Consider the following 72089-nt stretch of genomic DNA (forward strand, 5'->3'; position numbering starts at 1 on the left):
CAGATTCCCCTTCATACGATTTTTAAATGTAAAAAAGTGGAATATCTTCTATGTCTTATTTCGATGACTTTACCCCTGCGTATACAAATATACGGTACGTACAGTATATGGCTTTTATATTTATTTCCTTGATTTGTTATGGAACATTGCTAATTTATGATTATGTGTTTTTTATTATACTAATTACACTCGACGGTCACCGCTCAACGCTCGCCACATTATAAAATTGACCCAAATGAGGGCTATCCGCACGCACGGCGTGTCAGAGGACTACGGTTCGTAAGGGACGTACAGACACTCTAAAGTTTCAACGAGGTGCAGGAAAAAGAGGTAGACAGCTGTCTACTTACCCCGGAGAAGATGTCGATAACTTGTGACCGCGGTATTTGACTCGAATCCACTTGTATCACATTAACTCTGATTACTCGATAAAATTCACAAGAAATGTAAATATCTTCTTACGAATATTATCGAGTAGAGAGGGTTAGTGCCCCCTCTAGTTGTCACGTACAACAATGGTCCTGTCCACGAGAATCCATGAAAGTAATCCGCACATGCACGAACACTACACAAAGTCCACGAAAAGTGTCCACACACTCCGCGATTGTCCCGACCGCGAAAAGTGTTCACACACTGCGCGATTAATTAGACCCGCGAGCGGTTCCTCCGTTGCGTATAAAACTCTACACGTTACACAAAATTTACACTCAAAATAATTAATTTATAACAATTTAACAATAATTTTTAACCTACACTAATTAATAAAACGTACAATATTTAACAAAACCTGCAGTAATTAATAAAATCTACAATATTTAATAAAACCTACAAAAATTAATAAAATCTACAATACTTAATAAAACTACAATAATTAATAAAATCTACAATAATTAATTTGCACTATTTATAACAACGACGTACGCTCCAGTACTAAATGATCATTACGTAATCGCTAAATAAATTGAAACTCAGCTTTCCGAACATGAACTCTCTTTGCTCGAAGAATGCAAAGGGCACCGTTCGGAAAGGACAACTAATATTGTTGAACTGATCCTCCCTCGTTAGGATCAATGTGGCGTAATAGCACGATCCCCACTTTTTCATAGTCAATTCTTTTTGGGAAGGAAAGCTGCATGGGAAAGTGGAGGACCCGTTTCTCTTCGCATATTCCTAGAGCAACATCTGTATTTTTTTTTCATACACCACTCGTACCCATTTGGCTACGATGCCGATGGTGTGCGTGTCTGGACATTATAAAACTGTCTCTTGTATTCTGCAGTGCGACCACCCGCGGATTGCCTGTAACGTGTTACTGCCAGTGACGAAGACCTTGCCTATTGTGTTTTCGGCTGTCCCTCTTGACATTAACTTGTAAAAAGAACTTTCAACGTCAAATGCCAACTCCATATTAGAAACGGTTCATATTACACCGAATGTATGTGTTTAATAATTTTTTTCATTTTATTCTATGTAGTTTTTTCATGCACCGTAATGCAGGTGTGGCAAATTTAATCTTAGTTTCATTCTAATATCATTATACGTTTTGTACGATCCATGTTAATTGCACATTATTCTTTTGCGGATACGAGAACCTCAAACATTTGGAGTAAGATCGAAGTGGTAATAAAATATACAATGCACATAAAACACACAGTAAGTGAATTTTCAATATTTTAGGATAATGATATCTTATCGGGCGAAGCTGTTAACGATAAGCAATTAACGTATGCACTCGTTTATAAACACCGTTCAGCACCCCGCGACGGAGGACAGGCTCGTTTTAGCTCGTTTACACCAGTCACCCCCTGAATAAAAGTCATTCAGGTATGAATGACACCAGCCGCTTATAATCGACCGTCGAAGGCGGCTTGCTACTTGAAACGGAGCGCGACGCTGTTTGTACCTGCTTATTGTAGAATTCATTTCATTACTTTCAGTTTATAAATCATCTTATTTTTTAATAATATGACCACGTGTAGTAATCGACCTGTATGAAAATTTGTCGCTGAAAATTCGAAACATTTCGCGGCGATATTGTCATTTTTTCGGCATTCGCATCTCCGCACTTCGTTTACCCAACACACACGCACACATACCGACAGCCGTCTTGTTCTCCTCGACCGCTGTGTTATGGTTGACTCTAGATTAAATACGAATAATCCAAAACTAGAAAAAAAAGGTACTGTCCTTTCTAGCGAAGCGTCGAGCGAGGAACAATTAGCGTCAACCATGTCAGATCGTTCCGTCCTGTTCAACCTAATAAAACGCCTAATTTCGAAAACTGACTGCGGCGCTTGTTCGGAAACTTCGGCAAGGGTCGCGGTTTATGATGATATTGTTCTCTGTCGCGGGGTGCTAAACAATGTTTTTAAACGAGTGCATGCGTTAATTGTTTATCGTCTGTAGCTTCGCTTGATAGGATAATATCTTTATTCCTGAAATATTGAATATTGACTTACAGTATGTTGTATATGCATTGCATATTTTATTACCACTTCGATTTTACTCCAAGTGTTTGAGGTTCTTGTATCCGCAAAAGAATAATATGCAATTAACATGATCATACAAAACGTATAATGTTCGTCGAATGAAACTAAGATGAAATTAGCCGCACCAGCATTAAGATGCATGAAGAAACTACATAAAAAAAATAAAGAAAATTGTTAAACACATGCATTCTGTGTAATATGAACCGTTTCGAATATGGAGTAGGCATTCGGCGTTGAAAGTTCTTTCTACAAGTTAATGTCAAGGGGGACGACCAAAAACACAATAGGCAAGGTCTTCGTCGATGGCAGCAACACGTTGCAGGCAATCCGCGGGTAGTCGCACTGCAGAGGACAAAAGAGAGTTTTATAATGTTCAGACTCGCACACCCTCGGCATCGTGCCTAAGTGGGCCCGAGTGGTGTATGAAAAAAAATCTAGATGTTGCTCTAAGAATATGCGAAGAGAAACGGGACCTCCACTTTCCCATGCAGCTATTCCTTTCCAAAACGTATGGACCATGAAAGAGTGCGGATCGACCTATTAGGCCACATCGATCCTAACGAGGGAGGATCAGTTCAACAATACCAGTTGTCCTTTCCGAACTGTGCTCTTTGCATTCTACGAACAAATAAAGTTCATGTTCGGAAAACTAAGTCTTAGTTTATTTAGCGAGAACGTAGTAATTATATAGTAGTGTCGCGTACGTCATCGTTATAAATAGTGCAAATTAATTATTGTAGATTTTATTCATTATTGTAGGTTTTATTAAATATTGTAGATTTGATTAATTATTGTACGTTTTATTAAATATTGTAGATTTTATTAATTATTGCAGGTTTCATTAAATATTGTAGGTTTTATTAAATATTGCATGTTAAATATTAGTATAAGTAGATGTTATAAATTAATCAGAGTAGGTTACTAATTATTGTTAAATAGTTATAAATTAATTATTCTAAATGTCAATTTTGTGTAACGTGTAGTGTTAAACGCAACGGAGGAACCGCTCGCGGGTCTAATTAATCGCGCAGTGTGAATATTTTTCGCAGACGTGAAAATCGTGCAGTGTGTGTGAACATTTTTTGCGGACGGGACAATCGCGCAGTGTGTGGGACATTTTTCGCGGACTCTGTGTGGTGTACGTACATGTAGGGATTAATTTCATGGATACTGGTGGTCAGGACAATTGTTGTACGTGACAATTAGAGGGGTCATTAACACTCTCTACTCGATAATATTCGTGAAAATATATTTACACTTCTTGCGAATTTTATCAAGTAATCAGAGTTGATGCGATACGAGATAGAAGTGGATTCGACTCATATACCGCGGTCACAAGTTATCGACATCTTATACGGGTTAAGTAGACAGTTGTTCTACCTATGTTTCCTGCACGTCGTTGAGTCTTTGAAGTGACTGTACGCCCCTTACGAACCGTAGTCCGCTGACACTCCGTGTGTGTGGATTGCCTTCATTTGTGTCAGTTTTTAAACATTTATAACTAACAAACGAAACATTTGTCGCAATTTCATTATTCTTGATTGGCGTCTTATTTTGCCACAAAGAATCACCCCTTAAATTTTTTCCCACTAGTAGTCGAACACCCTGTATATTATCGCGTAATGTCATGTTTCAGTACAACTTGCAATACAATTGTTAAACAACAATTTAAAAATTAGATACCTTCATAGGAAATTCTTTCATTAATTTAAAATGTACTGACTGCTCTCAGAATGACTCAAATTTTTTAGAACACGTAGCATAACCAGTATAAAAAATCTGAGTCCACTTCGTGTATAACATGAAATTTGCAGTACTGGACTGTAGTGCATAAAAAGAAACAATTTAATTAGAACATATTACAATATTCGTTTAGTCTCGATGTATTCTGATCCATAGCATTTCTATTTGTATGTAGATATCCAATTGTGTTCTATGTATAAGTAGGACGAATAGTTCCGGCTATTTGTTAACAGAATAGATTCAATTGCAGTCATGTACTGAACGTCAAGTGGACAATGTATAACCTATCCTATTATTGGGTCCGAACTGCCCCATGAATTGGGCAAAGGTTACAATTTTCAGACACCAAAGCTTTAGAAACCACGGATCTGCTAAACGAATCAGACAGTTTATGAATAATTATAATAATATTAATTTAATTCTAAGGAAAATTATAGGCCATTGTCATATTAACGGGTAGCATATCTTCTCTTAATTTTGCAAACGTATTACTGACATCTACGTGCTCGAAACCATATTAATATGCTACTATTCACACAGTGCTATTTTCTTTTGTTGCTACACTTTTGTGCAGTCTCGTTTCAGAGAGTCGAGCACTAAAGCAAAATGCCTCATTGAGGGTGATTTTTATTCAGAAGACAGCGCTGAGCTTGCGATGTTAGGTCTACCGGGGTTCGGAGCTTTAACTTAAATGTATGTTAGAAGTTTAGTCCAGGATTTTTAATTTCACGGACGGAGAAATATAAAAATAGCTGAGCCTGGAAGTTATTAAGATTCCCTAAGGTCCAAGCCGCCGAGGCCTTTTTGTCTCGCGCGCTGCACACTCTATCCCCCCCCCCGCCCATTCACTCCTCATCCGTGTTCTTCTTTCCCTTTGCCTTCCTTTATTCTCTTTTCTCATGCAGATATTCCCAACTTTTTTTCCTTCTCCAACCCTCGTCCACCTTTTGCGCCCCGTTCTTCACCGCCTCTCCTTATGTCGACCAAATTAAATACCGTGCTCGGGAAATCCTGAAGGAGCCGCTTCGGGGGGTATTCAGAGGCGTCCTGGATGCACTGTCGCGTTCAATTTCAACCGCTCCGGGGATATGATAAAGAAAGCGAGATTGGCCAAGTCGGGGGGAGCATTAAGCGGGAAAGAGCTTCGATTACACGGTACGATTTCGAGGGTAGTTGCCTACGGCGTCGACCGCTTCACCTAGACGGGGTTAACGTATGCCTCCGTCTAATGCTGGAGTGACGCTTCCTTTCCGCGGTTCCGCAACTTTTCAATTAACCTCTCAAATTGCGTTTATTAATTTTAATGGCATTGCCTACCCGCCACACAGCGACCCCGTTATATAATGTTGCGCGAGCAGGTATGTATCTTTAAGCCGGATACCTGGGCTTATGTACCTTCCAGCTCTTGCCTACCTACGCGCCTCCATCTATGTGCAGACATAAATATGTACTTAGTCTGGATTAAATTATTTGGAGGAAGATGAAACGGGTCCGACCCGCATAGCTTCAATTCCCCAGACATCTTGGTTGCGCCTACCGCGTGTCGATGGAAATGCGCCTTACAGGCACCCGTAACCTATTCGTCTTTCCATTGGCAGCGTTCAGATTAGCTGCCAAGTTACCCATCCCACCGTGTAGCTACTTAATTCATCTAAATCGGCAGGCCGGTATATTCTAACCGGTTAATACACAGGAAAGTCTTTGCGAAGTAAAGTAATAACGTAACCCCCGGGTAATTAAGATTAATGGCTGTGACTTCGATGAAGTTCTCGCACTTCAGCTCATTTTCCATTCTCAACGGAATTGTTAGGATCTGTTACATTGAGAATTTTTTCCCGATCATTTCACTTTGAGCTTGTTAACTGTGTTTAAACGTCAGTTAGGGGAGAATCTGTATGGTAACATTAGAACTTTCAATGAGTTATGAGTTTACAAATTACTTTTGTAATGTTAATATTGCGATGGTGTCTGTAACATTTTATTCAAAAGGAACTGTATTGGGGTTCGGAGGAAGGGAAACGTCCGTGATATACTATTTAAAATGAAAGCTTATATTTAAGTAAGTTGTTTGTTCTTTTGTACATCTATAGAGGATGTCTCAAATGAGTAACATAACTATGCTCTATCCAACATATATTTTTTCTTTATGGTGTATAATTTCGTATTTATTTCTTTATTCTACGTTAATATTTCTATAAAATGGTACAAATGTGTATTCTTCAGTACGACTGTATAAATATCGCCAACAATAGACATTTCGTTACTAGATGCACTTCGTAATAAAAAAATAAATAAAACTATATATACAAATAAAAATAAATACAAACTATAGTAATGGAGATGTCATTTACTATTTTTAATATAGTTTAGAATTAAGACTTGATAGTATGAAATACATATTGAATCCTTGAAATTCTAATACTTCTTACGTTGAAAAAGTAATGACAGAGTATACACGAATAAACACAGAGCTTGTACACGCGGTCACTTACTGGTAAATAATTATACACTCTACAACAACATTATGATAATCAGTATTACAGCGAAGAATAGCGAGATGTAAAATTCAAAAAATTTCAAAACATTGCTGAATTTTTAAATTTGACCATATTTCTGTTGCATTTCATTTCTGAAAGGACGCTTTGTTACTACTAATGTAAGTATGGCGTGTAATGATTGGATGACTGGATAACCATTTCGCGAATTACATTTTTGAATAGCGATAGCTCACAAAATTACGAGGAATGTAATAACGGGGAACGCCGAAACAGACGGCCGAGAGTGTAATAAGGCTCGCCTTCATTTATGCAGCGTTATAATGAACCGGTTGATGACTTAATATTCCATCATGAATCCCACCATACCGTAGTAAAAGCGTGAATACTGCGGCAACATTTAATTGTGACATTAAATAATTCACGGTGGTCAGTATCGGCGTACACACGGTGTATCGTGACGCTCTTCTGCGTTCGAAAACTCAAAGGTTGGTTTCCAAAGGGACTATTACAATAGGTCATAATACAGTTGACCATCCTTGTTCACTTTCACCTCTGTCTCCTTCTCTCCCTTCCTACAGCGCGTGCCCTTTGCATCTCTTTCCTTCCACGAGTCTATTTCTCCCCGTTTCACACAACCCACTGGTCTTTCTGTTCTTAGCTGGGAGGTCACGTTAATTCATTCTCGACATTGTCCGTGCAGAGTACCGTGCCATCTATCCTTCTTGGTCCACGAGATATCTTGTTTCCAGAAGGACGCGTACGAATTTGGCATACGTTTCTCCGATTTGCATCTGTATGAATAGACGCGGATTACGGGATTGGAATAAATTTGGCAGGCTAAGTGAGCCCTGCAATTTATACCGGCTCACAAACGACTACTATACATAGGTATATGTACCATCCTTATACCTCACTCATGGAATCGACAATTTTCCTTTATTTTTGATAACCGAAGCCGATGGCGGAATATTAGATATTGAAATCACGCTTTCTGTATAGAAATCGTGGAAAAATTTTCAAAATAATAAAATTGTACATTTTTCATATGCACCGAGTCACCTAAATAGTATAACGTAATATAATTCTTTCATTGTATTGTTTATCGTAATTTCAGAGCTTCGTTTACCTTATGTTAGGAGATGCGTTGTTTCCACCTTAATTAACGGATTTTATGCATTTATAACGTATAGAGAGTTTTCTATTTTATTTTGAGCTCAATAAGATACGTAAGTGAAAAAAGAAAGTCTTACATTTGCTCTTGTCTTTATGAATTACTTTATTAAACAACATTTTGTATAAAAAGTCGCAGTCATTAATGATTAAGTTTTATACATTCTTAATAAGTTTAATGATAAGGTTTATACAAGATTTTATACAAGATCTTCATAATGATACGGTTGCTACAAAACATTACTACATTATTCATTGATGTCATTCCAGTGTTGCTTTTTAGCACAAAACGGTACGGCTCGTTCCTACAATACACGAATAATTCAACGACTGCATTGTCTAGTTTGAATGAAAATAATTTAAATTACCATTGAAACTTTGGCGGATTTCGAGTCAATGGCATCTCATCATTCAAACTATATCATATTATAATCGTGTTGTCATCTCGTTTACCAGTTTCAATTCGATTTGAATAAGATTTAGAATGATATTTGTAAATTTACATCTTATATTGAATATTACAATAAACATATTTGATAGTAATGTTAAATGTTCTAATTGATGTCTAACTGCCTACCTAATACTTTAAAATCGTTCTGATTTTTGTGTTTATATAGTAATATAATTGATGCAAAAGATAGTAATGTGAACTTACTTTGAAAGCTGAATTCGTCCTCTACCTTGTACCATTTCTTGCAATTCGATTTGTGTTTATACGACTGGTCTGTTATCGTTGATATGTTATCAGTACTCTTAATACTGTAAATCGCGCAGGATTGGCCAGAAATTATGCAAAATACGGAATAGAAAATAACGTTCGAAATAATTCTTCACTTACATTGTTCTGTTACATTATGTTCATTAACCTTCGTCTATTTAAATTTATTTAAATATTCTTTCTACGGAAACTTCGCTGTCCGAAGATTAAATTAATGTTATTGAGATAGTTGAAAATAAAAATAAAGTGCAGACTATAGTCTGATGTATTGGCTCCATTTGATACTTGTAATAACTGCCTGAGGTCTCAATTGACTGTCGAAGTAGACTCGTTCGTGGTTGTCCGCAGACTGAGTTGTTGTCTGTTCGGTTATTTCTTGGTTTTGTGTGTGTCTCTATTGGTTGATCAGTGTATTATGTAGGTGTGGCTTTATTGCTAATTGTGTACGAAAGAGCGATATACCAATGTTCCTGTTCCGGATGTAAAAGAAGTAGAATTAACCAGATAAACCATAAATTAGCTAAAAAAATCCTTGGTTGTCGACTGTTAACAACAAACTTAGGAACAAAAGATCGTGGGTCGGTCCTCGGGTTGATCCTACGCCAGTGATATGCCCCTGTCGTAAATATTTCTCTTTCCATAAGAATCGCGTCGACCGTATGCAAGTTGCAACATATCTATTACTATTATTTTAAATAAAAGCTTTTAACGCTGCATTATAACCACCTGCGTTTTATTTAAGCTGTCAGGAGCCCTTTAGAAAGAGAAAAGGGATGTTTCCGTAGAAAAATATAAACCGACTGGTGGAAAATAAAAAAACTGATCATCCTGCGAGCAAACATATTCCGCCAGTCTCGAGATTTCATTCTGTCGTGCGGTTATATGTCAATTGTTTATGATGGGTCATAGTCTGGCCCGCCGGTAATACCGTTGGCCTACAATTCACCGCGGCTGCACGAAAACTTATTACGATCCGTCATTCTATCCGTTCGTCGCTCATAACAAGCATCTTTTACGATACCACGCCTGGTGGAAGGGGAAGAACGATGGCTCGGCGCTATAGACCTCGATTGTCGGGGGACGCTGCTTCCACCACATCTTCCACGATCTCACTTTCCACACGGGCTTGTATCCGAAGAAAAGAATGGCGGTGTGTTCCCCAGGCGAGGGAATACTGCCGTCGTCGAATGGCCTTGGGCAACGCTACACACCGGCAGGAAGACATTGTTAGGGCTATTGCTCTCTGTCCGAATGAAGGACCGCTCATATTTACAAGCGACGCCGGCAAATGGCCGGTGAGAAGGCGAGCAAGGGGAAGAAAGGGAGAAGAACATACCCGCCAAATCGGCCCATGGGACGCGGGCAACGATTCGCTTCAGATCCTCTTTCTTTTTCGCTCTGACCGTGCCACGATCTGAGCCATTTTTATTCTCGCCCTACCGTAACCGGAGACTGTGTCCTTTCCTTGCAATTCACTCGCGTCTGCCCGTCGATCGTTTCTCGTTCGTCATACTATTTGCAGCTACGAAGAAAACATTCGACAAAATGGGAACGAAAGATCACGAGACAATACTACGTCTACATGTAGACGCGAGATCATGTTAGTGAATTGTTCGTGTTCCGCGAGATGTTCCGCGAATGATATTTTATCTGACTATTTTCTTCTGTTTTAACTTTGTTACAGTGGTGAAGTGACATAAAATATGTAAGCCCTTGCAAGGATTAATGGTATAAGTCAATTTGAACTGAGAGTGTTATACATATTGTAGCAGACCTTTACAGTTTCGGCGTTCCCTTGCATTTTTGCCTACCAGGCTATAACATCTGCATGGCAGAGGTGCAGGGTAGGTTCGAATTACGTCGCCGTCTTCCTAAGTGCTTGAAGGAGAACTTTCTCTTTTTCGGGAATGTCCTGGGAAAACGAGACATGTGTTTTCTCGTGTAACCATGGGAAGACGGTGGAAACGGACAGTTTTGGGCAGAACATCGTCAACCGCCGAACTGTTAACAACGTCTGATACCTCATAGTTTCATTACTTTTGTATTGCTTATTTTTATCAACTGTATGGTTTTGTTATAGTTTCGTTATTGCTTGTGATTGTTTAGTTCTTGTTTTTGTTTGAATAAAAACTTTATTCTTGTTAGTTGGTGCACATTTACTTTAAAGACACACCCGTGGCTATCCTAAAATATCATCTATACGTGTATGAGTTTATATTGATGTACATATATCAATATATCCGGATATACACGGTATACTCAGTATAACGATCATGCATAATTATGATGTCATCATGCACGTAATGTTCATATTCCATGCAACCGGTATGTCTAGATATAATTACATAAGTGTATCTGATAGTGGAACGCGTAGCAAGTTTTTATTTTCTTTTGATATTTGAATTAAGCAGGTCGTCGGAAGAAAGTGTGTTGATTGTGTTAAGTTGGTAGCATTTATAGAAATTAAGATATTTTGTGTTTTGAAGGTTTGTAGAACTGTCTAATATGCGACGTAATAACGTATTTTATTTCTTATTCTTTATAATATCTTTGTTAATTTAAGAATGTTATATGAGTTAATAAATTATATTAAATGGAGGAAAACTGCACTTATTAAGAACACCCGCATTGTAAACTACTCGATCCCACAACAGTATCAACTTTGGGAGGGTTTTATAAGATTTGTTGTAAAACTCTAAAAATCTCAAAAGCATATTTATTGACTTACACTACTAATGCTTTCAAGGGAGCATGAAAGTAATTAGAAAATAGCGGATGTTATGTATTTATAGAGTAGGTATCCGATCGTTTAAAACTAGGCATCTATTGCAAAAAACTTCAGAAACTGTGATCTGATTTTATTTTTATTTCAAAACGACTAGAACCCTTAACAAGATAAGTAAATTTTTCTTTACCTCCAGTTTCGAAAAATTAAACCATACATGTGTAGGTCTATATTTGCATAAACATCGGCCGTCTAGTAATCAGTAGGTAGATTATTGAAATTATGCGATATTTATTGAAATACGACGTTATTAAAGTAAAATTTTCGATTCGGTAAGAAAGAGAATTTTGAAGTCTCACTTAATGATACGTAAATACAATTTAAATATGGATTTACTTCAATGATGCTTCTCGAAACATTTTATGTTATGTGTTATTATCAGATATTATTACCGCGTATTGACTCTGTTGTTGTGTATTGTACGCATTTTTAGTGACTTATTGCAAAGTAATACATGTGTATAATGTACTACATAAACATTTCATACATTTCAAAAGCATGTATGCACTAAAAATTGTTACCATTAATCTTTTAGGAATTATAGTACAATAATTAACCTATACACAAATGAAGTATTCATATTATTCTTATTTCATAAGTACAAATAGTAGCTACATATTTATTTATTTCGCAGCTGTAATTTTTTACATATGTTTTATATAAGCGCAACTTTAACCATATTGTTTGTAAGTACTTATCTTGCATGCTATTGTGTAATTATTTCGTTACGTTGCAGCAAACTAGCATAAAAACATAGAATTTTAGATTTAGATTAAGTCTCCCACATATTGCTAATACAATTCTTTCTCATGAAGGTATTTCTCGCCAAGTTTTATTGGCGAGAGCAGTGCGTGAATTCTTTCGAGGAAAAAAGCAAGGTAACGAAGCAATTATTTACTGAATGAGCTGTTTAGTAGAGAAAATTTCATACTACGACCGCACCGAAACCGAAGCCTTTAACACATTCTCGGTGGTTAAACTCATCCGTACATACATTATACGCAAACCGAAATTCCTCGCGAGTATTCTCTACTCAGAGGATACAGAGTAGCCAGTTCGCTGAAAGAAAAGTTTGGTGAACAGTGGTCAGGCAGAACTGGTGTAAAAGTAGAAGTAGTTCAAACGTGTTAGAGCAGAGTGTGAAATTTGGAGGAACTGTGCCCCGAGCAAACACTTTTGGGAACACCAAAGCAAACGGAACGCCAAGAGGCAATGAAAAGCACACTGTCCTGAAAATTGTAATTCCCCTTATGAATTCAAATGTACTCTGTGTCCACTGAATTATAGTGTCCGGTATCATCAGAATTATTCTACGTGTAATAGTACGGAAAATTTATTAACATAATAGACATAAAAGGTTAACTACTTTGTAATAAAATGGATTTTTTCAAATTTATATATCGGTCATATTATTTTGGCAATGTATGTCAAGTGTTATAATCAAATGTCGATATTGCCATATTTGGGGCTGTTGAGGAGTAAAATGGCAATGCGTTCAGAGCTCCCTTAATGCTAAGGCCCATCGTCATAGCCTCGGCCCCAGCTCCTGCGCAAAAGCTGGATCGTGCTTGTGCCGCTTGTGCGCTGGCGTACGCAACGTGGTGTAGTTTCTTCATGCATCGTAATGCAGGTGTGGCAAATTTCATCGTAGTTTCATTCTAATATCATTATACGTTTTGTATGATCCATGTTAATTGCATATTATTTTTTTGCGGAAACAAGAACCTCAAACACTTGGAGTAAGATCGAAATGGTAATAAAATGCTCAAGGCACATAAAACATACAGTCAGTCCATATTCAATATTTCAGGAATAGACAGCGGCGAGCTCCGTTTTAGGTAGCAAGCCGCCTTCATCGGTCGACCGTAAGCGGTTGGTGTCATTCATACCTGAATGACTTTTATTTAAGGGTTGGGTTAGGTGGACGAGCTTGTTCTCCATCGCGGGGTGACCAACGATGTTTTTAAACGAGTGCATGCGTTAATTCCTTATCGTTCGAAGCTTCGCTCGATAGGATAATATCTTTATTCCTGAAATATTGAATATTGACTTACAGTATGTTGTATATGCATTGCATATTTTATTACCACTTCGATCTTACTCCAAATGTTTGAGGTTCTTGTATCCGCAAAAGGATAATATGCAATTAACATGGATCGTACAAAACGTATAATGATATTAGAATGAAACTAAGATTAAATTGCCACACCTGCATTACGATGCATGAAGAAACTACATAGAATGAAATGAAAAAAATTATTAAACATACATTCGGTGTAATATGAACCGTTTCTAATATGGAGTTGGCATTTGACGTTGGAAGTTCTTTTTGCAAGTTAATGTCAAGAGGGACAGCCGAAAACACAATGGGCAAGGTCTTCGTCGATGGCAGCAACACGGTGCAGGCAATCCGCGGGTAGTCGCCCTGCAGAAGACAAGAGACAGTTTTATAATATCCAGACTCGCACGCTCTCGTCATTGTGGCCAAGTGGCCCCGAATGGTGTATGAGAAAAAAATACAGATGCTGCTCTAAGAATATACGAAAAGAAACGCGACCTCAAAGACACTTTCCCATGCAGGTTTACCTTCCCAAAAAGTATTGACCATGAAAGAGTGGGGATCGACCTATTACGCCACATCGATCCTAACGAGGAAGGATCAGTTCAACAATATCAGTCGTCCTTTCCGAACGGTGCCCTTTGCATTCTACGAGCAAATAGAGTTCATGTTCGGAAAACTAAGTCTTAGTTTGTTTAGCGAGATCGTAGTGATTATTTAGTAGTGTCGCGTACGTCGTCGTTATAAATAGTGCAAATTAATTATTGTAGGTTTTATTAAATATTGTAGATTTTATTAATTATTGCATATTAGAAATTAGTATGAATATATGTTATAAATTAATTAGAGTAGGTTAAAAATTAGTGTTAAATAGTTTTAAATTGCTTATTTTGAGTGTTAGTTTTGTGTAACCTGTAGAGTGTTAAACCCAACGGAGGAACAGCTCGCGGGTTTACTTAATCGCGCAGTGTGTGAACATTTTTCGCGGTCGGGACAATCGCGTAGTGTATATGGACATTTTTCGCGGACGGGACAATCGCTCAGTGTGTGTGGACACTTTTCGCGGACTTCTGTTGTGTACGTGCATGTGCGGATTAATTTCATGGATACCCGTGGACAGGACAATTGTGATACGTGACAACTAGAGGGGGCATTAACCCTCTCTACTCGGTAATATTCGTAAGAAGATATTCACATTTCTTGCGAATTTTATCGAGTAATCAGTGTTAATGCGATACAAATGGATTCGACTCAAATACCGCGGGCACAAATTATCGACATCTTCCCATAAAATGAAGTTGAAGTGTGATATTAAGTTGGTAAAATTAGCATTCCTGTAATCTTTAATAGTGGTACTAGTGCTGGATGGTAAGGAATATATAGAGGAAAGATTTATAAGGAAACAAATTGGTGGGTAGATAGGATCAGTAGCTAGAAGAGCATCGGCGGGTCTGAGACTAGAGGATATGGAGGGGCTGGTGAAAAGAAGGTCTACGATGGGTTCTGTGAAGTTGGCTGTGTCATTTAATTGGAGTTTATTCATTAATACTACTGTGTAGCCGTGAAATCAAAGTTCACTCGAGAATATCCTCCCATGTAGCCAGGTTTCTGTTAGAATAATGACGTATGAGTCCGATGCAGTGGTAATGTCTATCTGGATATCTCGCAGTATAATGCGGAGATCACGTACATTTTGATAATATACAGTGACAGGGGGAGTTAGTTTTTTGATGGAGCAGAATTTCGTTTGTTTTTAATGTCGACTATACGAGGCACTCCATTCACGTACCGGATAGTTTTTGAATTATCGCCTCAATTGTGTAGGTCACTTAGTTTTTGTCTAAGTTCGGAGAGGCAGGCTTGTTCTTGAGTGGTTTTGTCATCGGTGATCTTGATATTTGTCAAACGACTATCTGAGAGTAAAAACTCTTGAAGTTACTCTTAAATGGATACACCACGTGACAGTACTCTCCAGCGCAACTCGGGCGAGAAACTCTCAAATCGACGGCTGCCTTTACGCTGAATCGTAGGCACGGCGACCACAGTTATTGAGTACCACTGTCGCCGCTGCGTGTTTCGCTGAACTATTTCGCTTCTCTATTTAAAACAAAACAGATTTTGTAACATTCCTTGACACCTTCCTCAGCAGAAAGGTCTGTTCTATTGCGAACTATGGTTCGATTTTCTCTTAGACCCTTAGTTTTGTAAATGAATTGTAGAATATCAGTGAAAATTGGTGCAGTTTCGGTGTCCTTTTCAATTTGAACATTATTTAAACATATTTAAATGTCTGTAATATAATAACAGTCTATATCATTTTGTTTGGAAAGGTCCAGAAAATTATGTCGTGTCAAAATAAATTGTATAACTGTTACTGTAAAAGCACAACACATCTCCAAAGTTTTCAATTTAAAAGAAAATTGATTTTTTCAAAAACTGAACTATCTGAAAAGAATCGGTTTGCAGATTCGTATTCAGCTCATAAAGATCTACCAGGAGCGCCTATTGAAAATTGCACATTCTTTTACGTGTTGAACAGTGTTATACTACGACTGCGGTATTACCCTGCATATTAATCAGCTCACTAATTAGACCCAAAAGCAACAGATCGTACGCATTGGTCTCTCCTAAATCAATGAGCAATTAATCCGTACGGAATGTAATGGAAGGTTAGTTCCGTCATTATTAAATAATAGTATCATCTGTCGTTTTATCTTCCCCTGTCATCCCCTCGGCGGAACTCTTGTAATCCCAGCAGACGCGAAACGTGTGGGCGCGGATATTTTTATGAATCCATCAATGTATGGACACATGCAATCGCTCGAGTTTATTGTTTTTGGCGGCCCGTACCCGACGTCCGATGAATTTGCATATTTTGTGCCGTGCCGACTGTCCGGCCTATTGTGTTCAACCGATTGCCGAATTGCTCCACATCGAGCATAAAGCCGCACTTTTGCATGACAATGAAAGTACTAATAGTGTCGAGCATGTTCGACTCGCATCTCAGGCGAAAGTTTGCAATGATATTGCAAGATCAAGAACGTTTTTCAATATGAAAAGTGAGTTGCATCCCTTTATGGATCGTGATTAACGAATCACTTTTGACATCTTTGCTCTGTATCTGGACTATTCGTGTAATACACTTGTCGAAGAATTTAGAGAATGATAGGTGTTATGCTGCACGTGTACACGTGAGCGCTCACGAGCAGTACAGCTTCTCTCATTCTGTTTCCCCATTGTTACGAAAACCACAATGCGAGTTCTGTGTCTTATGCTCTTTACCTTATTTTCACATTAGATTTATTGTTAGTCCTACTACCGTTACATCTGCATACTTTGCTGTTAGTGCTTAGGAAATATAAAAGAATGGTACAGTAATGTCTCGATGAGTGCGACGAACTCAGGATCCCTTCGAAGCATTCGTTGCAAGGCGAAAAGATTTTCAGCCCCTCATAAATTTGTTTTTTACACGAAGCCGAGCCTTTGCTTAGCTTCTATTGTGTTAGCTTCTATTACTCTGTTTTGATTGGTTCTAGAAGGGGAGCTCCCCTCCCCCCTCCCTCAGTGATGGGAATAACGTCGTTGTTCGTGTCGCATTTATCGAGGAATCACTGTAATGACTATATATGTCGATGAAAACCTATAGTTTTAGAAACATTTGAATTTTGAACTTGTAAGTGAATAGATCTTCTCGTGACTGAAAATTTGGTAAGCTCATAAATTCAATGACATTTTGGGAAGTTCAAAATTGAATCACGTTTAAACACTTGCAAACCAAAAAAAACTAATTCTTTTTGAAGCTATCAGTTTCTAACAAATCAGTTTCTTGCTTTAATTACTTTTTTCTTTGAGTTCCATTAAATCTCTCAAATACTTACAATTAAAGCCCTTTGTCATAAAGATTTGTTAAACTTAGTAGCATAATTTTTAAATTTGTTTTTATAATTTAACATTCATTACGACCGTGTAATAGCCGATAAAATACTAATATTTAATGAATATTCTGAAATGATAATAAGTGGTAAAAAATGAAGAAGTCTGTAGAAGGGTGAAGGTATTATCGTTATGTTACGTGTTACACAACCACACCGTAATTCGTGAGAAGTCTTTTTATTTTTAATCTGTAGTAGTAACTAACAATTCTCTTTCGGACTTGTCTTGTCTGTCGTCGAAAAACAAGTGTCCTTTTTGACGCTTCGACGTTTTCGAGAAGGACGCACACAGACTATATTTAATAGTGAATTCGGGAACCACGCACTGACTCCGTGCAGTTCTGTGCTGGTGCTGGCTTGGTACGGTGTTGGTGCTGCCCTAAGACGGTGCTGGTGCAGCATTTTGTCCGGGTAGCACGCATAACATGCGAGCTATCTCAGTGTAGCACTGAAATGGGGCAGCACTGGGACGAAACAGGGGTCAACCACACTGAAATTGAACAATTGATTTGAATCACACAACGCGTGAGTTAATGCTAAAACCAACGAGGTTAAAATACACAGGTACCTAGTATACAAAAATAGAGAGAAAAAATATTAAAGTTAATGTAGGTAAAGTGGAAAAAGAAAGTTTATACATATTATACATATTTTATTTTTAGATTTCTAGTTTATAGACAAATAAAATTACATACTTCTCTCTCTCTGAATATATATCATACGTAGACTTATAATTTCTACATAATTATTGATTTTTATCCTTTCCTCCTTTTCGTGGTGTAGTAAAATATTATCCATTTCGTCATCACTACTACTGTTGCTTAATAATTCCATGAGGAATAATTCCCGGTCCATTGCGTTTTCTATTGCCGTTAAGTTCTATAGGTATATGTAATTACAGTACTTATACACCACACGATTTCGCACCAAATCTCGTGTCACCAGTGTCACCTAACCGCACTACCGAAAATATCATTACAATAAAACTCATTTAGCCGAATGCGAATTTTGCACTGCACCAGGGCAGTTTTTGTTCGTCGAATACAATACAAAAATTGCATGCTAATCGTGCAACACAACCGAATACGATTATTGCCCTGTACTGGGGCAGAAAGCATCATCCGAATGTGCGGCACCGAAAAAGTTGGCACTCACAATCAGTGCACACCAGTACGAGTTCCCGAATTCGCTATAAGTTTATCACAATATAATTTCAGAATATCAGTATTTTCAGTCATTAGATTCATTTTCATTCACATTCATCCATAGATTCATAATAATGTGTATAATCAGAAATGTAGCCTTTATTACCCTTCGTAACTTATTGACTTTGACTTATTCTGATTAGTATCGACTGTCATCTAATTACCATGCTATTAACAAACAAGTGTTCCCAGTTCAATCTCATTCATTTTCGATTTGCTTCATTCGCTCCTTTTTGTTGATTTAGGCTGAAAATTAGAAACTTAGAGAAGCGCCAGTTCATATCTATTAATTGTTCCTAAACGGTCTCGAGGGTAAGGTTGATTATTCGATCATTACTGTATCTATAAATATTAACAGCCCGCCATAATACTAAATCCTCTTACTCAAATAATAATTTGTGTCTCAAATTATCAATTCACTAAGTTTCTTTAACTTCAACAAAAACGGTGTGAATATATTACAAATTAGCAGTCTTCTATCATTACAACACTGTGTAGCAACATATCCTGGTACGATAAAGAGTGATTTCAGGTTATGAAATCTCTGGTTGGTGATTATTGAACTGGAATATAAATTACTATAATAATGAACTATCACACGACATACGCTTCTATCATTGAGCCAGTTGACCTTTAATGAAGCCAGCTGCCATGCTGGTAAAGTCTTGGACTCATTTTTTCAAAAAATCACACCTTCCACGCGAAAATCTTACCGGGAGTAACTGTATACTGTGTAGTACGGTACGTAAAATTGATTTTTTTATGGGTACATTTTTTAGCTAATGGGTAATAACAAAATTGCTGTCTGAAAGTGTCCACCGCATTGAAACTGTTTTATAATTTTCAAAGTTCATTTTATAATTCTAAATGTTCATCGTTTAATTTCCAAGGTGTTCGTCAAGTCAAAAGGGATCCTTTGAACATAGAGACAAATTAGTTCCATGACAATAGAAAAATTGTTAGACCGTCTACCACGAGTGGTTGTAATCCGTTTATTGCATAAGAAGATAATAGTAATTACTTCTAATTACTAAATTACACATTTTAGCAACGTTTATACAGGGTGTCTCGGAAGTGGTGATGCAACTAGATAGGGCGTGATTCTACGTGAAAAAATACGTTGAAAATATGTGATAACATTTTTTTATTTGAGCCTTCGTTTTTGAGGAAATCGAGTGTGAAGATTCATCTGTAAAGCCAGGTCCAGGCACGTGCAACAGCAAGCATGAACACGCGCCGCGCGGCACGCGGCCAAAATCCCGTCCACACTCGAGGGGAACATGCAACAGAATAGTAGTAGGCTTGTAACTCTTACAAAATTAATTTTTTATACCCCCGGCAGAAGTATATATTTTTCTTTTTTTTAGCACAGTCATTAATGTTCGGGTAGGCATGATAACAAATAGACTGTAATAACAATAACTTCTGTTATTTTCTACGATGCGCGTCAGAATGCTCGTGTTCGGCTTGACGTTGCACGAAGTCGTTAGCTGCGCGTTGACCCATTAAAATCGACCCTTTCAATAGTGTTGTGCAATGCGCGTTGCACGTGTCTGGGCCTGGCTTAACGTGTATATGTATATTCATGCTGGCAATAAGTGGAAATGGAATGCAATGAACAGATGCAGCAGCTGATTCCTATTCAATTGCACGCGTATCCAGCAGATTTTTAAACTTAGTATTCTCGAAAACAAAGCTTCTTATGAAAAAATTTCATTCTAAATGTTTGATTCAGTTTTTCACGTAGAATCACCCCTTGCTGGCTTGTACCACTAGTTACGGGACACCCTGTTATACCCTGTTATTACACACATGTATACCGCATATCTGGATATTTACAATTAGTAATGTAACTACAAATCGGAATCGCTTTTTGCGTAAATTTCCTCGCACAAGATTTGATATTTAAATGTGAATCACAAACATTGCGTTTCATTCGGAACATTCAAGTGTATAGTAATTTCATTCGCAAAAAAACGCGAAATTCATGAATGGTATGCGTACTAATATTTTTAATTATAATAACTCCGCGCGTTTTATTATCGTCCGTGGAGGGAACCCGAAATCGCGTGAATTATCTGTCGCGCCTCGCTTTCGCCGTTAGGATGATGTATGGACGGTTGCATAAAAAATGTGAGCCAAAGCCACGTCAGGGAGGCGATATCGCGAAAAATGAGACTTTCGGGATTGCAGCATGTACGAACGAACAAATAGTTCGATGGATCAAGTTTTAATGACCTGAACAGCCGAGTTACTATGGGCTTCTACTGTTACAATTAATCACGCTGTTATTTGCGAAAGTATTACATTAAACCGCTAATATACACGCTCGCAATATTGTTGCCGCGATAGCAATAATTCTATTGGAAGGAAATACGACCCGGATACCTCGATTCGCTGTTGAAACGTAGAAGAACATTTCGAAAAAAAAGAAGAAACAATCGTGACGTCTTGTGGTATTTGTCTATGAGAATCAATACACGCATCAGTTTGAAATATTATTCCGGCTGATACGGTTGAAATGATTAATCAATAAAGCATTACATTTTTAAGGACTTTGAAATATTAGCCATGAAATAGAAACCAAATGCTATTCGGAATTTGTGTTATTTACAATGTATTTTATGTCATGTATTGACAATCATGGAATGTGAATTGGAAGCATTAATATACATAAGATAGAAATTAAAATTTTGTAATTTTTAATTTTATTCTTTAACGTCGCCATTGTTGAACTTGAGAAGCTACACAGACAATCGGTGAGTGGTTGCTTCAATAACATGGGTTAACTACTGTCAAGTAGTAGATACGATGCAAGGTATTCGACTTCGCTTTTCCTAATTCACAGTGACTCGGCTGCTCTTTAATGGAATTGGAATTCTACAGTGTATAAGTTTCAAATTAAATTTCGTATGCAGGAATTGGTTAACCTAACGTCGTTAGAAACGGCATATTTTATGCCATGAATCTATTGCCGTTTAAAATGTTGAATTAATTTGTGCCAGGAGAAACGACTTTTCGAATCCGAACAGAATCCGATGAAGTCTAAATAGAAATAATGTTTATCACACCATAAAATGTAGAGGATGCAAAAGTGGAATATTTGTAAAAAAAGCTAAACCTCAATAAGATTAAGCTTTAATATAAATATAAATGTCCAGATATAGTTCATTCGAAACATTGTCACAGATTATTAGAAACGTAAAATGCGAAAAAATGTTAACAACGAATACATTTAAGTATATTTTCATTTTAAAATCAGGAATCTTCATAGCAGAATTTCTTAATTCATAACTTGTGAGACCAATATCAGAAGATACATACCTAAGTTTAGGCTCTTTCTGCAATGAAGTCGAAAGTAGTATGAGTAAGATTCTTTGTAGTAATTGTTTGTTCACTTTCAATACTTTCTTTATACGTCAAAATTAATAGCAGTCCTAGCTACTTTTTACGTATCCAATATTGATACCCAAACCGTAAATAAAAATCAAATTATGTAATAAACTTATAGTTGTTTTTTTTATTAGAACACCTGACGACCAGGTTTACAATGCGGATGGCCGGAACGTGCTATTTTTGGCAGACACAATTATCCATTACACTGGTCAACAAAATTTTACTTTTATATATTATTATAATATACAATACATATATTATTATACTATCATATGTGCAATCCGTTTGTTTCCATCACGCATGGTTTTCATGTGACAGACAATTTGACTGTAGAACATTACCTAAAGTGTGGTACTTTTTGATTTTCTGGAATAGTTTGCTCGAGGAACACCCCGTTTGATTGTCCAGCAGTAATCAGTCGGCATATTAGCCCCCCATTTGACCTGCCATTGCTTTTCCATGCACGAGATGTCTTAATGAATTTGCTCGTCATGTTCATCACTTACGGTATCCGGACTTTCCGGGAAAAAATCCACATGAGAGTCCAGGAAGTTGATTTGTAAAGACATGTTGCACCTCATATCCTTATAAAATCATATAGAGCTCAATAGCTCTATAAATAATACAAAGCATTATTATACAAAAATTATGGATGATGGAATTGTTACGAGAACGGTCCGTAGCAATGCGAGAGGCCGGCGAGTGTAGGTTTTCCACGGAATATGGTATCAGTTTATTAGTAAGGTGCGCGGACGAATCTGACGCGAAGCCAGAGAGCCACTAGGTTGGAAATACTCTTGGATAAATGTAATGCATGGACGAACCTGATGCGAAATCAGGGAGCCGTTAGGAAATCTTAGTTGGTGCCTCGTAACCTTTGAATTTATAATTAATACAACTCGAGCGATAAAGTTATATTAGTGTGGAAACGGTCGACCTGATATTATTCTAAACTAGAGGAAACTCGTATATCAATAATACTACAGATTTCTAGATCGTGTTATGGATTCAAAATGAACTACACAGATTTATAAAATAACTGTATAATTAATCAGTCTTTAATTACAAATGTGTTACCGAAATAAATATGTGCTCGGTGTTAACGCACTGAGGTTGCGGGGATTGCGAGTGGATTTTACGGAATAATGCCAAAGTAATAATTCTAGCCGGAATACAAATAAAGTGTTCACGGTTTACTACAAGACTAACTGGATTCGAAAGGGAACTTTAGCCCGATCTCATAGGGCCTAGAAATTGGGGATGCTATGAAATTTCCATGTAAGGAAATCTTTGACGGTTGAAGTTGCAATTTTTCCAACTTTATTTCTATCGTATTTAACAAATAATAATGAAAATAATGAATTTAAATAAAATACAAATGTAGGATATACATATATATAATTTAACAAATATTTTGAATAGCTTTGACAACTAATAGCTTATCATAAATCCCGGCTGCTCCAATGTCTGGACCGTTAACATTCACCTTTTCTCTACACACGCACATACGCACATCGTGTTTCCTGTTTTTATGTCAAAGATTTAATAATTTAAATTATCACGTATTGCGTTCGAAAGCAGGAACTACATATTTTACACAGGTCCGTATTTGTAATTAAATTTTTAAAATCCTTATGTAAAGAGTCAAAAGTGAGATTACCATTATATTCAGAAATTAAAAATCAAGTAAATAAAACCAGTTTCACTCCATCATTTTACAATTTAAAAAATTTTTGTGAACGGTGTAATTCGTACAAAGGACTATGAGCCAGTTAGGTTAAATTAATTTTCAATATTAATTTTCACGAAAATTGATCCTCATACGAAATAATATCAGCCTTTATTCCTCAACTCACTTCTGCATATATAATTATCCCCGTCTCGATTGCGTTATAATCTTCAATACACGTGTATAGTAAACGAAATAGAAATCGCGTTATAAGTGACAAACCTCAGGACCCAGACGTGAAATCCGGATAGAGATACATGTTCGTTAATGGCTGGCAGAGTCACCAACTGGCGATCATTGCCAAGTCAACTTACAGGCGGCCTCTATCTGCTCGTCGCTACGTGCATCGCTTTCGGAAAGCTTGACTTCGGACACGGCATGTATCCGCAGGTACATTCACAAAAGCGTGTACACGTTATTCCGTCTCAGCCACGTGCAACCACATACTATGTCTATTCGATGCTCTATGCGGCTCGCGCCCGAGTAAACGTTTTGAATTTGTTCTTCTGCACCGATCCGATATCTCGGTGAAGGCGAACGGACACGTTCCCAGAACTGGATTTACTTCATCGCGGCAGGAATCGAATTCGACTTGAAGTGAAATTTCAATAACTCACATGTGCCATTCGTTGCGAAGAAGCTCGTTATTTTCTACGTGCCGGTAGAGCCGATTTCGATGAGCCAGCCTAACACGACTTTTAAATGTCTTCGATCTTGAATTTTCTACTTGTATAGTACGTATCTTTTATGTGGTCTTAAATCGCACTTTTTAAACATTAAGATATCCTTTGAAATCTGTTTTTACAAGAATTAATTTGAGTATTTCTTGAAAGTAATTTTCACTTATAGTATGATATCTTGTTACGAAACAAAGAGTAATTTTGGATTTCGAAAAATGCGAACCAAATGTTTATTAGTAATAAGGTGATATATGTACCTGAAACAAATTACACTTCTTTCTGGCCGCAATTAGGGGGATATACTTTGAGAAAACGGAGTAATTTAAAGAGCTGCATCTTTATGAAATAAATTTTGTTTCGATAATGCAACTGTACATCTGTATCATGCAGTTGCTTATTTTGTAAGTATAATATATATTTTTTTACAGAAATGAATATCTTCCATCGGTCTACGTAAAACTAATTTTTATTCATTGCCTCCTAACATCGACTCCGATCGTAGTGACAATATGAAAAGTTCATTACTTTTTAAACATTAATATTTTATACATTTAAATGTTTGAAATTATTATATACTTTTGTAACCCATTTGTAACCATATTGTAGATAACATTAAACAGTCATATTTAATATTTCATGGATGTGGTAGAAACAGTTGATAAAGATCGATTCAGTGACTACATAGTTGTTGATGTTAAAGCTGATCTTTAAGTCACGAAACTTCGTGACCTTCAAGATAAAGTATATTTTTGTAGGCATTTGGGTCAAATGTAATAATCGAAACTTGTTTTATATTTTGGCGGCAGTGATGGTTGGAAGCGTGAAAAGGAAAGGAGAGAGAGCGTTTCGTCCTGGGCCTGCTAGAGGACTCGTCAGTGAGGCTACCTAGCAGACCCTGCCTTAGACGCGGGGATATTCAATGGTCGGTTAAGGACGTATATATACAAACGGGGAAGGATTCAGGTAGTTGCGGGAAAGGTGTTAACTCAGTGGACCTCTAGTGGCGAATGTAGGAAGCTAGTGCCGCCACAATATAAAATAATATACATATATTTAATTCTAATAAAACAGTTTGTCAGTGGCTAACAGTCCACTCGACAATGTCCTCGTTCTCTCAAAACTTCGAGTAGGCCATACTTATCCCTCACACAACAAAAAATACGGGGTGTTCCGTTTAAAACAGGCCACCTAAATATCTGCTCTATCTCTGGTCATATGATATCTTTAAATTCGATGGTGGAAAACTTATATAAGTGAATTTAAAATTTTTTCAGTTGAAGGTCATTTCAAGGTCGTACTATCATAATGGATAAATGCATAATAATGTTTTCATGAAGGATTCTATGTACTGCTGCGGATACAATACCAAGAGCAGCTTCTATCATGTGGTAGGGACACCGATCTTCATAGGTTATCATTTTGCGAACACGAGACACATTTTCTGGGGTCACTGATGAAGGAGGTCTTCGTGTATGTTTTTCGTCGTGCAACGAATTACGTCCCACGCGAAATTCTCTTCATCGCCAAACGCAGAATGTAACCGATGCCTACATTCTTCTTCAGATAGATTCTAATTCTCAGTTATCACAAGAGAACTGGCGCAGTACAATTGCTGGTGGCGTAGTTTTATAACTATATGTATACTAACGTATTATTACGTCAAATTTCACAAAATTGCGCAAGAAACAATTCGTAAAGTTTCAAGATTTGTCGTGTCTCAATAATTTTAGTGTAACCCTCGTATGTTGTCAAGGTCATCATTCTGAACAACTTTTTCTTGTACACAAAATAGTCGGTTTTTTTTCAGGTTTTTAGATATGTATTTGCAAAACAAGTTAGTTTAAAGCTACATAATTCTTCGACAGCATTTGCATTTAATAGAGTGTTATATACATGTGTCTCTTGTTTACATTTCTTATGTTTGACATTTTTTATGTCCCATGAACAGTATACAAGTGATTCCCAACATCCCACCAAACACCACCCAGTTAATACTACTAACATTGTTAATACAACGCACCCAAAATTCTACCAAATAAAAGACTCAGAGACGATGTGCCCTGGCGTCCAACGAAGAAACTTTTCACCAGTTTGTTTTTAGATGTTAATTAATAACTAAACTTGTGTTTGGTAGGATCTTGGGTGCGTGGTTAACACTAGGTCGTGAGATATCAAAGTCAAGTTAATTTTTTTAAATGGATCCCTGTACTTTTTTATTTATATTATGATAGTGTTGGTTGAGACCAATATAACACACTGCCACATGATATCATTCCGAGTTGTAGACTATCATAAATAAAATACAAAGTAGTCAGATCAACACGAATTTTATGGACATTACCACAGACGAGATATAAGAATAGATCTAACATCTTATGGGACTTGGTGTCCCACGAAAATCACGCTGATTTGAGCGCACCTCTGCATAAAAAGTTCCTATATCACGAACTACGTTCGACACCCTAATAACGCACAGCACACACACACACACCTACACCCGTGACTGCATATAGCAATACATTCATACATTATTGCCCCGGTTTCGCTAGCACGGAATGGAATTCTGAAATGGTACGGGGGCTTTTGACGCCCCCGAAGCATGGGACAGAAAATTGCATTGCATGTTAGGTTTATTCTTATACATATCTCGTCTGTGCCATTACTTATTGTAGGGATTATACACGCATAATAAAAACTATATTTAACATAAACCTATAACATAAGACAACAAAACAACAAAACGACTAAATTACAGCACACGACAAAAGACTAAAACACGACAACGACTGGGAACTCTACTTTCATTCAACCGACTGACACGAAACCATGCACTCTGTCCTCTTTTAAGCATCCACACCTACAACACACACCCAAGCCTTAGATCCCTCGCTCTCGAACTACGCAACCATTCCTAGGACATTTGAATCACTCAATACCCAGCCTAAACAGTCACACGAAACTCTTCCGCACGAAACTAAACAAATTTCATTATCACTTCGCTCTTGGAAATCTGTCTCGTTCAGCTACGAACATACCCACGACCGATCCATGCCACATTCATGCACCTACCATATTATTTTTCATACTAATTTCATTTAAACTGACAGTTATAAAATAATGGGATCGATGAAATACAAAAGAGATATACCCTACTCTGACCAACGTTTACTCCAACTACATAGTAATAGTGTGTAATAAGTCACATATAAAATACAAACCTCATACATGTACTAGCGTCTTGTTCATTTATAAACTTCTGCAGGTATTGATAGTGCATCGTTAACTATCAATAATTTAATTTGTTTAACTTTGTTTGGTAAAGATCATCGTCTTCTTTAGACGAAATAGGATATGGAAACGATAACTCCGATGACAATAGTTCTTTTAACATGTTTATAATTTGGAACAATCAATTTTTTACACATTTATCTTTCAGAAGAGAATATAGCTGCACCATTAGGATTATCAATTCGTCCATATGTTTACTGTATTCATCTGCTATTTCTTTTGTAGCGTGTGATTTGTGAAATGTTTCCATGTCATTTTTAAATTGTATAGATTTGGATAGAATTCGGGATTATCTAGCACCTCCTTAAGAAAAGACAACACTTTTTCAAATGGTTTCACTGTAACATCAGTGTTCTTGGATTTCTTTTGTTTCTTTTTTTGGTGGTCAATGTCGTTATTACGTCGCTATAAATGAAATGTATCGCATCTGCTGGTTCCTTATTTGTAATACATACAATTAAGGGAAATCTCTAAAATATGCTGATGAAACTCCATATAATTAGCAACCAACTCACATCGACAGTCATGTGTGATTCATTTAATTGCGATTGTGATCGAAGCTTGATAAATGCTGATAAATAAAATTGCCGTGATTCGAGCTTCGTATTGGTTGTTACTTACATTATTATTACATTAATTTGAGAAAACATGTCAAGACTATACCAAAAATCAGTTCTTTGACTTTACGTTACTTAATAAAGTCATGTGCAGTAGGGCCGTATAATATCAGGTGGCGAGATTTCTCGATTATAGTATTGCATATTTGATATAGCTTAGAAATAAAAAGTGACTAGAACACTGATTAGAAATAAAAGTATGACGAGACACAGGGACAAGAAGAGTAGTCCGCTCGCTCTGCGGAAGTCTGCCTGTGGTATTTCCGCCGATCATTGGTCAACATTGTAAAACAGTGCAACATTATTTTAAAGTTCGTCAGATCGCTCGCAATATCCATCTATCCCACTCGGTCCATTCGCTTTCTTCGTCATACAGTACTACATTATCAGACCGTGTATGTCATGGTTTCGGCCAATAATGAAAATACGTGTGCCCTATCTCTACAATTGTGTTAGAGAAGGTGCTCCTATGGGGATATAATCAATCGGCCCTGCGTTCCTGCCGCTTGCCACTTTCTGAGCAACGCATTATACACAGATCACACTTGTTATAAAAGCGTCGCTGCACCACCCAAATTAAGAAACTGTATACTGTCAGAATATCAGACTTTCTTTGATCTTAAGCACAGCCTGAAGGTAAATCTTCATTGAGTAATGGTGCATAGGTATCCGATCGTGGTTGAAGTTAGGGGTCTTCGGTAACGCCCCGGAGAAAGCCATATCTTATCGCTTCCAGTTAAGTTCCCGCCTCGCGTCTACCACCCCCCCCCCTTTACCCTTCCCCCAGAGAAACAAGAAGAAGTAAGTAGCCGAGCAGGGTGATCCCCGAGTTTGATTTCTGCGAGAGTCAGAAATCCCAACCGGCAGGTTCATTGGCACCGTTTCAATTCTGAGCAACGGATCAAACGTCGACGATGCGGTCGTCTGGTGGTTGTAGCGGTACGGCTGCGCGGCAAAGACGACAAGCTTTGTGCTGTCGACGCCGACACCGTCGCCAGCCTCGTCGTTCGCAGGAGCTATCATCAAGAGTCACACGACGTCTAGCTGGCGTCGACAAAGGAGGACCGAGGCCGCCATCGACGATGCGACTTGGCAACACGTCAAGAAGCTTGTAACCCTAACTGTGCCATTGTGCGAGAGGCGCTTGGTGAAAACTCCTTTCTGGTCAGGCCTGCTGTTCCGAGGCTTCTTTGTTTCCCCCCAGAGGGTGAACGCTGAAGGCTCGTGGCACGCTACCACTTGTCGTCAACCTTCACCCTCGCGACTCCTTCCGCCTGTCCGACGCAGAGTAGTTCGTTCTCCAGATCGGAAACAGTCGCGAAAGTAGATCGGGTGCGGTGGGACCGTTACGGTGCTCAGCGACTTAACACGCTTAATTATTTATACGGCTTCGGCGCCGAATGATTACGTATATTTCGTTGCCAATTTCGTGACCAACGGTGTTCGATTTAAGTGTATTACCAAAAACAGGGGTTAGCGAGAAACTCTCAAAGCCGATACTTGTAAGGTTTCGTAAGATATTCTCGCGTACATGCGTGTCTGATCCTGGAACGATATAAAATTCAGAATGATCGACGTGGCCGGGTAGGTGTTCCATTGGAAGCCAACAGTCTGCAGGATTGGAACAACGAAGTGATATGTGCTTGCCAACTTTGTCTTTTCTATAGCCTTATGAGCAAAGGTACTACGGTACCAGTTCACATTTAAAACAACAAGTCTTTTTAAGCAGATGGTGCGTATCGACAGTCCCGTAAACAAGTGAACGACGTAGTCTACAGTCACAAACTCACTTTCCTACGTTCCCCTCCTCTCGTTCCTTTCTCAACGATTCCGTTCGTCCTTCCTCTTCCTTCGCCCTAGAGTCCTCCGTCTCACTTCTTCCCGTCGCGTTCTTTGTTCTACGCATCTAAGGAAAGCCAATAAACCATCGAATTCCTCGGGTATATTGCGGGATTCCCATGCCGCTTAGAGCCAGCAACAAGTCCTGCGCTCTCGTACATTCACAAATTACTGGCCCGTATGTACTTACATGTGAGCTGGCTAGTCGCAAAAAGTGGAGCACAAGTGAAGCATCGAATAGAAAAATAAGGGTGCAGTTTTAGACAGTATACAGGGTGAGTCTCGTACTGTGACGACTTCAAATAACTCGTAAGTTATTAGTGGTACAAAAAAATTGTTCAAGTAAATGTTGCATGGTTTCCAGAGGAACATACAGTGCTGTAATCTGTTTTTTGTTATTTTATTATTTTTCCACGTATGAGGGTCACCCTTAGTTTTTTAAATAGAATGCCAAATATTATGTCCCGAATGCGAACAAAGCACCAAATTCTGCGTGAAAGAAGTATTATACAAAAGAGGGTTTCAAAGTAATAATTACTGAGATATTCTCAAGTGAATAATCTTCTGTTAGGAAATATTATTGTTTGTAGGCACGTTCTTTGTTACATGTTAGATATCATCAATATGACATGTAGCTGAGTGTAATAGCTGTTTAGTAGCTCATTAAATGTAAAAGTTAGGTGTTTAGTAACAGAGAAAACTGCGCTATGACAATTGTTTATGGTGCGTGTGATGAAAATGCTACGAGAGCTAAGATATTATACCAAACTAAGTATCCTGATCGAAATCAGTCATCACATTTTACCTTTGTAAGGCTTAGTAAAAGGCTCCAAGAACATGGGCAGTTTTAACGTACAGAAACGTAACTGTCGTAAAATTGTAAATGATGAAAGATGTCGTACTTCTCCCTTAGCAGCTGTTGCACATAATCCACATACCAGAACACGGCACATTTCGCGTGGTTCGGGCACTAGTCAAAGTAGTGTTGCAGGTATTCTTCTATGTTGTATAATTTTGTGATTGCTTGTTGCATCAGATAGAAGATTCGAATGGTTCATTTGTACCGACTGTTTTATGGACAGACGAAGTCACGGTCACAAATTGCGGAGATATTAATACAAAAAATATGCCTTATTGAGCAACAGAGAATCCACATTCGATTCGTGAAATTGATCACCAACACCGGTGGAAAGTGAATGTTTGGTACAGCATAATTAGTCACCAAATCATTGGACCGTACTTCATTGAAGGATCATCAACTGGTCAAGCATACTCCACATTTTTGTCCGAAACACTACCAGGCCTCTCAGAAAATGTACCGTGTCTAATACGTCAAATAATGTGGTATCGACAAGACGGCTGTCCAGCACATTATACTCGGCAATTGCGGCAGATATTAAATAGGATGTTTCCTAATCATTGGATCGTACGTCGCAGTAACATTGCTTGGCCAATTCACTCGCCGGATTTAACGCCACTTGATTATTTTCTTTGGGGAACATTAAAAAATGAAGTTTATCACGAACCACTAACGACGGCCAAGGATGTGTGAGAACATATTATTAGTGCATGTGCCGCAATAACTGCAAAAACACTAGAAAAAGTTTTTCGTTCACTCATAATCCGATTATGGAAATGCATTGATTCTAATAGACAACACTTCGAACACCGCTTGAAATAAAATTTGTTTTAAACTTATTTTACGAATTATGCATTTTAAACCCTATTTGGTGTAATACTTTTTTATGCAGAATTTGATGCTTTATCCAAATTCGAGAAAAAATATTTGGCATTCTATTTAAAAAACTGAAGATGACCCTCATATCTCGATAAAAAAGTAAAGTAACAAAAAACAGATTACAGCATTGTATGTCCCCCATGAAACCATACAACATTTATTTGAAACATTTTTTGTACATCAAATAACTTACGAGTTATTTGAAATCGTCATGTTACGAGACTCACCCTGTATATGCGGACGATTTCACGTTATGCTTCTTGCCGCGTTTATAACACAAACGGACAATCGAGAGGGCCGAGTTATAAGAAAAGTTTGACGAAATCGATGAAATTATTTTATTACCGTACAGTGTACCGCATGACTCGGAGTTATAGGGACCTCTTTCGATCGTTGATACGACCCCACCGCGCAGCCCGAGAAAGAATTCTTCGGAAGAACTTTAGTTGGAAATTCATCTCTTTTATGCTTTCGTACTTGAACCGGGTATTCGAAGTAACGATAAGAACAAGCGAGAAATGAATATATTTCTTTTATTTTACCGAAACGTGCATTTGATTGGTGTGGCCTTAACTTGCAGATCGGAATCGACGAGAATCGAACCTCCAAAGAGGATTTAACGGAATTGCGAAACATTAAATCATAGTCATAGTATCAAGAGCGAGAAGCGTAATCAAGCCGCGAGTATTCAAGCGAAAGTCCTCGGGGAGTTGAATACCGCTAATATTAAAACAATGAAAACTTTATACCTCGATAACGTCTGTCGAAATTCTTATATTATAGTCATTAGTTTAAATCGATAAGCATAGACCGTTCGACAAAGTCCTTTTGTTCGTTTTTTCTTTATGAAAATTTTCTTATTTTTGTAGTACAGTAGGAGTTAATTAACAGAATAGATTGAGGAAATAATAGCTACGTAGAAATCTATTGGAAACAATATCATATCCTCGGTGAATGAAAAACGAGGGGTGTACCGAGCGTAATGAGTAGCCTGCCAGGTTATAAAACTTATATAATATCTGGCTGCACGATCCTGTTCTTCCTCTCGTTCGTCTTCCAGTAATAAATGGCGAAGCATTATATAGGTGGAGTACCGTTTAACACTGTTGACGAACCGTGTTCTATCTCGTGGAGATACATTGAATTTGCCCATTACAACCCGCCTGAAGCCCCCCACGTTCGGAAAGTGACTGTAAAAAATACCTTAAATGATTGTTCCTGGTTCACTAACCATCGCACGTACTCTATCTTTGATCATATTGGATGTGTCTCGCCACGTAGATAAAACTTCACGATGTTTTTGTTGCATTTCGAAACAAACATTTTTAACCATAAACGTCACACTAAAAGAAACTTTTGCTGCTTTTAATTGAAATCGAAAACATTGTTGCAGTAAATGAACTAAATTCGTGATGTGTAATTTACATGCAATGTAAATTACATTGTGAACAATATATTTATATAAGATAAATTTGTTAAATTGAAACCGAAAATATTTCTTTCCGTGTTTGAGTAAAGAATCGTTATATTTAACTTTTAAATAAGAACATAAAATTATGTTTTTCTTGTAAATTCGTTAATAAACATGGGCATACAAAATAAGGAACAGTATTACCTGCGAGATCAACGAAGATATAAAAGTGCTGTATACTATGAAATTCTATCATTTTTTTAAACATTGTTTAAACATAATTTCATTTTTCCAATATTTAACTATTGGTCTTTAAAAAATTGAATAGAGCGTCAGAGTACAAGAATTTCTTTTAATTATTTTTTTGAGTTCTATTCTATTAAATACAAATGAACATAAGATATTATCGTACTTAATAACGACAAAACACAGAGTGGAAAATCTGTTTCTCATCACCTGGTCTGAATCCATGACATATTTTGTACATTGCAAGATAATCAATGAATTTTATTAAATTTATATAAGCATTGATTTAAAAAGCAATTTCATTTGAGCCAATTTCGCGTCAATTTTTATTCAAATAAAGTCGATCTATTAATGCTCTGCTTAAGCAAACTGTAATTACAGAGTAGGTATGATTACAGTGACCTTTGTTTGAATAATGAAACTTCAGTCATTACATCGTCTGTTTATAATTTTAATTTCTACATTGCGTTTGATGCGGAACTAATTTCTATTAACCATATTATAACTGTTGAGATCAACAGAATAGCAAGATATGGAATATTGACATTACAATTTGAATAATCACTTAATAGAACAAACACATGGCATGCTACTAAGCTCTCTACTGTGGTCCCTTAAATAAATTATACACCTCGTATTGAAACAAATAAAACGTAATAACAACTCGTTTCGCTATGAGGAAGGAAATGAGAGCGCAATCTAATTTGCCCGCTTTTTTTATTTTACTCTGTACAATCTATTAACCATCTTCTGACAAATTGCCTCATGTGCACGGCACATTAAGATCTTCGACGATCTATCTATGTATATAGGCACTCGTAAACGTTTCCTGCAGCCTGAAAACGTGCGAATTGTGCCGTGAAAAAAATATCCAGTTGGGCGCCAATCGTTACTTCGTGGCGTATTGTTACACGCCCATCTTCTGCGGTAATTTACTGCTCGTAAAAACAGATTTTAAAGTGGAGTTCGAAGCTTACGTGGTTTTTAGCACGCTTTGTAAGATTTAAGCGTTCCACGGGTATTCCAATGCTGTGAAACTGTTTTCCTCGCTGTATCGCTGAAACTACGACAAACTTGATTTCATACTTGAATTTAATAAAGCACAATAAAAAAAATTATTCGGCTTCTGATATATGTAGAGAATAATCTCACTTTGAAGTATGTACTAACTTTGTGAACATTACGGTCTTAAGAATTTCTATAAAGTCACTTTCTTTCAATACAATATACTTCATTGAATAAAAATTTTACTCAATATAAATAATTCACCAGTAAATTTAGATATTTTACTTTAATTTGAATTCGACGTGCTGTCAATGCTAATTTGTAAATGACATTACGTATAAATAATCATAAAATTACAAGCGAGATATTCTTGTTTATTTATAATACGAAAATATAGTTAGCAAATTTCTAATATTCATGCCATCGAAGTCAAAGAAAGTATAAACCAAGTACCCAATAAACTAAAATATTAATTTTATTACTACACACTGTTTCAATTATACTTCTTCGAAACATAATGATATACCTACATACTTGTGATACAAATAACAAAAAAGGTATAATGACTTAGGAAATTGAATCCTGAATATCGAGTCCTGATCCCTGACAGTAAAGCGGCAGCTTCGAAGACGCGAACTAAAGCCAAAAAGGTATATAAGTGCTCAATTTGGTAATTCTCAGGATTTCGTAGCATAAATCTAACTTTTGCAGTCGGTGGTCGGCCAACACAACCCACAAGAGTCAGAGACTTCGGCCAGTGTAGTGATTAGTGATTATGGTCTATTTCACGAAGGAAGAGCCCTGAGGGCTTTCCATGCCTCGACACATGGCCTGGTGGGGATGCAATGCGAGCTGCCTATTTCGTGCGACGTTGTGACGTTTTCAATGCTACTGTGTGTCACTTTTCGTTCTTCGGCACGACAGCCTCTCGCTCAGTGGCTCGATAAACCAATTTCCTTCTTTACCCCGCGATTTCCATGTTATAGCGTCCAAACTCGAAATGGCGTACCTGTTACAATCGTGTAACAAACCTCTAATATTCTTTTTGCGGATGAAATGAATTCTAAACACAGATTATATCTCAATTTTAAGTCGCTACTGTTAAAATAAGATTCCCACATTTCATTAGTAAGAAATTATTTTCAACTAATCAATATTTGAACTTTTACCACTTGAAATCATGAAAATTAATTGTAAGTGATACAGTTACTTCAATAGCAATACAAAGAATCTTCGATAAGTGTGAGCCGGCTCCTCCACGATGAGTGTGCGGACGTCATCCCCACCACTGGGGAAGGGGGCCGTAGAACCAGTCAAGCGTATAATTTTTTGCCAGGCACGCCGCGGTGGCTTCCCTTTAATGAGCCGACGGCTGAACGAGGGGAGATCAAGAAATGATTACATACCCGGGTATCGAGTGACACAACACAAATACAACGATGAACCTTTTCTGTTTTTGCTTCTTTGTTAACGAAACTTTTATGAACATATTCATGAGATTTTCCTAATTAAAATGATACCAAACACGATATAATTTGGATCATATTTACTTATGTAGAAAGACTTAAAAATTCATATTCTTTCATTATCGCTTCTGATAAATTACAGCACGGATTCTAAGACACATTTAAAATAATAATAGTGTAGTACTTACTTCTAGTATCTTATACATCAACGTAGCGTGAAGTAGTACAGTAGATATAAATGTATAATGTTTAGAATAATAATACGTATATTTACAGAGCTTTCAATAACAATGTAATTTTTTAGAATGGAAATGTATATTTTTATTATTGCCATGTTATTAAGTATTTCAAGTTCAAAACGAATTCAACGACACATTTAAAAATTCTGTTTGAATACTAATTTCTCGGATCAATGTATGAATATATCTGACAAATAAACAAAATAAATGTAAAGTAATGAATTATACAAATAGTTGCAATATAGACTTGCAAATATGTCGTTGAATTTGCCTTGAATGGTTAATAACATAGGAATAATAAAAATATGTAGCTCCATTTTAAAAATTACATTGTTGTATTTGAAATGTGTCTAACAACCCGTGTTTGTAAGTTATCAGAAGCGACAATGAAAGAATAGGAATTGTTAACACTTCCTACATGAGTAAATATGATCCAAATTATATCGTGTTTGGTATCATCTTAATCAGAAAAATCTCACCAATATGCTAGTAAAAATTTCATTAATAAAGAACCAAAGACAAAAAAGTTTCATTGTTCATTAGTGTTGTGTCACCGATACCTGGGCATTTAATCTCTTCGGGCTCTTAACGTTCAGCCGTCGCGTCGACTGGCACGATGGACTCAACGGACAAAGCGGAGGAATGTGTATGTACATGTACGACACTTAGTCGAAGCGTTGAAGCGTCAGCGAATGCCTAGAAAGCTGCCGACGAAGCAAATTAGTTGGATCACTTATCAAATTATGAGGATTCATTATTGGTCGAAACGATACACACACAATCGGACCGTGTAACGAAGAGAGCGAACAAGACACATCGAGACCGAGTGAGATACCGCGTACGCAGCAACTACAATGTAATCATTGGCCGGCGAGAGCGTCGCAACCGGGCTCACGCAGCGTGTTTAGTGGGAACAGCAGCTTTCTCTTTCAGTTACTCACTCGCTTGACCTTTTCTATGTTCGGAATATTATAAAGGCAAGCTGCCGAGACTCGAGCTTCGAGCAAAAAATAAATTGATGAGGTGCTGACAACTTTTCGTCTCCAGCATGAATGTGCCGCCGCGAAACCGAGGCCCGCACACTCAACGGGGACTCTCTGTAAGTCAGGTTTGTTATGGTCCGTTTTTCGAAAGATGATGCCTGGGAGGTTGGCCTGTCTCGGCGCGTGGCTTGGTGGGGATCCAACGCGAGCTGCGTATTTCGTGCGACGTTGTAACGGTCTCAATGCCACTGTGTGTCTCTTTCCATCCTCCGGCACTTCGGCACGAGAGCCTCTCGCTTAGACGCTCGGTAAACCAACTTCTTTCTTTACCCTGCGATTTCCACGTGTAGCGTTTAATAACATACGTATTAATTTAATCCCCTTTTAATATGTTGCTCAATATTTGGATACAATACATTCTTTCAAAAGAAATAAACTTTTTCTTATTCATGTATTTTAACTGTTGACGTGTGAAAACGTTCAGCGTCTCCGCCATTTCCAGACAATGGATGATTGACGGGAGCGTGCCGACCGCAGTCCCCACTCCTTGAGATTGTAGGTAGGTCCTTCTCGAGAGGTTTGTAATACGTACGATGGAGACAGACGACCGTAGGCGAGGACTCACGTTGTCGGTCGTACGTCATTGTCCAAGACGGGAAAAGTGAGAGAGACACAAGTGCCGTAGGTGTCTCGTGATCGCGGCAACACCGCGAAAACTCGGGCCTACCTTTCAGGCATCATCTTTCGAAAAACAGACCATAGTGTTGAGTATTTTGTGTTTAGCGCACTTTGCAATGAGTGTATGTGTTTCTGGTCGCGCCAGATGTCGTGGATCGCAGATATCTTTTGTCTCTTCTTACATTTTTCGTGCTGCTTTTTCGTGAGGCGTTCCTTCTTTCGCCTTCGACTGTTGAGATGTGCGTGTTTTCTCTTCAGATCGAATTATCAAACATTATTCTATACTTTATTATCTTATTATTAAAGATTATGTTCAACAGGTTATGGGCCCAGTCACCCATCTGTTACACTAAAGTGTTTGAAACGTGCGGAATAATTGTAATAGATACTCGTGTCGTGTTCCTTATTACTGCGACGCAATCAGTAATGCGTGTGCCAGGTCTGTCATTCGTTGTGGCGACTGTGAAAAATGAAAATGTCCGAGGAAACCCTTAGAAGAAGCATCACGAAATTTGCTGGAACGGATTTCTCAGTTTGGAAATTTGAAGTGAAACAACTGTTGATACCACACGATATCCACGATGTAGTAGACGGCACGAGAGCCTGACTGGCGCGGCGTGATGCAGAGCCGATGCAAACGTACAAGCTTGGATTAAAGATAACACGAAGGCGATGAGCCTGATTTCGTCGGCAAATGAAAAACAGCAACTACAAAATCTCATAATGCGTAGCACAGCACAGGAAATGTGGAAAAAATTAACGACCATATACGAACAAAAGTCGGCGCCTAGCAAACTTCTTCTACGCCAATGATTCCACGAATGCCTAATGAGCGCTAACAAATCGGTACTTCAATACGTTATCAAGATTCCAAATCTTGTGAGTCAATTGAAGGACGTTGGCGAAGAAATACCCGAGGTGGGCGTGGTGGAAAAAATCCTCGGTACTATACCGCAGAGATAGGCAAACTCATTATCTAGATAAAAAGTTTCGAATAACGAATAAAAGATAAAAAAAATATTTCGTCATTCTTAATTGTTTAAACGTGGAAATTTCAATTTTTATAATAAAATAACACTTCTTTATGAATGAATCGACATTTGTCGAACAATTATTTAATCTCATTAACCGTTTAATGCTCATAACGACACCCTTAGATACTGCTGCTTTTCACTGTGTATTATTCGAATAAAATTCTGCCCAACTCTGCTATACCATTAAGATACAGTGCTCTCGTAACGACATGGGACAGCGTTCCTGCGGTAAATCAAACGGTCGGAATTCTATTGGAACGCTCATGAAAGAGGAAGCGACGATCTCGCAAGAAGCGGAATTTAATCGGCATTTACCGCCAAGTGTTCAAATAAAAAATATGGCAGCAAACGGTCAGAACGCAGTCCTTTGAGAGATGACGTCACACAACTATTGAGCGGTAAAACTAGTGAAATCTGGATTACTGATAGCGACGCATCAAAACACAACACTTTTCGGCGCAACTGCTTTAATACATTTGTCACTTGTCATGGAAAATCGGCATCACTGGGCGACAACACAGTGTACGAAGTGCACGGCAGAGGGACGATTAAAATAAATCGACTGATCGATGGCGAATGGAGCGAGGGCTGTATCGATAACGTACTGTATGTTCCGCACTTCAAGAAAAATCTATTCTCGGTCGAAGTGTGTGCCTCTAAAGGATATGACATCCTATGCAAGAAAGATAGTGTCGTGTAATGTGCGAAACAATCAGTTGTATGCCGAAGGACGCAAATACGACAATGATGTATATTTGATGCTTGTTAAGGTTATACATACGTTCCTGGCAAACGAAGCAAATGTGCGTGCATCAAACAAACGCACATGGCATGAGAGACTTGGACACGGTAACGTCGGTACTATCAGGGACATGATAAGCACTGGTGTAATCAAGATTGTCACAATGTCAGCTGAGGATCCTTTTTTCTGCGAGCTCTGCCAGTTTGGAAAATCGCAAAGACTTCCTTTCAGAAAATCGAAGGAAAGTACACCCGAAACAAAGGTAGGAGAGTTTATTCATTCCGATGTGAACGGTCCTTTTTGAGAGCAATCAATCAGAGCTGTGAAATATTTTGTTTCAGTTATTGACGAAGCCTCGGGGGTATCGACATGTGTAGTTTCTAAGACACAAGTCTGAATTTTTGGAAAAGGTGGAGGAATTCGATAAACTGACATTCAGGCAATTCGGCAAAGGATTTAAAACTCTTCAGGCCGATACCCGCTAAGAATATTAAATAAAGAACTTTACAGATATATGAAAGCATACGGAATCTGCATGGAAAATGCAGCGCCTTACACCCCGCAACAGAATGACAAAGCAAAGCGAGAGAATCGTACGATCGTCGCGAATGCTCGGACGATGCTACATGCAGAGGGTTGTCAACCATGTTTTGGGCCAAAGCCGTGAACACCACGGTTTACATTTGGAATCGCACATCATCCGGGAAAAGGTCGATAACCCCGTATGAACTCTGGACCGGAAAAGCGCCTGACTTGACGCACCTGAGAATTTTTGGTTCCGAAGCTTACGTTCACATTGATAAATAATTTCGGAGAAAGATGCATCAAAAATCGAAGAAGATGATATTGGTGGGATATCAAGAAAATTCGACGAATTACAGACTTTACGATCTAAAGACACTGAAGGTAACCACATCGAGGGACGTGACATTCAACGAGGAATCACGTGCGATAATACCAAATAAAGACGAGGGGGCGTTATGATTCCTTTCTCAGCGCCCGAAGATGATAATCCCACGAATTCTGCAAAAACAAACGGACCTGAGAATTCAGAAATACAAGGTGCTGCCGTCGATGAAAACTTTGAGACTAAAATCTCATTCATCCGCCCATAAATTGTCCTGTCAGTAGTCCAAACGCTAGGGAGTGATCGCAGGCCATAAAAGGCGAGCACGAGGCCTATACAAGTAACGAAACCTGGACAATAGTCAATCGAGCTCCAGATTAAAAGCCAATAGATTCAACGTGGGCTTTTTAAATTCTTCAAACCGAGGATGGTAGTATTAGCTTCATGCAGAAGCACGGACTTGACTACACCGAGACATTCGCTCCCGTGATAAGGTACGATTCGTTACGAGTATTATTAGCACTAATCGCTTAATATGATTTAGAGATAATGCAATTCGACGTGAAGACGGCATTTCTTTATGGCTAACTCCGTGAGGCCATTTACATGGAAATACCGGAGGGTCTAGATGTTATACATGGGTCTAGATCCTCAAACAAGCAGGTAGATGTTGGAATGATCGTTTTCGCGAATTTCTGCGAAACTTTAGGCTCAAAGTACCTATGTGACGGGTAAACGATGAAAATATATACCTAGCTCTGTTTGTTGATGATGGTTTTATTGCAGTGAAAGCATTGGAATCAAGCAATTTGATAATTGTTTCGTTTCAAAACTCTTCTGATATAACAATCGGCAGTGTACGAATATTTGTGGGTTTGCAAATCATGCGGGACCGCAATAACACAAGTTTGTTCATTCATCAAAAAGGTTACATTGATACGATTGTTCATAAATTTGATCCGCAGAACGCAAAAACGGTTAGCATACCATCGAATCCGCACGTAATACTAAGACCAATGGACTCGAATGAAGGAAAATTCACGGATTTTCCTTTTAGAGGGGCAGTAGGATGCTTGATGATCTTGGTGATTGTATCTCGCCCGGATATTGCGTTTGCGGTTAACAATATAAGTAAATTTCTAGATGGTTACAATGTGAATCATTGTGAAACGATAAAACTTATATTTCAGTATCTCTTAAGAACTATCCCTCTCATTTTTCCAACGCTCCTACATTTGGGGGCTCGTACGGGATGGAGGCATCGACGACCACACGAGACGACGACGACGATGACGATGAGGAAGAGAGGGACACGTCTCCCAGAAGTTAAAAAGTGGGAGAGTGTTACCCGAAAAAGAGTATGAAAGAAGACGTACGCAGAAGACATTTGAGGGCGAATATCAGTGCAGGATGGTCGAGTGTGGGAACGGGACCTGACAGAGACCTCATTCCAACGCTCCTACATGTATAAATTGTACATAATAAATAGTAAAGATAACTTTGCTAGTAAAACACTTGTTCACCTGTTTAATATACAAATACAATTTATACATGTACATATACAGGGTGGCCCACATAACTTTTAACAGCTCAATATCTCGAAAACCATGCTATCAATCTTAAAGTTCTTGGTCTTAAATTGCATGAATCTGAAGAGCCTTTTTAACTACATAAACGTGAAGTGGCCCCCCCTTCCCCTTTAAGGTAGGGGGGGCGGGGGTACCTTTATAATTGTAAATGGAACCCCCTATAAAACGTTACATATTTAGATTCTACAGGAAAAAACAAGTAAATTTTGTCTGAAACATTTTTTTGTCAGATATTTCCATGATGAGATATAACAGTTTGAAGTTTCGACTTGTAGGTACTTACTTGAAGCGCTCGGAAATTGCGTTATTGAATTATACGCGCTTGAGTCCTTTGTTTCTTCGTGAAGAAATAAAATGTTCTTTAAATTAAATGTTCAAAATGTCCACTACGGGCTTGTGAACATTTATTTACTCGATCAAAGTTCTTCCAACATTTGTTAACATTTCAGGAGTCACTTCTCGATCCCCTGATCTAACACCATTAGATTTTTTCTTATGGGGATATGTAAAGAACACAGTTATGTTTGAACCGCCGACGACAAAAGAGAATATGAAACAAAGAATACGTGACGCTTGCGTTTCAGTGACTCCCGAAATGTTAACAAATATAATTATTATAACAAGTAATTATTATAAATATTATTTTCAGTGTTATACTCCTTCAAATATTTGTAAAGGATTTTATGGAAGTGTAGTATAGCCAACTGTCTTTCTATCGTTGGTTTATTGTAGATACTCGACAGTTGGCCCTTCGTAGTATAGTGACGTGGGCCCTACGTTGAGTGTGATTGTTAACTCAGTTGCAAAAAAAGGTGACAATTCTAACTGTTGGACAACCAATAGTGCAACAAAGGCCCATCAAATTGCCAACAGTAATTGCAACTAGGAATAGTTACGTGGTATTCGCGGCGACAAAAATTAGTAACACTGAGTACAACCGAATCAGAGTATGTGGCTGCTGCAACCGCTACCAAAGAGGCGATTTGGTTAAGGTAATTATTAAGCGAGTGCAAATACGAGAAAGCGACAGTCTTGTATGTTGATAACACAGTTCAACAAAGTTGAACTTTTTTTCTTTTGCGAAACCTCTAATAAGCGTTTCTGATATATCTTCAGGAGCTGAATACGAATCTGCAAACCGTTTATTCCCAGTACGTCCAGTTTATGAAAAAATAAATTTTTAACTTTGAAACTGCGTTGTGCTTTTACAGTAATAGTTATGCAATCTGTTTTGTTACGAAATAATTCTCTGGACTCTTCCGAACAAAATGACATAAATTATTATTATTATATTATAGGCACCTAAATATGTTTAAATAATGTTTAAAGTGAAAAGGACATCGAAAACGCACCACTTTTTGCTGATATTCTTCAACTTATTTCCAAAGCTAAAGGACTAGGAGAAAATCTAAACATAGCACGTTATAGAGCAGACCTTTCTGCTCAGGAAAGTGTCAAGAAAAGTGACAAAATTTGTTTTGTTTTAAATAGGGCCGACAGCGGTAGCCGTGCGCGCCTAGCGCTTTCGTTACGCTGAGCGGCAAGCAAGGCGACTGCCGTCATTGAATACCACTGTCGCCGCCGTGTGTTTTGCTGAACTATTTCGCTTCCCTATTTAAAACAAAACAGTTTTATAACTCTCCTAGAAATTTTTCTGAGCAGAAAGATCTGCTCTATCGCGTGTTATGTTTAGATTTTCTCCTAGACCCTTAGTTTTTTAAATAAATGAATGAATATCAGCAAAAAGTGGCGCGTTTTCAGTGTCCTATTTAAACATACAGGGTGGGGCAATAACTATGTCCACTTTGAATATTGCCGTTATTTGTAATAATATGAATAAATGTTTTATACAAAACTTACACGGCATAGAGGGGGGCATATTGTGACAAACATTTTCTGCGTGGGTGAAGGCATAGAGGAGATTTCAAGGTCATCTCTTTTTTTTAATGGAATGCTGTTTTTTTTATTGCGATGTGATAGCCGGTGTTGAGACGACTTCAGTGAGCTATCATTGAAGGTCATGCAAGGTCAAATGTGGTAGTAAAATAAACTTTCTTACATTACAGGAGATGCTCGAAGTGGTGACCGTTTGCGTCAATGCAAAGTTGCAATCTTTGTATCGCTACATCACGTGCATGTATTATCGTTTCTGAACTTATTCTAACAGGGTTAAAAAACTTATCTTCGTAATGAACAGTTAAGCGAACCGCACGCTCGACAATTACGGTCGGTCGATTGTACTACATACTCTATCTCCTATTATGTACTTCAATGAGATCGAAAAACAATATCACCAGTCCTTGCTCTCGTCTCAGTGATATCATTTATAAAATAAGCAAACGTTTTAAAATACAATTTTTCTGCTATAAATGACACCATTGAGACGAGTACGAGGCCTGTCGATATTGCTTTTAGATCTCATTGAATTAATACGGGATGAAAGGGTACGATCAGTCGACCGGAAATGAGCATATGATTCGCTTACCTGAAACAGAACGCATCACTCTTTTTAACTGCTCATTGCGGGGCTAATTTTAATAGTTCCATGGTCAAATTTACCACACCTCCATGTACGATTTCAAGCAATATAATTACACAGAATGCATGCATTTCCACTGTAACGTAATTTAAAGTACCTACCTATGATATTTTCAGTAAAATTATACTATGTAAAAATTTCGTGACTTCAATCTTATTTTATAAATCTTCATTGCATCATGTACCTACTGTAGTTAAGGAAATTAAATTCTTATTTTTTTTAGGAAACGATGAAAGTGTGTAATCTTGTCTATCAATCCAGAAAAAGACGGTGTTAGACCGATCGTTTCTATATTACAACCTTCTAATGCTGTTTGTTCCTGGAATAGATTCCAGGAACAAATTACTATTCCTTGGAATAGTAGTTTTAAAAATCAAAGACCGATGGTTTCGACGTTTTTTCCGTGAAAAAAGAACTTACAGGTATTTTAAATGTTTGTACTTCTTTTATTAACCCTTTAACGCCTAGTGTTGCACTTGTTCAACATTGATTCTAAAAGTGCGTTCAATAATTCTGTTGCCGATGAATATCTAACTTTTCTGAGCAAGGAAAAAGAATTAAAAAGTAGGTATTGATGTTTGGACTTAAAAATAACAAGATACAACATATATATCAGTCTCATAACTTTGAAATAACGGGTTAAGAGTCTGGGGGTTAAAGGATTATATAAATACATTATACAATTGTAAATATTTCCATATCCAGTAAAACAGCATATAAATTGTAGCAGTCGAATTAACTCAATTAAAACGGTGCTACACTAAATATATAGTCAAATATTTCCTCGAATTTCAAGAGGGTCGTTGGTGTAGTGGCTAAACGTTCCGACTACGGAATCGGTGTGAAGTTTTTTCAACGTAATTCGAGCCCCGCAAATTGTTTAAGATTTTTTTTTACATTCACTACATATTTTTTTGAATTTGTAACTAAACGAGAATGTATAGTATTTATTTATAAGTGTAATGTCGTATATATTTTTAGTATTAATATTTTAATCTACAATATATATAAAAACTTCTTAAATCTCGCCTTCATGATATCCTTAATAATATGACTATCCTACCCTATACTCTCAATAATACTACTATTTATTGTAATTTAGTACGGGGCCAGAATAGCGCCCAAGAAACTTCACACCAGTTCCGCAGTCGGGATACTCAGCCACTACATTAACGACGCTTTTGAAATTTCATTAAACATTTTACTATATAATAAGTACAAGACGGTCTAAATTGAGATAATACGACTTCTAGAATTTATATAAAATATTTACAATCGTATAATATACTTACTTAATAATGGAAATATAAAAATTTAAAATATCTGTAAGTTATTTTTTCACGGAAAAAACATCGAAAATATCGGTCTTCCATTTTTAAAACTACGACGCACTCTACCAAAAATTTCAAACAAATTGAGAACGTTTTTGAATTTTCACAACTAAAATGCTCAACTGAATAATCAGAAAAAACTCATTAATACGTGCCCCAGTAAATACTACCTATCAGATTATTTACAGAATTTTCGCATGCCATTAAATAGGAATTTTGGTCCCTTTATGCGGCTATACCCTTTAAAAGGATCGAAGATATATTTATAACGTAACATTTTAATCTACTGGATGTTTCTACGAATGTTTTTATATTTATGTACTCCAATAGTTAAAATAACGGTAACATCTAATTGTAAGAATAATTTTTGTATTCATAACATAATAAGTATGTATATAATATAAAATGTAAATATTGAAGAGGAAGCAATTTATTTCCTTCTTTTTAAATGTTTCGCAAATTAATATTTTTCAAGTTTTTATTTTACTGAGAGGTTACAAAGAGAAATTATAAAATAAGTAAATATAAAAAGTAAAACCGCCACAGTGGGAGTCAAACGGGGTCTTCCGACTGTAGCACAAACGTTTAGGTTGCCGGGCATCGCGTCGGAAACGTGAATTTTCGGTCCAGTGAGATTCTCGAACAGGGTCTTCAAGGTTTCCTTATTGTTTACGTTGCCGAGTGACGCAGGTAGTCGGCGGAAACACCCGAACAGGCAGCGCACACGGACAGAGCTAGAGGTATGCTTGTGTGTCAGAACGGTGGAAGTAAAGTGGGAGACGCCGGTAGGTCATAGTGGGGAAACCAAATTCCACGATTCTGGCATCACTGCCTCCGAGGCCACGAGCTTGGCTGTCGAAGTATCTTACCTACGCATAGACCCGAGGGGGGGGGGGGTCTAAGGCTGGCGTTACCCGGGGAAATTGTTAACCCCGACTATCCACCTGATCCAACTTCATTAGGCCCGGGCCACTTGGAGGTACGGGTATACTCGTGGCACTCGTGCAGGGTGTGGAGAGTCACTAGGTTCGGCCCATTGCTACCTAGTTTCGAGAGGTACGGAGTCGAACGTCGGGGTATCCAGATTCTTCGTCTGCTAAGGTGAATACCAGCTCACTCTTGTCTTCACCTACAAGCCGAGCCTGTACAAATGGGGGTTTCATCGTCGTACATCATCATTGAGAGAGAGCTAGATCGTCTAATCGCAACTCCTTGATCAGAGTTTACCTGCCTATGTCACGAATATTTCAGGATCACCCCCTCCTCTGTTACCCGGTGTCAAATTAGTACCCCCCCCCCTCCCGCAGGATTGGTAAGGAGCTGAAAAACTCTAATTTCCCGATAGTTCCCCTCTCGTTGAGTTACGCAGAGTTCTTCTGAAAGAGACGTTGATTCCCCTAACATTATGCCTTTAAGGTTCTAAAGTGAACGCTAACCATTCTTCCCTTAAAACCGTGTCTCATACTCATCCGTTGAAGTAAAATTACATTTTTCACATAACGTCTTGTTAACTCGTCAATAATATTGTTCAGAAGAAATTTAAACTATACACACAATAGGTTACACAGTTTATGTTATTTTTATGGTTTATACGCAATCAAATTTCTGTTTTAAGAATCAAAGTAAAAATCTCTAATATACACTACTAGTGAAAAGTATGGAACCAAATCTTGTAATTATGAAAAGTAGAAAGTAGAGTACATATTATTCTATAAACACGCTTATTCCATAAGCGGGCTGATTAAGATAATTATTTCTCATAAGTAGCTCTTTTCATGGTACTACAAGATCTGGAGAATTCTCGAACCTTCGATTTTGATATTATATATAAACTCGGACAAACAACCGAATGTCCATGTGTAGTACCATGAAAAGAGCTACACATGAAATACTCGCCTCTATTCAAATGATCTGGTGAATTCTAGAAAATTCCTTACACATATATATTTTAATATATTTTTAGAGAGGATCATCATAATTATTGTGTATCCAATAAACTGCTATTTAGGCAAATTTTTCAATCTTTCTACGCTAACGAATATATCATATTTATTTTAAACAGTACTTTCTACGAAATAACGGCAAAAATTAGACCACCAAATATGTGAGGATATATGCAACGACATACTAATATCAAAAATCTCGATATGGTAATACATTACCTTCATAAAGTGAATGTTAAATAGTTAGGTAAAGTTGGCTAAGGTGATGGAGTGCTAAGAATTTAATGTATATTTCAGAACTACACTTTTACAGTAAAGAAGGATACTACATTAAGTAGTCCTAAACCCTTCAAATATCACTCCCCACCTACCGAACAACATGCAAAAAAATTCTTTCCCCGTTTAAAGGGTTAAGTGAGAGATGAGAACTTCGTTATAACCTTTCTTATCCTGTGCTATCAACTTAATGTATAATTGACATTCTGTATATTACCGGAATACAGATACTGGATTAAGTGATATTCTGTATATTTTTATTGGAATATAGTTAATAAATACAGAAACAATTTAAATACAGTTCTGAACCAAAAATCTGTACCAATTATACAGAAATACAAATGAAATCGTTTCTCTTCTAGGTCTAAGAAGCCATAATAATAAATACAGAAAAGCAAATTCAGCAATTCATATGAATGTATTTTCTACGCCGATACAGCTTCACTCAATATTTTAAAGCTAGCCCGCTTGTTTAAATCTATTCTCTGTTCCTACGGAAAATTGAATGAGACACGAGTATAGTGTGTGATATAATGTCTCATGCCATAGAAAAGTATCAACTATGTTCCAGGTACCCTCGTCGAAGATTCACGTACACGGGAAACGATCCTTATTCTTTCGTGAAGGGAAATAACGTTGTCATAGAAGGGGATGGGTTATTGATATCGCTAGGAAGCGAGGTTACTGGCGACGACGAAGTAAGAAGGAGAAACAGCCAGAGGGGAGCCAAGAGTTACGTGTAGGTAAGTGTTAATCTTGGTGGGTTAACGCAAGTGGCGCTCGCTGCCAAGTCTGCGGATTATCGCGCATCTTGTAATTGCCAACCAATCCCACGGGTGGAACCGGTTGGGAGTGGCTAGATCTGTTTGGCATCAAGCCTGACTGTGCTACCGCGCACTTCTATGTACCGTTTGCCATTCGGCGGGCTGCCGACGTTATTTCCTCGGTGGCCTCTTCCTACTCGCTCCCGCTGATCCCAGAATCGGCCATCCCATTCTGAGATCGTCTAAATCCCATTCGACGTCTCGACCTTCGTTTGTCAACAACGACGGAGACTATTGGTCTCCACGGAAATCACGAATGACCAGTATCTAATGTACCATTGGACAATAGGAACCGGAAGCTTGAGATCCTCCCTCCTTCCCTTTTTCAATTTATCATTGATATCTATCTTTGCGAAGTTGCCGGCAAATCTACGAACGCTATTCCACCGTCTTTGTTATCTGGCGGAATGGTAAACAAGTGTAACAAATGTACTTAGAATGAATAATTGAACGCAATTGAATTCAATGATATTGGGTTTTATCATAATTCAGAAAGAAGATGACAACCTGCAATGAGAGTAGAAATACGTATCTTAATTACTGTACCGTATATTTCTTGGTGGGTTTTACAATTTTGCAAGGGTACTTATTTTCCAGGGCTGAAGGTCAATGTCGCTATTTCTAATCACGTCCCGATTTCTGTTCAACACGTATATTTTTTATTTAATGTAAAAAGTTAAACACTAAATTAGTTATACAAAAAATTATTTAAATTAGTTCAGTATTTCCGTGCGAAATGCTACAGCCCGCTGTTCAATACATGGCAGTATTTTAATACAAAATAAATTTAATAAGTGTGTCCGTCGTAAAGAAACTTGATTTGAGCGGTTCGGTTGCGATCTTGAGTTACACGTGGACGTTGCGCTTTTACTTAAAAAAAACTTACAGAATCTTTAATACTGTTTGCCGAAATTTGGTTTTTGCACTTCCATTTTCACTGAGCAGAAATAGGGTACATTATATAGTTCACATTAAATTAGCTATTATAAGTTAACATGTTTTTAAAAATACTTTTATTTCAATTTGATTATAAAGGGAGGTTTAAATTTTATATGTCATCAAATTATTTTCTATTGTTGCATAAATAAATAATAATAATCAATTTCTGCGATAGCAAAATTCTTATATGATTAGAAATAGGAACATTGACCTTACCATCAGTTCCGATTTATTTCTGATGAAATATTTTTCAACTTATGGTTTATGTAAAAACACTGAAAACGCAGGTCTGATTACAATTCAAATCCGCTGCGAGGAAATTTTTTTAAAGAAAATCGATTAACAGAAGCATTATCCACAATTCACCGTATTATGTCGCGCAGTAACGTGTAATTGAAAACAAAATGTAGACACAAAAGCGAGCAGGTGGTTACTGGTGCAGACAAATCGAGTGGAAATAGCAAGAGAACAAAGGGGTGCGCGGCCCTGTTAAGTAGGAAATGTCTAAATTAAACGACAAATACGCCGAGACACGGGGATTTACACGGGGCGCAAAACACGCACCCTCCATTTTCTCCGACCCGCGCGCCCACCCCGTGTGGGCGATTGTCCTATTGTCGTAGTCCTTGTGCACCGAATTAGAGTTCTGCATTACCATAAGCCCATCACTTACACGGGCCTGTAGCCGTCGCCATATATATCCTTGTAACACCTTAGAATATTAAAGTTGTTCGACCGTCGTCGGGCTTGACCATCATCCCCCGAACTACCGTTTTACTCGAACAACTTATAATTACTCCCTAAAATTGGCGCAGCGGAAATTACCGTGTCCTCCTTTCTCCGCGCCGAAATCATGCGCGTTCGCACGAAATGTTCCGGCCTGGATACAACCGTCGCCCGTCGAGATCGTTTTATTGGATTATGGATCTACAGAAAGAGGGGGAAAGGCACTAAAAGCATCGTATTATCGTTTAAACAATTAAACGCAGCAGACGAAGCGATGGATTCTTACGGTCGCTTTACTAGGAAATCAGCGAACAAGAGGGAAATACTCGAAGACTGAAGTACACATTTCTGGCATCGCCCTTACGTCGCTCAAAGATTCGTGGTATCCTCTCTTTTTGTTCTTTCTTTTTTCCTCTTTTAAAGTGTACACTCAGATGGATAGAACAGAGGGAAGGGGGAGAAGATAGGGGGCGAGAAGGGAATAGCAGGACTTTAGCTGTCGTTCGTAGGCAAACAGTCCGGATTGGTATAACGTGGTGGTGCGCCAATGAGAGGTGGTAGTCAGTAGTGTGAGGGATGTCACGTGTGTTTTATAGTTTCGCCTGGCCGGGGGCGGCGAGGTGTTGACGGACGGGACGTAGTACAACGACCCAACGTTGCTTATCTCTTTTTCTCTCTTTTGCTTGTCTCTCGTCTCTCACACTGTCGTTTCGTTCGCTCATTTGCTATCTTTCTTTCATCTTTGTCTGTCTCGCGCGTAAGCTCCGTTCGGCTACCAACTGCCACAGCAACCCTCGAATGAAACCCAAACAGTGTTGCCAAACGTCTGCGACACATAACGTTGGCCTCGATTTACATGCCGTCCGTTGAGAAATATTTCATGCATCTAACCAGGTTTAGCGAGAAAAGATTTTCAATCATCGTTCTAGAAGAAGTAATCCGCTATATTTTGTCAAATTGAATATTTATTTTTCAAGAATTCGAAAGACTTTGCTGCTTCTATAATATTTATCCACATAATCTAACATTCACCTCCAATTTTAAAGATGAGAACGTTCAAAGCTATTACATTTATAATAATTAATCATTGGCACACTTAATATAGCATAAACCAAAAGGCACTGTTATTACGATAACTTTTAGTGACGATAAAATCATCTAGTTGTCATTATTGAAGCTTTCAGGTATAACAGACGCCCATTAGGAAAAGTCCAGCATTCCATGAGCATTTCATCAAGGGTTAGATGACATTGATACTTCGCATTAGACTCCCGATGAAATCTGCTGAAGCGTAGGGGTAAGTTTTCCAAAATGTCACTGCTTAGACCCGAAAGATCGACCAAAATTATTCGTTCATCTTGGCTATATCTGTACTCAACGCCAAATAAGACCATAACTGCAAAATGACGAATTATGGTCTGCTTTGGGCATATTCCTCTCTGTTACCTTAGTTACCAACGTCTTAAACAATTGAGCATCACTATGCCTCGTGAGCATCGCCCGCGTTACAGAAAGCACCAAATGGGATCGAGGGTTCGAGAGACCTCTTGTGCTCATTCCAGATGCGTGAAACAGTTATGGTCTTATTTGGCGTTTACTATAGTTCAGTTTGCCGACGAAACGAAAGACGATACGTGTTGTCGAAAGCATATTCGTCTAAGCTAGTTCCTTGAGAAGTGCAGATGCGGCCTGTGTAACGCCTGCCGTGCGGAATCGCGTCTACAAAGTTGCGAACGATGGGTTTCGCAACAGCTGAATCGCGCGACTGCGGCAGGCGCCTCTGATGTAGTGCGGCGAAACTTTGCGGACAAACAAATCCGCACCGGAAATCCGATGAACGGCCAATATACACGGACCGACTGGCCGAATAACATTCGCTACGAGTGATGGAGTCGTGACACGAGGTAAAAGGCAAATTGGGTAAACAATTAAGACAAACGGCTGCGCGAAGGTATCGAAACAAACAGCCTCCATTCCGTGCCACCGGTTCGCCAAGCGACAAATACATGGAGTCACAACGCGCCGGTTTGCTTCTCCTTTCTTTTTCGCGATTTTTTTTACTGAAAACTTGTTAACTCGATCCCGCCGGTATTTCAAGGTGCGTGACAATGTCATTGATATATGTATTGACGATGGGATGCCTACATATTATACGAATGGTGTTGACGACGTTTCCGTCACTTGCTGGGGTGTTTTTGCCCTAGTTTCTAAAACAAGTTACTTTGGTATATGTTCCCCATACGTCGTATAATGAACATGCAGCAATGCTCAGATACTCCTTTTTTAAATTTTCTTGACAATAATAGATACACAACTTTTTTGTATACCGCTTGTTGCGACCCAAGGCAGACAAGCGATGGTCGCAGCGGTTGTCGCGCCTTGGGCCGTCGATACGGTCACCAAACCGTTACGTCATAAACGGGGATTACTGGGCAGCTGCACATCACTTGCAAAACTTATTACATTTCGACGCTGATTTCCACGAATTCAAGAAACAATACATACATCAAACCCCACTTCTTCCAACTCATACTAGCACCTCTTGAACCACTTACACTAACCAAAATTCTGTATTTTCCATCTATCACGAGTAGATCCATTCCAGTACGCATCTATAAATTCACTCAATCATCAGAACACATTTAACCGTCAACCAGAACACATCGAACAGTCTGAATACAACCAGTACACACATACACATGTATCAAATTGTTAATCGTACACTTTTGTAGCACAAACTAAGAAAATCACAATTTCTTTTAAATATAATTCTATTCATTCATCATTCCGAATAAAACTTCTACTTTCATTAATTGTATAACATAAAAAGATATGAAATTTGTCATCTTCATAACAAATATTTAACTGTACATTAACAATGCAACATCCAAATACATAAAACCGGAGAACATTATATAGAGACTAGGTAGAATAAAATGTTCACCAATACCAATAGTGTCTATTAAAGAATAGCCAATTCAGCATTGATTTAGTGTCGATAGAAGAAAATACGAACATTTTCTGGTGCCCCATTATTCAAAGGGTACCTGCATTACTGGACTAATGAATTCAGACACAAGCGTTTCCTTTTTTGTTACAGGGATCTTACAAAAGTTTTGCCCTGTGGAGTGTTTAATATTAATCCTATGCTAGCTTTCATAAATGTTACACGGAGATACCTACATATTATAACATATGAAACAAATTTTACTATATTTTGCTGGCTAAAGTATTCGGACGTTTTATTTACAAGCATACATTATAATCTGAAACATATGTTTCATGAGAACATGATACTATATCTTAATTTTATCCATTCCAGGATGGACGAGAGTTTTTTAACATTTACAAAAAATTGATTATAAAAAATGTACTCTATCTTTTCTCTATGTGTGAATCTCTATAGGAGAAGTAACTAACTAACTAACGTCACGCATTCAGTGACTACAGATATAATAAGACTACGGGTGCCATTGTTATCGAGGGGCATGGATTTTGGGTGCTTGAGAACCCTAGAGTAAAGTTAGGTCTTTATCACCACAGACGAGATTCTCGTATATGCTATCGCATACATCCATATGTATCCTACATGTACGCTGCAGTGCGAACGTGTTTCATACCCTTATGGTAAGATAAAGCAAATGGCGGTCGTTCTTGAGGCACAGATTCATGACTCCCCGACAACGGCATCCATAGTCTTATTATATCTGTAGTTACTGACGCATTGAAATTGTTCAGTCCATGAAAAAAACAAAGGAAATTTCAATTTTATGAAATACCTACTTAAAGTGTTTACAAAACAAATAATGCAAATTGTTGTTTAGTAGTGTAGTACAACTGGGCAAGGATGACTCCTCACGAAGAACAAGTAAAACATGCTGAAACAAGCTGTTTTGATTTGAAGCTTTGTTTCTTACAAAATCAAAGTTGAAAATGTGTCTGATACGCATGTATTTGTGCTTACAAGTAGAAACAAAAAATAAGGAAATTACACATTACTTAAGTATAATACTATTCAATAGCACACATACCAGCGGAGTTTTAGGGTCATTTGCCTAAAAAAAATAAGGTCCTATTTGCAAAAATTTTACTTCAAGTATTCGATCTATTTTTTCATGAATAACCATGTATTCCCCGTTTGTATCACGAGTTTCTCCCTACGCTGTATATAAATTGAACATTGTACACACTTCAATTGCTACTACCAAAACCTGTTAGTATTAGAGTAGTTGTAGGTTAAATTTTGATGAAACTTCGTTACAATTTATTAAATTGATGTGATTTTTCATTTATGAAAATATTAACAAATGTTCTTGTAGCATAATTTTTTTCCAAAAAAGCAAAGAATAAGACCTAAACGAAAGATGTCTTACATGTTATTTAACTGTACAAAATAGAAAGAATATAAGGCGTGGAATTATTTCATGTCGCTAATTGTAAGTACTGTTCTAAGCGTAGCATATTACATAAATAATAAATGAACTTAACGTTTTAATGGGAGACTTTTGGAAAAAGCTTGCCGATAATTAGCGATTATTGTTTCTATATGTAGTGCGTTGAAGTTAGGACAGTGCAGAGGTTCTTTAAAGTTATTGTACAAGTAGATTACACCGGTGCCACCTGCCTCTTCATAAGCAGGGGATCAGTCTACAGGACGAAGCGAACCTCGAAGCTAGCACCAAGGCCCGAGTTGTGGCGCACTCTCATATTTTAAGTCTGGTAGAACAATATTAAAAGTACGGCAGCTGCGCTGTTGGCGTGAGGGGCGGGGGGGGGGCGGTAGGAACTGAAGTGATATCACACAGCCCCTCCGGTGGGACAGCTCCATCCTCGTAGTCTGCAAAGCTACTCCTGCTCTTTTCTCTTCTTACTTTCTTCTCTCACTGACTATGCCTTACACACTTTAAGTCAGTTTTCTCTTCGGGAACACCGTTATGAAATACAGCTCACGGCTTGCGAAAAAGTCCGTCGATCATCAACTTTCTCGTTCATCTTTTGGCGCCATATTTATTGCATGATATATCGTCACGTATCCATAATTTATGAGGAAAATCAATGCTAATGGCGAGGCAAGGATGACAGTAGTAACCACGAGATATCTGTTATTATAACCGTCTTGCTCCACGTTGGACTACTCTGAAGCATAAATATGAATATCTTCTAGTTCGAGGTATGTGATTATGAGAAACGCAAACACTCTTGTCGCAGATCTCAGGTAGACTATATATTTTTGATTCGCTAGGGGGTACTTGCTCAGATCCCTACTAAAGACTGCTGCTACATTTTCAAATTGATTTTCAACGCGTATAAAGAAGGACGGATTTAATTAAACTCTTTAATCACATTTTCTTTTCATAATTGAACATAAAGAACCTGGAAAAAGAGGTATTTTTTGGACTGTCCAAAATATAGAAAGTTTGGCTTAAAACTAATACCTGTATGGAAGTACTGAACTTCATCATGAAAATAGTGAAATATCGAATAATTAATAACAACATAAGCAAAACTTTAGGAATGATCATTATTTACTTTTCTCAAAAAATTCACAGACATTATTGAAAGTTCATGTGGATTGAAATTGCTAGGTGAACACGCAAAATAAACACTTTTTCTGGTAACCATTATCCTAAATCCATGGAAACGATACTACGTTTCTTGAGTAGATCTTTCTGGACAATGATATGGCATAAAAATATGAAAAAGAATTTAATTCTCGTGTAAATTATAAATTTTTGGCCCGGAACGATTAGGACAGGCACGTCAGTTAAGAGGTACTCCGAAATCTATTCAAAGATTTAAGAACAATAATAACAATTTAGTGTTTACTTTCATTTTATTTCAGTTTCTTTCACTTTTGAATATTATAAAACTCGTAGCGAAATTTTCTCCATTGTACTAACAAAAAATATCGGTTTCACGTAGCAACGAGAAAATTTCTCTCGACGCAAGAAACGAGTGAAGGGGAAGGTGGAGAGGCTCTCGATCGGTGAAACTACTCGAGCTTCGTTCACCCTGGAAACTTTCGACTCCATTGGGAGACCAACGAAGATGCAACGAAGCTCTTCTCGTACACTCATCTCCGTTCACTCTGCTCCTCCTCTCCCTGTTACGCTGGCATTGCCATTCTCCCACCCTGTGTCTTGAGATGTGATGGAAAGTATTTATCGTGACTCTCTTGCTTGCATCAACTCTTGGTCCTTTTTTTTCGTCAAGAATACCTTGTATAGAGAGAGAGGAGGTGAAACCTTATCGGGTAGTTTCCTATTGTGGAAAGCTCGGCCCGGCTTGGGGAGAGGAGATTTGATAGAGGTCGAACTGACCGAACTAGGGAAAACAACTAGAGTGGATTTGTCTAGATCGCCAAGAAGCGGACTACTCTTCTTAAGGATTAAAGATTTCGTCTATCTTGATGTTTCGTCTTGAGCCTGGTTTTGCGGAACGGATCTACAGATATCGAATTTTTTACCTGCAACGAACTCGATTCTTTCTGTACGCTTCCGAGATATATCTTAATCAAACTTCATTATGACGTAAAGAGTTCTCAGGGATAGAGGAAGAGTAACTGTATATAGTGGTCAACTGTATACTGTAAGTGATAAGCTTTAACATATACAACGAAGGATTAGTACAATCCCGGGAAATTTTAGTGGACCTTCACTAGTTTTCAAATATGAACTTTAATGTCGATGTTGTGACTGATACTATCAATTTTCATCGATATTATGAATCATTACCATTTTACTGACTGTTCTGGTTCGTGTAAATACTATTACTTGTTACGCGGAATTTTACTTTCGGGCCACGGTCAGCCGTGTGGCCCTGGTCCACCGCGAACAAAGCTCCTCTCTCGGTCTCCGCGACTATCCGCGCCTCCACTAGTTGAACGCCTGGCACTCCCCGAGTTCCGGTATCGGGAAGGACTTCCGATACCTCCGAAATTTACGCAGAGTGGAGACTACGAGAGAGTGGCGGTTGTCGGCTGGCACGCACAAGGGTTGAGGTTCGCAGGTAGGATGCGAAGAGTCTCCTCACGGCAGGAGGCGGTTCGCGAATGAATTGAAATCGATTTGCGTTAATTAAGACGTTTATTAACGCCACGCGTCTACCCTTGAGGGCAACACTCACAATAGGTGGCCAACGATAACAAAGTCGATAACAATTCTCGTCCGAAAGTTCGGTTATCGTTGCACTACAAACTACGTAACAAATGATTCGGCTACGCCGCCTCCGCGAGATGGTATGCGCGGTACGTTACTAATTGAGGAACCCCAAAGAAATCCTCCTGCCCGTGATTCGCGGTCGCACTCGAGAACTCGCAACTTCTTACAGAAGGTGAGAAACTGACCAACGTTAATTTGGCTCTATTTTACCGCAATCAATTACAGATGCACCCGAGATAGAATGGATGGCTTACCGATCGCCGATGTTGGCAGTCTCGTGGCCGCAATGCTTTCCGCTCGCACTCGCGATGTTTGACAAAATGATTTCGTGAATACTGACGGACGTTATACAGATCGTGTCGCTCGTAACCGAATGATGAGCCGCGGATTTCGGTAATCGGCCGTAACGTTCGGCGGTACCCCCCTTTCCCCGTTGCTCTACCGTTTCGTTCCCCGTGCCCCCGCCGCGAATCTCCTCTGGAGTATCCGCCGGTCTTCAGGTGCGCCGCCTTTCCAGAGACTCCTCGGGCTTTGAGGGTTTCTCCGCCAATAATTCCGACTCCCCTGGAGTCGGGTTGGAGTACGACCTTCGGTCCCCTGGACGCGCCTATACTCCCCGATGATGGGTTTCTCCCACAGCTACCTCCGTTGGGAGTCCTGTGTAGAGTCCTAACGAGGTCCGCTCCTCCACCGTTGTTTGGCGGTGTGGTCCTCTCGTAGGGCGGGAGACCCTTATTTCAATAGTCCCAATAATTCCAATAGTCGGCCGACATCCAATATCCAATGGCGGCTCCTAGTTAGGGTGGAGGAAAACGGTTCATCACGGCCCTGTAATTGTGCGCAGAAGCTCGGCGCGGTAAAAGACGCGGTTAGTCGCTAGTCAAAAGTTCGTAAGTTCTCGGGATTCCTCTAGGAGCGCTCGTGTGCCTACGAGTGCGTATGTTGAGCGATGCTTTGCGGGGCAGAGGGCGGTCCGGTTCTATTCGTAATACGCTTCATGCTTGAATTTGGAGCGGTCGCGTTACGCTGGCAAAAAGCAGCGTATCATACTATACAAAGTGGCCTAGCAAAAGACGAACACTGAAAGAAACATTTCCTATGTTTTTAACGATACTGAAAGATGTTTGACTCATAGTCTGAGTGGTTTCGAAAGAGGAACAAGTCACAAGACAAAATATTTTTCTACAGACATGTTTTTTCTACTGCATCTTATAGCGTGTGTTAAAATGCATTCAAGCATATTTGTGTCATCATCTTGTGGTGACCCTGAACAGTAAACAGGTGATAAAATGCCCAAATAGACTTAAAATGGTGTGTAAGCTTAGTCTTTATATTAATGAATACTCAAAGTGATGTTCAGCGCCGGTAATCATCGTCTAACACGAGTAGACACGGGATGTAATGCCCTTTTAATTGTTTTTAACATAATACCAGCACATGTTCTAATTATTCCATTCATCGTGTTTTCTAGAGTGATAGATTGTTGTCGCTAAACCCTGAATGTATTCACTTATGTTTATCAACATACTACACATATGTACAAGATCAGATTCCCAGCTGCTTACAAAAAGAAATCATAAAGCTAAAGAGAGAATCCTTAGTAGTAATATCGTACTTCAGTAACGGTGCACTAAATGAACGGAAATACACAATGTTTCTGTCGAATTACCTACCTATATTTTTAGAAGTTACGCTATTAAGTGTTCGTCAGTCTATGTGATATCAACACGATGGTTGGCTAGCTCCTTAATCATGGGCAGCTATTCGTGTATTCGATGAAAAATTCGCACATCGTTGGATTGGACGTAACGGGCATAAGTCATCCCCATGAATCTGGGGCCAGTAGATTTTTTCTTTGCGGAAAGCGAAAAGGAGATGTTTACAAGCAGCAACCTGCTATTCCAGAAGACAAGATGAATCAAATAATTCGAGCCTGTGTAGCTATTACTTCAAAAACTGTTGAAAGAGCGTCACAATCTCTGATTGCTCGTTTTAGGCAGTGTATCGCCACGGCTGAACATTACTTTGAGGATTTCTTAATATAACCAGTAGGGTCACGCACCTTTTTAATGCTGTTTTGGAATTGGACCGCCTGTTTGGTGTTTCAGATCATCACAAGGTCATAACTCAGGCATGCAAGTATGTTTTAACCTGCTGCGGGATGCAGTAAGAAAAAATATATGCCTTCTTGCAAAACAATACCGGTGACCTTGAAAAATTTGAAAAATGTTTTCCATGGATATAATATTCTTTTGCACCGTGTTTATCTTGCAAAACCATTCAGACAATGTCTTAAACATTTTCTAGTGTCATTAGAAACACAAGAGCTTTTCAAGTATTCGCATTTTACTAGGACACTCTGTATAGTAATAGTTTAATAAGTTTAATTCCTTTTATAATACTTAATAATGAGTGTCGCTTTTTCAGTCACATTCCTATGTTATGCATTCGTAGAGTGTTTTTAATGTAGGTCAATATATTGTCTTATAAGTTACCGATTTTTTATTAACTATTATAATTATAATACTTTCATTATGAAGACATTCGGTTTTTACAGTTTCAAGTAAAATTCGAGAGGTGAATGATTTTAGAAAATTTTCTTCAAACCTCCACGTAATTAAATGTAGCTCCATAACATATTTAATAATATTTTCATCAAACGTGAATGTAACAATAACTTAGCATATCATTAATCTTAACTGACCTTCCGTACAGGTAATTATGTTTTAAAGTGCAATCCCCCACTTTGTAACTCCTTAAACTATTTCGGAATTTTGTGTTCGTTAATCACATTGTCATCGTACTTATCGTGTTCTTTTTTTTCGCCCTAGACAACACTGAATGTTGCACTTGTATCTACGCAAACTTCTCTATGTTATATTTAAACTTTCATTTTATCAAAATAATATTCAAAGACTGTTATAAATAACGTATTAGTGCAATGCGTAACTGGACTGGATAACTGTTTATACGAAACTCTATTATCTACTGTAATCAAATGGAAACTATATATGTATACTCTTTGTGACGTTAGAGTCGCGTGAGTAGATACTTTATACCAAATCTGTACTTAACATCTATCTTGTTACAGTACACTTTTAACCTTTGTACACTGCTGAGACAACGATTAGTTCACTAATACGCCCTAAATCAGCGGTTGGCAAAGTTAACTCCCGGGAGCTAAAATTTGTCCCCACCAGCGTCCACCGTTACCATGTAGTGACAGACAAGAGTCTGGGCTTCTTTGTTTCTACGAAGGCACACGGTGCGAAAGAAAGGTTGGAAGGGGAAAGAGGCGCGTGAAGTTTGCTTTTTGAATAAATTACTAGAAGGTATCAAGAATGCGATGGTATAAATATGAACACACTATGTTGTATATGAACACAGTATGCACTCTGAATAACGTGTTCTCCATCTTATGAGTTCATTATTATCTGTAACATTCGTTTCTATTGCTATGGGCATCTTTATGTTACTTCTCACACATTTTTCGCTATATGTATGCTTATAACCCGTAACGAAGTACCAAACATACATAGATAGACTGCGCTGGGTAACTATCGACTAGTTTACTTCCAAAAACTATGTTTTACGCCTTGTTGGTACAAAATATTTTGAAGTCAGTAATATCGATACTTCAATTACATCATTACGAGTCACATTTTATTACATTATAGATTATACAGTGTGACTTGTCTTGTAACATGACGACGTCAAATAATTCGTGAGTTATTTGTTATACAACAAGATTTTTTAAACAAATGTTGCATGGGTCCCAGGGGGGCATACATACTGTAATCTGTTGTTTGTTAGTTTGCTTTTTTATCGAGATAAGAGGGTCACCTTCAGTTTTTTAAATAGGATGCCCAATATTTTTTCCCGAATTTGGATAAATCACCAAATTCTGCGTCAAAAGGTATTATACCAAATAAGGGTTAACATTAATAATTACTGAGATATTCTCAAATGATTTATCTTCTATTAGCAAATATTTCATAATACTCATTGTCAGTCAACGTGATAACACAATTTCGTTTACGACGGAAAGTCATGTTTCTGAACACGTTCTCTATTACATGTTAGACACCATCAATATGAGATATAGCTGATTAGTAGCTCAGTAAACCAAAAGTAAGATGTTCAGTAAGTAACAGAGAAAAGTACGATATGATAATCGTTTATGGTGCGTGTGATGAAAATGCTACGAGAGGTAAGATATTATACCAAACTAAATATTCCAATTGAAATCAGCCATCATATTCTACTTTTTTAAGGCTTAGTAAAACGCTCCAAGAACGTGACAGTTTCAACATATAGAAACGTAGCTGTTGTAAAATTGTAAATGATGAAGAATGTCGTACTTCTACCTTAGCAGTTGTTGCCGATAATCCACATATCAGTACACGGCAGATTTCGCGTGGTTCGGGTATTAATCAAAACAGTGTTGTGCGTATTCTTTATTCGGATAACCTTCATCCTACATGGACAAGATGTTGAGAAACGCATACAACTCTGTGATTAGTTGTTGCACCAGATGGAAGATTCGAATGATACACTTGTACAGACTGTTTTATCAACTAACGAAGCCACGTTCACAAATTGCGGAGATCATAATACAAAAAGTATGCATTATTAGGCAACAGAGAATCCACATTGGATTCGTCAAATTCACCACCAACACCGATGGATAGTGAATGTTTGGTGCGGCATAATCGTTCACCAAATCATTGAACGTACCTATTTCATTAAAGGATCACTAACAGGTCAAACATACTCCACATTTTCGTCTGAAACACTACCACGCCTGTTAGAAAATGTACTGTGTTTAATATGTCAAATAATGCGGTATCAACACATTATGCTCGGCAATCGCGGCAAATATTAAATTGCTTGGCCAGCTCGCTCGCCAGATTTAACGCCGCTCGATTATTTCCTTCGGGGAACATTAAGAAATGAAATTTATCGCGAACCACCAACGACGCCCGAAGATATGCGAGGACGTATTATTAGTGAGTGCATGTGCCGCAATAACTGTAGAAACACGAAAAAGTTCTTCGTTCACTCGTAATCCGATTACGCAAGTGCATTGATTGTAATGGACAACACTTCGAACACCGCTTGAAATAAAATTTGTTTTAAACTTATTTTACAAATTATGCATTTTAAATCCTATTTGGTGTAATACCTTTTTATGCAATACCTATTTTGGTGCTTTATCCAAATTCGAGAAAAGGTATTAGGCATTCCATTTAAAAAACTGAAGATGACCCTCATACCTCGATAAAAGTATGTCCTCCTGGAAACCATTGCAACATTTGTTTCCTGTTACGTTGTCGTTATGTCATGAGACTCATCCTGTGTACAACTATCTACCATATAATTTCGTTTTTAGTAAATTCAGTTGTTTGTACTGCGTCGACCTTACAGAACGAAAACGAGACTGAAAATTCAGCTAACTGAAGAGCGGAACATATGGTGCAAACCGTGCATGATTCACCAAGAACGCGGGCATTCATCGGGACGAAATCCTCGATGATACTCGAATGTACTTACTAGCTTGGAAAGGGATCGACACAAATCTACGCGATTCGCCTCTCCGCATCGACTCAGTCACTTTGATACGTGGTATTGATTCTGTTAAGTAGAAAGCATTCAGAGAGGGCGAGAATGAGATGAGGGGTGCGAAAGTGCACGCCATTGATGGCGGTAAACGATGCGGTTTCTTTCAGGGCCTGACTCGCGCGGAAACCGCTGAATGAGTAACGCGTCACGGTTCAAGGCGTGCATAAGTCGATAAAAACTACATCAATTAGAGAGGCCGTCGGTTAACGCGCAAGCTTCGACGTTAAAAGACGAAAGAGAATTAAAAGGGGCAGTGCGTGTTTTGGCCGTAGCTGCGAAGCTTAAGCAGAGTTACCCCCTCTTTCAACTCCCTCGGTTAAATTCTCTACCACGCTGTACTTGTTATCCAAACGAGCTGCAATTTTCGGAGTCCGTGTGTAATTGTTTCGCTCGTATTCGAAATCATACAGTCGTCAATTGACTAAAAACTTCTTTCAGGCAGAAATCCTATAAGATTTTAAAAAAAAAACTGAGTGTTCTACTCCATCGCGAAGAGGACAAGAGAACTTAGAGTACGATATTACATTAAAGACAGTGTAACTATTAGAAAAATATACACTTCGTGAAAATGTATGGATTAAATTCTGACGTTTTTTTAACAAACCTGGATATTATTATACATACAAGTTCGACAAACAATCTGCATAACTCACTTTGTATTAATTCACTTGTAATTAATTCACTTCTACTTTCACATAATTCACTTTGTAAGAGATAGATTTAACTGTGTAATCTACACAACACCGTTTTTTTAAGTATTATATACAAGGTCTGTCCCAAAAATAACCAAATCTTTTTAAAATAGCAAACAATTTTTGGAAAAGAATGTTTCATTTTTTTCAAAGTACATTCTTCCTGCGCCGGTAAACCGATTTGCAAAGGACTTCTCTACGTCCTTTAGTGGAATGTCTTTGAGACTTCTCGTCGTGATATTTTAAATGTCTGGAATATCAGCATAACGCTTTCCTTTCGCGGTTCCCTTAGCTGTAGAAACAAAAAATAATCCACTAACCAAAAGTACACGAGTAACAATTTCAGGAAGTTTGGATCCGTATGGACATTTTTATTGACGTTCTTACAATGACCAACTTGATTCAATTTTTGGTCACCAATCAACGTATGACGAATAAACCGTGCACAAACCTAGCGAAGTTTTAAATGTTCGAGCAAAATACGATAAACCGTACATTTTGTTAATACTAACTCATTTGCCAACAATCGTATCGAAAATTTGTATTTCGCTGTGAATATCTTCTCGTCTCACCTCGAATCGTATGAACTAGCTGTAAACTTGTATACGACGTAAACAATTATTGCTATAGACGTTGTGCATCAATTGATGCGTTTCGGTAAACGCTTTACCAAGTGTAAAACAGAATTTAAATAACACAAAATAATGCTGACAATTAATGTTGAAAATAATGCTGCAAATCATGAATTTGTAGCATTCTGCAAATTAATAATGACCATTTGTTCCAAACTTATTTTACAACTCGCGTACAAAAAATCTTGTCATCTTGGGATGCTATAACTCGGCTTCTAATGATCCAAATATCATAAAACTTTGACACAATATCAACGAAGAATGTATTGATGAATAACATTTTCGTGTCAATGTCACTATTAGTTTTTTTTATTCTTAAAAAGTTCAGTTATTTTTTGGGATAGAGTGTGTATTGGTATTTCTTGTCTATGATATCAAAAGGAATGAAGGTTTTATGGACAGACTAGAAATCTAAAAGGATGTCATGACGAAGAAATTCCTTTCCCTATAAATTGTTGTGTTATCTACCTATGATTATACAATTTATGATAAACAACACAACACAATAATATTTCAAATAGGATGTTAAATGCAACACATTTGAATATAGTTTGCAATACTTAATAAAATTAAGTTAGTGAATACATTAACAAATTGTCAAGTCAGACTGTGATATGATTCAGAGTTCAGTCAGTGGAATGTGGAAGTCGAAAAAATTGCATCCATATGACTATTCATACAGCATAATGGCCTTACACACGCGAAATGCGTTGCGAAGAATACAGTCGTGCCGATTTTTATTACAACAAGTGGAAAGAAACGCAAACGTTGTATAAACAAAGCACCGACTCATAGTGCTAGCACTGTAACTAGATATTTAACAGAAACTTATACTTAAGAATAGTTTGGCACACGTAGTCCAATGCTTTGGCCGTCACCTTCGTCTGATTTAAATCCTCTCGATTTTCTTTGTGGGGTATTCTAAAAAATAGGATGTATTCACAACCTGTTATTTCAATAAATCATTAAAAAAAGGAATTAAATGTAATTGTTTAAATTTGAATACTGAACAACTAAGCAATGTAATGAAAAATGTAAAGAAATATACAAACAAATTTTTAGAATATAATGCTGAAACGTTTTAGTACTTGCTCTGAATTTTCTAAAAAAATGAAGTATCTCATAAAGTATTGTGTTTGTTATGACCATGTAAAAATGCAATTGCAGGTTGTAAGTGCACCGATGCACTTGTGGAAAAACTGATACTGCCGAATGATAGAGCTTCTTGAACAATGTAAAATGTTTCACTATGATTCTTTTCTAACTTCATTTGGAACAGAACTGTAGTTCTGTAACCGGCTCAGTTACTTGAATCATCGTGTATACATACATATACATATACATATACATATACATATACATATACATATACATATACATATACATATACACATACATACACATATACATATACTTATACATATACATATAAACACCGGACAAAACTATAACCACTTGAGCGTAACAATTCTTTGAAAATTAATATCTCCAGCATTTTCTGTATCAGTTAACTAAGAGTACGGAATATCTTAAACGGTATTGTGTTAAATATTAATAATTCTAATGAAATCTTCGTTAATTAATACAGAAAATAGTAAAGAATTATTGAGATCAACTTGTTAGAGGTTTGTCCGTTACCATATAACTGCAGAAAATACGTTAGTGTTAAATGAACACAGTACCGAGTATTACAATTCCTAATACGAAACCCATACTAAAGAAGGTTGTTAAAGTTAGATTATGCGGATGGGAATCATTATCGGATTTCCAAAGCCGTTCTTATATAATCCACGCTGTGTAGTGCAGGTACCGATAGACTTTACAAGCGCGACGGTATATGCAAATTGTTTATGAGGCTGACGCGGCGATTCTCAATGCGACCCTCTCAATTTCGAACGTGGCCCAATAAAGCAGAAAACAATCGATGTTGTTGTGTTAAGGTCAATGTCTCTATTTTTAATCACGTCCCGATTTCTGCTCAGTACGTATATTAGTTATACAAAAAATTATTTAAATTAGTATAGTAGTTCCCTACAAACTGCTGCAACCCGCTGTTCAATAGATGGTAGCATTTTCATAGAAACAAATTTAATAGGTGTGCCATTGTAAAGAAACGTGATTTGAGCAGTTCCGTTGTGATCGTGAGTTACACGGGGAGGCCGCGTTTTTACTAAAGAAAACTTACGGAATCTTTAATACATATTATTCGCCAAACTTTGGTTTTGACACTTCCATTTCCGCTGAGCAGAATAACTATTATTAAGTTAAAATGTCTTAAAAATACTTTTATTTACATTTAATTATAGAGGGAGATGTAGACTTTATATCTAGTAATTTTTTTTGTCGATTGTGGCATAAATAAATAATAAAAATCAATTTCTGCGATAACAGAATTCTTACATAATTAGGAATAGGGACATTGACCTTAGTTCCGCAGAAACGTACAGTTACAGTTCGCATAATCTTCCCGGCAATTTCCACTCGTATCATAACATACTAACGCTGGGCATAGATCACCGTTCACATTTTTCTTCCTCTCATAAAATAAACTTCACGACTGGTAGAGAATTTTATTTTTGAAATAACATTCGCGTAGAATTTCTTTGGGTTTGAAAAATATGAGTGGAGCCAAACATTCACGTTGTTTCGAAGCATACTTTCGGTTATATGTATGCATAGTGTGTGTCTGTGCCTGTATATTCATTTATAAATCACTATAAAATAGATCGGAGTCTGCTCGCGTGGAAAAATATTAATTGCCACGCAAAGAATATCTGGTATAGCAGGTAAAGTCCAACGAGTGATTAATTAGCGTCGGAAGCAGACGATTAAAATTCAGATACAGTACGCCTGCGCCAGGACAGACATCAAGGGAGTTGCTCAGAAATCGCGTGGATCCATCCGAACGGATTTTATTCCATTGCCGCCAGTGCCAGTAAATCAAGTCACGTGTCATTTACTCGAATACGTAATGTTTCGCATAAATATACGAGCCACACACACACAGTTACGCATGGACGGTCATGTGGAGAACGCAGAATTTTTTTTCCATCTCGCTCCAGCCTTCTACTACCACCCTCCGTCCAATGGCCTCGTCACCCTCTGTCCACCCTGAAAACCGCAATCCCTCATCTTTCCCTAGGAGTACGCGCGCGCGCGCGCGCGCACATTCACGCGTGTCCCTCTCCACACCCCTTGCAACCGCGCGCACTTCTTTCATCGTCTCTTGACGTTCGCGCGACATCGACCGAGATAACAAAATTTTTCGTGGCTCCCACGAAAAAAATTGGACGCAACTGAATGTTCCTATTCCACGGCGGAAGGCATTAACGATTTGTAACGAAACTGTACTGAATTTCCTGATAACGTTTCATTGATATTCTGTATAAACGTTCGTACAGAACCGTGTAAGAGCAGAAAGGAATGTAACGCCAAATCGGTTTGATTTTTCATGCGACTATATCGAGATGAAGTATATCCTCCCTTTAACGGTATTTTTATGGTTACTTGGTTTTATACATAAATGAACTTATCAGGGTTACTTTAAGCATTTCCTTAATTATTTATACATTTGCATAGTATAGTTTACATTAGTGTCACGAAAAAGAAGGAAGCCGATTATTCGAATGCGAATTATTGAAATCGTCGGTTACCCCGAATATCGACTATCAGAACACAGAACGAGTCACGTATATTCTGTGGAATAATTAGTCTAAAAGAAGGACGGGAAAACATACCATTCAGTACTATTAAACGAAATTTAAAGGAAATTATGTTGCGCTATAATTGTTGTAATAATACAGTACAGTGAATTTGAAATTATTATTACATATGTAATAATAATTCACGATATAAAATTGTACACGAAGAGGATATAGGTAGTGTTATATCTGTTTTTGTTAAATAAAATAATGACAAGGATGATGAAATGGATGTTAACTGCCGTTCAAATGTTTATTTGTGTTATTTTGCTATCATCCGTGCAATAAACGTCCATCTCTCAAAATTACTTCATTTCAATTCATTTCATGATATTTACTAGACTTCCGTTCTCTTGAATCGATTAGCCGAAAAGCCGCTTATCCAAACGGGTTTGTCTTCTTTTGAATCCGAATAATCAGCGTTCTACTATATGTATATGGTGGTAAGAGTGGCTAATACGTTGTGTTATTTAGACGATAGGGCGTATGTTGCGGTAGACGTATGGAAGTTTAGCACATTCATTGTCGAACAAGCCTTCATAAAACTATAGTAGAGTTAGAACCCTTTCTTTAACCAAATACAACCCATGTAACTCAACATTTGTCACGATTTGTATTTCGCCCTCTTGAACTTTGTAAATGTAAACAAAATATACTTCATTCAACTTTTTATTATAAATATTAATGTCTGTAATAAACCTAAAGTATAGGTCCGAAGCTAAGAATTAATATTTGTACAGTAAATCATTGAGGATATTACAAAAAGTAACTGTCATACAAGTTGAATTATGAAGGATTATTGAATAGTAAATGTCTTATTGTGAAAAAGAGATGAAGTATATACATTTGTGAGATCCCGTTGCTGGTAATTGAACTGAACTTGATATTAATTCAATGATGTGTAGAATAGAAATCAGTTGGAAGAAACAATTTCATAGAAACTGCGATGCAATATAAAAACGGGTTTACAATTAATAAACTTGGTTAAATTAAATGAAAGCTTCATTGAATGTATTTTACATACACGGAACGAAGCTTTTTCTGCTTACATTAATATGAATACTGGTGTTTACAGGCCGTATCGCATTGATATAAATTATTATAAAGAATTACATGTTAATCTCAGAGATAGTGTAGGCATAACATATTATAACTGCATGTACTATAACAGAATAACATGTATCAGGAGATGAAACTGTTTTATCGGAAACATTTAATTCGGTTCGGTATTCCAGGAGCATAGCAAACTGTACAGAATTCATCAAGAATATCGTGAAATAGCTGTTACCTGTCTGCCATATTAAAAAGATGTGACGCATATTCAGATCGAGTCGAATCCTTCGTGGTTACGAGATCTCGGGAAAGCAGAACGACCTGATGGAAAAATGAGATACGACGGAGCATCTAAGCGTAAAATAGTCCCTGCCACCGCCCGCTTGAGTGCCGGTTACTCCATACAAGGTTTCCGTATCGTGGCTCTACATATTAGCTTCCTTCGAATCCAGGCAAAGCGTATCATACTTTTTTATGCCAAAAGAATTCTTTGGAGCTTTACTGGAAACATGCGAGCATCTGTCTCGCTGATATAACTTACACGAGAATCACTATGGTAGTTTCCAGAAGCAATTGATGTATCGGTTACACATTATTTTCAGCTTATCACATTTTTTTAAAATACTCTCCAGGTGCCACTATACACCGTCTTGTTCTCGAAAATCAATCAGTAAAGCATTTCTGCCATGTCGTGCATTTCCTTTTGCTAATTAAACTTATACTACTATTTCTCTAGATATCATTACTGCCATATTATACATTTTCAACAACAAGGGTTTAAAGTTTTTCAGTTTATCGAGAGAGTCTGACCTAACCCAGAACCGCGAACACAACACTAGAAATAATATCTACTTATTGTCATAAGTACGGACCGGTGAGAACGACATTATGCAGCAGCGCGAGAATAGAAATAAAGGAGGCAGGGAAAAAAGGAGAAAAAAGTAAAAGAGGGAGAAAAGTAAGAACCCGGTAATTTAACTTCGTGCCAAGCGCCGCGGGGATAGATTCGAAAATGAGTGGATCCTGGAAACCCGACGTGGGCTTCAGACGACCTCACGATGGAAGGTTGGACCGGCTCGCCGTTGGTGTGCCCGACGATGGTGGTGATTTGCTTCTAGGAGTAGAAACTCGAATGTTGCAAAGAGAACCAAAAAAAGGAAGGCCGTCCATGAAAGAAGGGGTCGAAGGACGAGGGTTTTCTCGAAGGCGCGAGAAGGCAAGGACAGGGGCAACAACGGAAATAGAGGCGTAGGAGGCTTTGCCGTCCCGCCTCGTCTTGATCAATACAGCCATGGCCTACTACTATAGGTAATGTTTCGCTGCTTGCCTGCCTGCCTGCCTGCCTGCTTGCCTGCCTGCCTCCTGCCTCCTGCCTTGCTTCCTTGTACTTGCCTTCCCCCTCAGCCGCTCCCAGCCCCTAACTCGCTGCTATAGATCTGTCTCTTATTCGAACCAACACACTTCGTCCTATCCCGTGGCTGTTCCATCTCGTTCCGTCTTCCGTTTCCTTCTAAAACGAGAGAGTAGGTATACGCGCGGCAACAACCTACCTCACGGGACACGAACGGCCGAAAGAACATCTCCCTTTCGCTTCCGAGTACACCCTGGTTTTCTTGTTAAAGAGGAAAGCATCGGATATTTTAGTCCAAATATGCGAGGTATACGTGCCTGCGGTAGAAACGTTTACAGAAGATCTCGTTTCTGTGTTACGTTTCTTGATTACAATGTTGAATAACCGAGGAAGCGACGAAAGAAATTTTTCCTCGTTATAAGAATGGGCCATATTATGGCCTATCGATACATATAATTAAAATTCCGTGTACTGGCGATTTATATCGGAACCCTATAACATCAGACAATGCAATAATATTTACGATGTTCGTTGCTTCAACTCACCACGTGTTTGACGGAGTAGAACGTGGTAGATGTGTTCTCTTTGCTTGGATAGCGAGGCTCTTTGTAACTACGTATACAAACCATTCCACACAGAAGTGATGATCAAGCCCGATCCATTTTTGGGTTCGTAGAAACGTTAATATTTCAGACGTAAATATTTAATTAAATTGACCGTTTACACAATGATGAAACTGCACTAATTGTCTGATGTTATATATTCCCTTTCGGATGCCTAATGCAAATAATGTTTATGTGAATAATGACAGTAATTTTGTTTTGTTCCGATGAGTGAGCACGATCGAGATGAATTGATTCGTAATATATGTGGTCATAGTTCTGTATGCAACACCTTTACACTATTTGTTTTTACAAGCACGTTTATAAGATCAGTGAACACAAACACAGTGGTACAAAGAAAAGAAACGATTAATTCCTTTTATTTAGTGGCCATTTAACGCAAACACTCCGTTCAGTAGCGTAAAATTAATTTGACGACTCAAGTGCGAAAACCAACACGAGCCCGTCTATTTCGTTTTCTTCGCCCTTCTGACGTAGCTTTCGGAATACAGGAAGATGTGCACTGTTCATCCGTATAAGCTAAGTTTCTGGTACCTGCGTCTTTGGCGAGG

Source organism: Dufourea novaeangliae, unplaced genomic scaffold (assembly GCF_001272555.1).
Source record: "Dufourea novaeangliae isolate 0120121106 unplaced genomic scaffold, ASM127255v1 scaffold52, whole genome shotgun sequence".
In the NCBI taxonomy this organism is placed as follows: domain Eukaryota; kingdom Metazoa; phylum Arthropoda; class Insecta; order Hymenoptera; family Halictidae; genus Dufourea; species Dufourea novaeangliae.